The sequence below is a fragment of the Herpailurus yagouaroundi genome, unplaced genomic scaffold (assembly GCF_014898765.1).
Source record: "Herpailurus yagouaroundi ecotype Mexico unplaced genomic scaffold, PumYag 162, whole genome shotgun sequence".
Taxonomy (NCBI): Eukaryota; Metazoa; Chordata; class Mammalia; order Carnivora; family Felidae; genus Herpailurus; species Herpailurus yagouaroundi.
Window position 1 is genome coordinate 55,553,945 of NW_024412403.1, and position 72,089 is coordinate 55,626,033.

The 72,089-nt window shown below is 41.6% G+C and overlaps 1 long non-coding RNA gene across 4 annotated transcripts; it reads left to right on the plus strand.

The window, feature by feature from the left end:
• Positions 1–15,944: 15,944 nt before the first annotated feature.
• Positions 15,945–45,692, plus strand: LOC121036190 (uncharacterized). Of its 4 annotated transcripts, none has more exons than XR_005793266.1 (3): positions 15,945–16,249; positions 41,614–41,724; positions 43,846–45,692. It is a non-coding gene; the product is annotated as an uncharacterized LOC121036190 (long non-coding RNA). The 4 variants fall into 4 exon arrangements; XR_005793269.1 differs by having other exon boundaries at positions 15,949–16,249; positions 44,512–45,692; XR_005793267.1 differs by lacking the exon at positions 15,945–16,249 and adding an exon at positions 26,135–26,556.
• Positions 45,693–72,089: the final 26,397 nt, after the last annotated feature.

Consider the following 72,089-nt stretch of genomic DNA (forward strand, 5'->3'; position numbering starts at 1 on the left):
CTTTGGTCTTTTCCAATTTGCCCTTTGGGGCGTCTGCCTCCATTTCCCCATCTGATGGCAGAATACTTCCATGGTCTCAGTCCTGTAGGACTATTTGTGGCCACCCCCTCTGCAGCCCCTTCCCTTGGATGGATGGAGCCTGCTGGGTGAAAGCATTTTTCTTCCCATGGCATCATACCTCTCCTTCCTTCACAGACTAATTTGGTGCCCTTGGGACCCTGCTGCCACACTGCATCGAGTGGGAATGTGACAAGCCATGGGGATTTTGTCAGCAAGTTACCTTTCCCAGGAATGTATTTGCATTTTTACAGGAGTCTTGGGGAGAAGATGCCTCAAACCAGAGGAAGGGTTTTAATCATGGAAATTTCAGACCTTGGGAGAAACTAAAAGAGGTAATGTTCTGGGGTAGATATAGCCTCATGCAATCATCAAATCACACTGTATATAAAGCATGGACAAGTGGACACCAACTCTTTAAACAGTAACACTTTTCGCACTGCTGTCTGTGGACATTTTTATTACATTGAAAGAGCTGAGAGATGGATAGGGCAGTAGGGTAAAGTGGGAAAGGAAAGAGAGGAAGAGGATATTAACAAAAAATAGTACAACACCAGAAGTGCACAAAGAGGAAATGACTTCTAAGTAGTCGGGGCGGGGAGGGCAGAGGGAGGGCTTTTAGGTTGAATTCACCCAGGGAGTTTTTCTCTCCTCACCAAAAGCTAGGAGAGTCCACATTCCACCAAAGCAGGGACAGTGGGAAAAGCCAATTCCAGGAAGCTATGAGCAGAAATTTTGAAGACCTTGAGAAAAGACCCTACTCCAAAGACATAAAAATTGCCCACATCTTTGCAGTAGCACAAAGAAAAAGCTGGATATAGTGGAACGCAGCTGGAAAAACAAAAACAAATACAAACAAACAAAAACCTAGGCTTGAAAATTGTGAACTGTGAACAAATGCAGGTACGTTCTCTGAAATGTAACTCATCCTTTTTATAAAGACCAGACTCATTTGGCATGAATTGTGATGGAACATTCGAAAATATGGACAAGAACAGCATTGAGAGAAGGATCAGAGGACAGTGTAGAATGAGACTTCAGACTAAAGCTGGAAGCAAGTCGGACCCTGAAGGCACTTTTTGCTAATTACTTTTTCTTAGTAGTGGTATTTATTGAGTCTTTACTATGTTTACAACTTAATTCCATTTCACGACACTTAGAGGTAGGTATAATTTTTATCCAATTTTACAGATAAGTCCTTTTTGACTAAGGAAGAGATGAGATAATTAAATTTGACTAGAGTCATGTAGCTAGTTAGTCACAGAGCTAGGACTCAAAACCCAGGGAGTCTTAGATCCAGGGCTGGGGATTCACTACCATGTGATGTTGGTACACTTCCAATTGGAGAAATCCCACCACCATGGGCCAGCTTGGAAGCAAAGCCAATCCAAAGTTTCATAATTCTGCTTGTTCAAGTTCAACTTATATTCCATATATCAATTTATCAGCGGTGGAAAACAGAACCATATCCTAGTGTCCTAAGTCCAAAGCATAGAAATACAAGACTGATTATGTACCCCTTCCCCTCCTCCTTAGAAATCTCTTTCCCAAAGGGACATGAACGTCTTTAGTGCTAGCCCAGCCCCTCCTGTGAGTGGTTGTACTATTCCTTCCTTGTCCCATTTCCTTTGTCCATTTACATAAAACTTTAATGTTGCCATTCCTCCTGGGAATGCAAAATCTATCCAGTCCCTCCATTACCTCCTCCTGGGATATCCTCCCTACTCTACTTTGCTCAAGACCAATGACTCATTTCTTGAATACATTCCTATGATATTTCTACTGGCCTCTACAAAAGGGCCAGTAGCCTTTCAGGAAGCTAAATTATTAAGCAATGTTGACAAGAAGCTGAAGGAGAAGGGTTTACGGTCTCCTTCAAATCTTGGGAAGGCCAGGTCCTTTCTAACAGGAAGCATCAGAGGTACACCAAAGATACAACTCTGTATTATTCATAGCTTGTTGTTCATTTAGCGAAGCACGTGGATTTCCATTTCATTGCTCTGGTTCAATAACTCTTAGTTTTCTTTTTTTGTTGTTTTTGTTGAGTTTCAGGGAAAAGAGCATCTTTAGATATTACAAGGCATACAGAGAAGTAGTTGAGCCGGATTGGCCACCTTTTCCCCCACTGCTGTCCCCTCCAACCATGGTTCACAATAAAAATTCTGGTGCCCTGGGTGTGCAGGGAACATGAGCTGTAGCACCCCTTCCCTGGAGTGGTGCCTAAACAAGGCTGATTCCTAGTTAGAGAATCTGCTGCTTACTCTGTCTGGCAAAGGTAAGGCAGGACAGACCCTCCGACTCGGAGCCACTTTCACACTTCCGCATCAGCGAGAAATTGTGACGATCAACTCAGGTGACGGTGTTCTGGCTGAGGGGACCTGCTTGTCCCTTTGAGTCCTGAAAGGGTGGAGAATCCGAGCCTGGCCTGCAGAACCAACCGCCCCAACTTGCCCGCAGGTGTGGGGACAGAAACAGCACTGTCGTCCGATTTCAAATGACACAACTGAATGATGTTTCTCTTGGCTTCCACATATAAAGGCTGGTGCCCAGGGCCAACTGTGGGCCAAACAGAGGTGAGGGAAGTCTTTCTGTCCTGAGATTCCCAGTATTCTCTTCTAATCCCATTTTACTCTTTTCCCACACCAAATCCCTCAAGCCTTCTCTTTGTTCTTTACTGTATCCATATCTTAACTCCAAAAGAATCTGAAACCTATTCACCATATAGTGAAAGTGGCTGGCAATAGAGCAAAACTCTTGGGTTTGTTGCCGTTATTATTGTTTGCTTTTGTTTTTGTTTTTGTTTTTGTTTTTGTTTTTGTTTGTTTTTGTTTCTACTGAAGGCTGTGACTCTCAGGCTGGCTAAAAAAGGCAAATTCTGGGGTTGCAGATCTTCTATCTGGAAATTGGGTCTTTGCTGATGTAATCCAGTCGAGATAAGGTCATCATGGAGTCGGAAAAGCCCTGCCTGATGTGACTGCTCCTTCTACAAAGAGGAGAAGATATGCAGAGACACACGCAGACAGATGCGTGAAGAAACAGGGGGCGAGTGCCCTGTGACGTTGAGGCAGAGACCAGAGTGATGTGTCCACAAGACCAGGAATGCTCAGGGTTGCCCACAAACACCAGAAGCTAGAAGTCACAGGGAAGGATTCTCCTCTACAGTTTTCAGAGGGAGGGTAGTCCTGCTCACAATCTGCTTTCAGACTTCTAGTCTCCAGAACCGTGAGACGATAAATGTCTGTTGTTTTAAGCCACCCAGTTTGTGGTACTTGGTTATGGAAGCCCTAGGACACGAATACACTCTCCCCAAGCAAACTATCCCCTCCCCGCTCACATGTAGGCAGTCGCCTCCCCCACTGCTAGCCTTGCTGGTGATTCAGTCCTAGCAGTTTATCTTCATTGCTGCCTCATTCCCAGGACTGGCCTCTGGCACAGCATGGCATCCATGACCTTGGGTTCCTTCCTGACGTTCCAGAGGAAGATGAATAGGATGTGGACCTATTTGGGCACTTTGGGGATTAAACCAAGGGTCCATCAGCTGGGAAGGAAATCAGAAGAGAAGCCAAGTAAAGGTCTGGCTTTAATCCGAAATTGTCTGTTCTCTGTGAGAAAATGGCCTTTCTGCCTCTAGCAGGGCCCTGCCAGGGTGTCACATGCCTGCAAATTCTCTGTGGTCTCAGTCTTCATTACAGTGAAGTCTGCATTTCCTCTGGGATGTGTGCAATTTGTCACAGAGGTCGCTGACTTTCCGTGCAGAGGGAGACAAGGACGAGGGAGAGGAGCGGAGATTGCAGCAGGGCTCACTCTAACCTTCTCCAGGTCCAAACAAGCTATAAACATTAAAAGGGGTTCTTGTAGAAGAGAGGATCACAGTGATTATTCCAGAATGCCTGTGGTCTGTCTCATCTCACTTCACTCTCCGACACTCTGGCTCTTGAAGTATGCAGCTGTACAATGTCCCAGAAAGAATAATTGTCACGGAAACTATCATTTATCAATTGCCAAACATTTTACACCTATCATTTTGTATCCTCACAGTAACTCTGCAAGGCAGACACAACCCCTATTTTACAGGTTAGGCTCAAAGAGACTATAGAATTTGCTCCAGCTCACAGAGCTGTGAGTGGCTAAAGCAGCAATCAAGAGCAGACAAGACTGGCTTTCCACTAGACGGCACCACCTGTCCAGAGAGACAAGCACACCTTTGGCTGGACTAGCCTCTGGCCTCAGAATTCTCGGGCGGTCACTTGACCTGGAGTTAGGATAGCTACCCCGAGGCTTAGCCCTTTCTTTAAAGTGCTTGTAGCCTTCATACCATATGATTTCACTCCTATGTGGAATTTAAGAAATGAAACAGATGAACATAGGGTAAGGGAAGGAAAAATAAGACAAAAACAGAGAGGGAAGCAAACCATAAGAGACTCTTAAATCCAGAGAACAAACTGAGGGTTGCTGGAGGGGAGATGGGTGAGGGGATGGGCTAAATGGGCAATGGGTATGAAAGACGGCACTTGTTGGGATGAACACTGGGTGTTGTATGTAAGTGATGAATCACTAAATTCTCCTGAAATCATTATTATCCTATATGTTAACTAACTTGGATTTAAATAAAATCTTGGAAAAATAAACAAAGTGCTTATAGCCATTTTATCAGGAGTCTTTCTTTCTTCTTTCTTTCTTTCTTTCTTTCTTTCTTTCTTTCTTTCTTTCTTTTCCTTCCTTCCTTCCTTCCTTCCTTCCTTCCTTCCTTCCTTCCTTTTAGAAATATGACATAGGGGCACCTGGGTGGCTCAGTCAGTTGAGCATCCGGCTTCGGCTTAGGTCATGATCTCATGGTTTGTGGGTTCAAGCCCTGCATCGGGCTCTGTGCTGACAGCTTAGAGCCTGGAGCCTGCTTTAGATTCTGTGTCTCCCTCTCTGCTCCTCCCCCGCTCATCCTCTGTCTCTCTCTCTCCTTCAAAAATAAGTAAAAACATTAAAAAAATTTTTTAAAGAAATATATACACAGAAAAAAAAAAGTAAATACATTAAAACTCTCCCAGGTCAAGCAGAAACAAAAAAATTTCCCTGATCACCTCATGATCAGTTGTACCTCATTAAAACCTAACTTACATTTTGGGGTGCCTGTGTGGCTCAGTGGGTTAAGTGTCCAACTCTTGGTTTTGGCTTAGGTCATGATCTCACAGGTTCGTGAGTTCAAGCCTTGCATCGGACTCTGCGATAGCAGCAAGGAGCCTGCTTGGGATTCTCTATCTCCTCTCTCTCTGCCCCTCCCCCACTTGCACTCAAAATAAACAAAACTTAAAAAAAAAAAAACAATTTACATTTTCTTTTGAAAGCCCTTGTGTTTGGTGTCCTCTCCATATAGATTGCCCAAAGCATTTGCACACATCCACATAATGTGAATGTAGGAGAGCAGAGCGTGGAAATGGTCTGAGGCCCAGATGCATCTCGGTGCACCCCATTTCTCTAATGTTTGAGGGACTCTAGTGAAGGAGAAAGTTTGTCTTCCTTCTGAATTTCTAAAAAATATTTGATCAACACTTTAGGCTTTTGCATATGTATTCCTAATTTGTGAGCCTGAACAGGCAATTAAGCATGTGTGAGACTTGTAAATTTTGGTTCCAGATAAAAGGGAGAAAGTTAAATCAAGGGGATTAGACAAACTGGGTTATTTAATTTTACAAGTGGTATTTAAGACTTCTCATATGAACTTTACTTGTAGAGATGGCTCTGACGGGAGGTTCTCTGTCTCCCCAGAGGCTATAACTCAGGAAAATGACCCTCTATTGTTGTGCACAATTTCGGCTAGTCATGAAATAGAGCAGTGGTCAAGAAACTTCTTGTATAAAGAGCCAGAGAAATATTTCTTTAGCCTTTGCAACTGCATGTATTCAAGTCTGCCATTTGAGCGTGAAAGTAGCCATCAATAATGCACAAATGGATGAATGGCTGTGTTCTAATAAAATCTTATTTACAAAAAAAATGGTGGGTTTAGCCTGTGGGCTATAGTTTTCTGACCACTGGTACAGAGCAACCAGACGAGGAAGTTATATAAACAATGGAAGAGTTGGCTGAGATGTTCCATCACAGAAGGTTTTAAAACCAGAGTGGGTAGTCACGTGTTTGAGTTGACTTACACATGTTAATTCCTCCATTCGGCACCACTGTCCGAACTTTGCTTTAGGGAGCTCTGCATACCACACACATTACACAGTCCTTACATATAATGTTATATATTGGTGCCTCAACTCGAACAATCTTACATTCAGTGTTATCACAGGGCTACCAATTACAGTAAGCTTCCTTCCTCATGAATACCATTCAATCATGTAGAGAAATGTTTCTCTACATATCATGTCCTATGTCCTCGAAACAAAGATGGCATCTGTGGGAGGGACATGTGTGAAGGACATGGTAGCCACAGAGTAGGGGAGAATTTGAGCCTTGTGAGCAGTTGGGTAGGAGAAAATGCAAATGTATTAACTTGCCAAATCTTTTCTCCTAGATAGCGTCTTATAGCTCTGGAAAGGAAGTGCTTGAAAAAACACAATGAGATATGTCAGATGGACACAGGAGCTAACTGAAAGAACTCCCAATAGCCAACACTGGAGTAATTTGACCACCAAAATATATCATATAGTATTGGGTTAAAACCCTAAGGATAAAATAAATACTGATGAGTCCATATTGGTATAAGTAAATAATTGAATATGAAAATAAATAAATAAATGCAAATTTCCCAAATAGAAGTATTCTAAATAATTTATTCAGATATTTTACCTGAGGGAGGAGAGTATTTTTCCCCAACTTTCAAGGGTGGGTTGTGCATAGTGACTTCCTTCCGAAGAATACATTATGAGAAGGAGAAGAAAAGAGTACGTGTGCAGTAGACAAACAGAACCTTCGCCATGTGATCAAGGTTAAGTCATGTTGATAACGTGTACTCTTGATGTGATGTGATGAGAATGGCACTTTACTTCTGTGGTCTGTTCCCCAAAACCCACAACTCAAGTCTAATCTTGTGAAAGATACCAAACTTCAAGTGGGAGACATTCTATAAAGTCATAAGCCAATATTCCCCCCAGACTGTCAAGGTCATCTAAAGCAAGCAAAGTCTGAGAAACTGAAACAGTCTAGGGGAATTTAAGGAGACATGACAACTACATTTAATGTGGTATCCTGGATAGGACAGGGGGTCGGCTGAGGAGGACATTAGGCAAAAAGAAAGGAAATCAGAATACAGGGTGAACTTTCGCTAATAATAATGTATCAATATTGGTCTATTAATTGTAACAAATGTGCCATACTAATGTAAGGTGTTAACAATAGAGGAAACTGGGTATGTGCTATTTAGGAACTCTTTGTACTGTCTTTGCAACATTTCTATAAATCGAAACACTATTATAAAATAAAATGTTTATTTAAAAAAAAATGAGCAACAGATTTGACAGATTTTTTGCCAAATAAGACATACACGTAACTAATAAGTGCAATCCTCAACACCATTATTTATCAGGAAATGCAAATTAAAACCACAATGGGACACCACTATACTTTCCCCAGAGAGGTTAAAATTATAAAGACGGACAAAAACAAGTAAGAGTTGGCAATGATGGAGGAACTGGAGTTTTTATACACTTCTGGTGGGATGAAAAATTACATAACTACTTTGGAAGATTTTGGCTGCTTTATACCATTATATGTACACTATCATATGATCCAGTCACACTCCTAGGTATTTACCTACGAAAAATTAGGATATATATCCAGACTTGTACATGGGCCCACCGGGGTGGCTCAGTCAGTTAAGCATCGGACTTCTGCTCAGGTCTGATCTCACCGTTTGCGAGTTCGAGCCTTGCATCAGACACTATGCTGACAGCTCAGAGCCTGGAGCCTGCTTCGGATTCTGTGTCTCCCTCTCTCTCTGACCCTCTCCTGCTCATACTCTGTGTGTGTGTCTCTCTCTCTCAAAAATAAATAAACATTAAAAATTTTTTTAAAAAGACTTGTCTATGGATGTTTATATAGCAGTATTATTTGTAATAACTCAAAACTGGAAACCCAAATATCTATCAAGTGAATGGATAGTAAGTTGTGATCTATCCATGTAACAGAACACTATTTACCGGTGAAAAGAAAAAAAAAAAAAAACAACACAGTAATACCATGGATGAATCTCAGACACATTATGCTTAGCCAGGCACAAAAAAAGTACATGCCGAATTATACCACTTATATGAAATTCTAACAAATCTCAAGGAATAAAAAGCAAATCAGCCGTTGCCAAGATGAAGAATTGACTTTAAAGAGGCAAAAGAAGACTTTTTGGACATATGAAAATGTTCTACATCTTGAGTGTGCTAATTGCATGAGGGGAGGCATTTGTTAATATTTATCCAAATCTATATTTACAATGAAGCGTTTTATCTTATGTACATATACTTTAATAATTTTTTTCTGAATACAGGGAGTCCTGGCAGGAATTCTGATGGTGCTCTTCTGAGGTCCTGTAGCAATGACAAGTTGACTTCTCCTGCTCCATTACCCTTCCACCATCCTATCCCATCCATACCACAACCGTCACCACCCCAGGGAGCAAGGGAGCTACTTAATATGTCTTTGTGGATTGAGGGTTCCTGCTCTTCAGGTGTTTTCAGAAGGCAGAGGCTCTGTGGAGTAATCTATGCCAGTGGGGCTCGAAGAGATTTTGTAGTGTGCCTGGAAGAGAGAGGAGGAAGGGGGCACACCTTTCTCAGTTCTCCGCGACTCTCAGAAGGCACAGGAGAAGACCACAATGCCTGATGGAAACACAAATTAGCACACAGGAGTAAAGCCTCTTGCTGGGGGTCAAGGGAACACACAGCCGTCCTCTATGAGCAAGGAGTGCTCCCTGAGGAGATTGGTGTGAGACAAAACGTGTTCTCAGGAAACCGCACGTATCATTTATACTGAGACTCCCGAGCAGCAGATGCCACAAAAATTAAGTGACATCAGATTGGGACCAGGTCATCTGCTCCCCACTCACGCTCTCAGGCAAACACAAAAAGAGGATTTCTCTTTCTTCTCTGCTATGCTCAGAGTTGGAGATAGTCGGGTAGACCGTGTTAATTCAGAGACAGGAAGCTTGGAACTATGAACAGTGACAGCTAATAATATTGAATTTTTACAGAACATTCAACCGAAAGGGCCTAAGACTTTAATAACCAGGTTAGATTATAAAAATCAACAGACTAGACTAAGGTTTAAACAAGAATAGGCAAAAAGAAAGATGTATGCTCGGGGTGTATGGGAAGATAAAGAAGTTTTGAGAACATGGCAAGCTTCATTTAAAAAATATTTGCATTGGTACACCTCAGTCCAATTGTTATATTTGTATATGAATAGTATTTTTATAATATACCATTTTGTACCTGCTATTTTCACTGGGCTATATATCGGGAACATTTGTTCCTGTGATTATATAGTCTTATACAACATAATTTTTAGTGTCTATGCTGCACTCCTTCATATAAATGTACATATTTTACTTAACTAGTAGTTTATTGTTGGACATTAAGGCTCTCCCAGTTTTCCAAGGTTATAAATAAATTTGATGAAGAATCTTGCACATGTATCTTTTCACACATCTCTAATTATTTCCACAAAATAAATTCACAGTTAAGGAATTGCTGGGACATAGAATATTCACATAGAATCTTCACATTTTAAGGCTTTTAACACCCTTTAAAAGGTTCATACCAATTTGTACTTCCTTTAGAATTTAACCATTTTTAAAAGCTATTTTTCTATTTATCCGTACTTCTATTCTGGTTCAATGATGATCCAAGCTGGCTAAAAGAAATGGTCAAAAACCTATCTTCCTTTCATTGTTATGTCATATTTAGGATGAATTCAGTGCTAGTAAAATTAGCAACACTAGCAGCATTGGAGTTTACCCTCAGTTTAACACAAAAATGACCATGTCCACATAATGATAGTAATAGCAATGACGTTAACCTTTACTGAGAGATTATTATACAGCAGGCAGCATTTACATTACTTTACCGCTACTAATAGTCCTAAGAGGTAATAAGTACTATTATCCCTTCCATTTTAAAAAAGAGGAAATTCTGTCATAAGAAAGGTAAGTGCTTTGATCAATGCATTTTCTCTGTATTAATATGTATCAACGTAACCTGGGCTGTTTTAGTATCTCTGCACATTGTATTTCTGTTAATTTGCAACAGATCTTACAGAGTTTATTTTCTCTACGACAGATTAAACACTGACTCATGGAGAAACTTCTGCTCTGAACATGAAATATTGTGCTTTCGGCCTCGGAGCCCTCTGGGGCAACTTCCTGTAGACTGTCCCTCGCGTCATCTTGAAAATGGGAGTAGATTACGGCTCTAATTCCCAAGCACAGTGTTGTGACATACTGTTCCAGTCAGTTGTGCAGTTTGCCACAGGCAATTTGTTACAAGTAAGAAAGTTCTGTGATTTGCAAACGGGGTACTTCTCAAGGTAAGATTATCCTTGTACTAAGGTCACCCATGTTCCCACCCATTCCAATGTGCTTTCAGAGAGGGACAGAAGCAGGAGAGGAAGAGGAAGGCAGGAAATCCCCAGACCATTTTATCTGTATCCCGGGAGTGGATAGCACATGCCTATGTGGGTTTTCTGCAGGAAAAGCATTGGGAACCACAGCTCCAGACTGAAAGAATAAAAAGGGGTGGTAATTCAAGTGACTGAAGAGTGGGGAAGGTGTTTTTGTCTAAATACAACAGAAAAAAGATTTTAAACATTTTCAGTCCCAGTCTTCTTTCCTTAATTAGCATTAAGAAGCCGAATTGAATTCCCTACCGAAAACAGTCAAGACAAGTGTGCACAGCAGGGAGAGGTGGCGAAAGCACCACGTTTATGCTTGAGCATGTCAGGGGCTATTGAGTTGGCTAGGAAAAGAATAGAACCTCCTGAAAACCTTGTGGTTAAAGAAATGTTTTCTCATCAATGAACAGCTTGCCAAGGCCAGATAAGCAGCATGAAAAGCAGGGGAAAAAAATGCTTCTATTTGTTTATTCGGAGAGTTGTTCTTAAAAATTCATTTGCTTATGACTTCCAGAAGGAAATTGCCATGCCTGGCTCGTATCTGGGTGGGAAAAGTCTGCTTACACACTGTTGAGTTGTCCTTTTCCTTTGCACCTTGGGTTATGAATGTTCTTGCTTGCTGGTGAGCAGTTAAGAGTCCCTGTCTCCTAATGAGGTCAAGGCCATGGACCATAAACCTAATTAGGACAGTTAACTCTTTGGATTTCATAGTTACAAACTGGATGCCTACTGCCAGACAGACATCCTTCAATTTAATGCCTCTGTTCAGGGCCAGCAAAAGCCCCACCTCTACTGGAGAAATAACTCAAAGCAGTGTCATTTCAGTGTGTATGTTGGTGGGCAAATTCCAAATAACTGTGATTTTTCAAAGAATACACTTTTTTTTTTTTTTTTTCCTACTGAAGGGCAGGCAGCCTGATTAAAGTATTCCCAACTCTCAAGCTCTTCCTATTGTTTACATGGCTGGCCCTCCCTGCTTTTACAGGCATTTTGCCCCAAATGACTTTTGTTGGAAATTAATATCAAAGGAGCATCTTTCCATTAGGCAACAATCTTCTGATTTTGAGGTGGTCTCTTTTTATATGGGATGAATTTTCTTTAATGCTTTTGCTTTTTTCTCTTAATAAAAGTCACATATAGGTTCAGTTGGCTAAGCGTCCAACTCTTGATTTCGGTTCAGGTCTTGATCTCACGGTCTTGAGCTAGAGTGAGCCCACGTCAGGCTCTGCGCTGAGCGTGGGGACTGCTTAAGATTCTCTCCCTCTCCCTCTGCCCCTCTGTCGCTCACATGTGCATATGCATGCTCTCTCTCGCTCTTAAAAAAAATCACATGCATGCAATGTAGAAATAATTAAAAATGCAGACAAGTATAAATAAAAATTAAACCTCCTTTAGTCAACATGGGAAGAATTGTTCCAAGGAGCTATGACTGAATACTAAAGGAGTGTTTAGCATTTAAGTGAATTGATTAAACTATGGATAGTTCTCTGATTAAACTCTATATTGTAGGAACAATTCATAACTATTTCCTCATGCCATTATTTTTACCCCGCTGTTTATTTGAGAAATCATTATGGCTATTTGCTCTTGCATAAATGTCAATCTCTGCTGAGAAATGCCATCAGATGCTTTTCTGAAAATCACAGTTTGGAATGCGGTCTTCTTTAGAAAATTACTGACATTAAATATTACTGTCCTTGTAATAGAGACTGTGATAATTCTGGAAATTAAATATTTCAGAAGGACGTTGTGTAAATATAAACAATAGTATTTACTGCTTGAAAGCATTATGCTATACACCTTAAACGTACACAGCTCTGCATGTCAATTATAGCTCAATAAAATTGGGGGAACAAGATTTATAAACACATAAATATTTGCCACCTGAAGAGATTAAAAGGAATCAGTCATCTTAATCCAACTCCTCTATTTTCTGAATGATGGAACTGAGGCTGAGAAATGATTGGTGATTTTCCCAGGGTCAAATCGGAGTGACTTAATAATTCCTCAGAGGAGACTTCAGGGCATTTTTGGTCTACCATATTGTTCAAGAATACAATGAACATGGTTTTCTTTGTGGTGATGAAAATGTTTTGGGTATAGACAGAGGAAGTAGTTACACAACAATTTAAATGAACTCAATGCCACTGGATTGTACACTTTAAAATGGTCAATTTTATGTTATGTAAGTTTCACCATAATAAAAATATCTTTAAAAAAATAAAAGGAAATAGCGAATTTGAGCAGTGAGGACTATTTATACCTAACACCTAAGATTCATAATTATTAAATACCCCCACTAATCATAACTATGAAAATCTTTATTTCAAAATGGTGTGATAGATGGATTTAAACCATTTTCACCTTTCTTGTTTTAAATTGGTAGTAGTAACTTTAATCATATTTCTACTCCTGATAAGTCGAAGTTGTTGGTCAATTGATTGCATCTCACATTTCCACACACAATAGGAAAAAAACCAGACACATCCATGACTCTAAAGCAGAAGGGCTTCTTTGGCATAAGATAATGATTTTCAGTTCCGGTCCAATTCTAACATTTTCAAATAAAGGAAGACAAGAAAATAGAATGGGGAAGGAGAGGAACAGCTAGTGTTTACTTCATTAACTTAACAGAACTCTGTAGGTAAAAGGTCTGTGCATAGCAGGTGATCCATTCCTCCTTTATAATTGGGAGCCTCCCACAAAGGCGAGAGTGCATCCTACCAGCACTCTGAAGGAAGGAAATAATCTATCCATCTCTTCTGACACAGGGAACAATGATCTGTTGCCAGGAGCTGGTATTTCAGGCAGCACTGCCTGGCCAGATGCCAAACTCTGAGGTGGGAAGTTGGGGTTCTTGATCTGGAGAATTGCAGAATGGTAGGAAGACTCTGGGACAGGCATTTCTCATGGAATTTGGATGGAAGTGTAACAACAGTCCAGAAATCTCCTTATGAAGAGGCTTGTGTGTCTAAGAGAAAGTCTTAACTGCTGAAAGTAAGAGCCGCATAGGAAAGAATCAGAAGACCTATTTTTTTCCCCTGTTCACTTACAGATTTGCTGTGTGACCTTGGACAAGTCACTTCATCTCTCTGTCTTTAGTTTCCTAATGGGTGTTAATGTGATCTTTTCTAACTCTGATGCTCCATGATTCTCTTCATATGTGGGCCTGTGAACCGCAGGGCTGCTGACTAGCCCTGCAGATCCTTTTCCAGCCAAGAGTTGCTGCTGGTTGGTTCTTCTGGTTCCTTTGGAGCTCATGCACTCCCAGTTTTATAACAAAGCAAAAACATATATGACGGCCTCCTTGTTTTCTTATTCGATTTTACTCACAATGATATTAATACTTATCTTTTTGACTGTGGAGGTAACAACAGAAAGATCATTTCCATGAGGAAGTGGCCAACCACCCAAAGCTTCCTTTTGAAGTCTCCTTTCCGTCTGGATGGACAGCAGCCTTTACTCTTCAAATAAGAAAGACTCGTTAAGCCAATAGTTGGCCCAGCTTGCTCCTCTTTTAGGGTCTGTTGGATGTGTTAAGGATGCCTCATTCGATTCGGTGCCTCAAGCCAGAAACTGGGAGAGGTGTCTGACCCCTCGCTATTCCTCAGTTCTCCTGAGGGATCCAGCCATCATGAAACTCGCAAATAGGTCCTACACTTCTCTCTGTCTTCAATATGGCAGCCCTCATCCAAGTTGCTGTCATCTCTCCCCTGAGCTACTGTACTAACTTCCTGATGCTCATGCCCTTGCCCTTGTCCTATCTCCCACCCATTCTTCCCATCACAAAGTAATCTTCCTAAAATGTAAATCAAATCACTTTACTCTCAAGCTTAAAACTCATCAAGGGGTCTTTCTTCCTTCCCATTGCACTTAAGATGATGTCTGAAATCCTCACTCGGGTTTACAAGACCCTCTGTGAGCTCTACAGAGTTCTCTCCCATTCATCACCGGCTCCTCCTCAAAGCCTTCCCTGTCTGTCTGTGGTGTGCTCATTCCCGTCCTCTGCCTGGCTAATTCCTGCTCTCCACGTAGCTCCGTGCTGGAATGTCATTTCCTCAGACAGGCCTGCCTTATCTTCCCCTCCCCAAATAAATCATGTCCCTTTTACAATCATCACAAATCACAATTACGGGTTTTATTGTTCACTTATTTATGACCTCCTCTCTCAGGAGTTCCCATGAGGTGATGGACCATGTCTATATTCTTCCTTATAGTATCCCAGTGCCCACCACTATGGCCTGGCCACTGGAAGCAAATACTTGCTGAATGACTGGCCAAGTGAAGGCCCTTTACTGAAAGTCTCCTTCTTCTGGTCACTTTATTTCCAGCTTATAAGCTACTGTCAGGAACAACGCTTCAGATGAGAATTTCTTTGTACATTTTTCACTTTTTCAAGAGCTCACCCTATGAAGAGGCTTTTGGTTTGGCCTAGCTGCCTACTTGAGAATTGCCATCCTGTATTCACACATGGCCTCCTGTGCTTAGAGATGCAGAAAGTTTAAGACTTTGCCAGTAATAGGCATGTCTTCAAGGCATGTAGCATGGTGATCAAGAGCGAGGGCTCTGTGGTCACTCACTATTGAGGCTGCTCTTTTCTAGCTACCTGACTTCACCTCAATTTCTTCAACTATAGAATGGGGATAATAACAGAAGTTAATTGATTGGTTGTCTTAAGGATTTAATGAGGCAACAAATGTAAAATGGTTAGTAGAATGCCTGACACAAACATCAGCTTCTATTGATATGTTTCAGCTTCTCTTGATATGTTTCACTCAACCCCAGAAGGAAAGTCCAAATGCAGAGTTCTAGGTCTGGGAATTTCTGGGGAGGCATCTTTTCCAGTCTTCTGTCTCCCTTCTTAACCACAGATAGGTTGCCCTACAATAGTTTGTGGTCCCAAAAGGTGGCAACAAAAATGTAGATAAGCTTTACTTTCCACACTATTCATTTGAAGTCATAAGCAGATCTGAAATTTCCAAGCTACCAGTCAGTATAAAACTGCTGATGACCATTATTTATATACCTTGGCCAGATGAATCATGTTTGCAATAACTAATAATATTTTAAAGGCATGCCACTCTTTCCTAGAGAGTGTTGGTCCCCTGGCATTTGGTGACAGTTCAATACTGAGACCCTGGAGGTGGTCAATAGGTGACACTAACCTAAACAGAAGCCTCAGCACACCCGGTGGCAGGGTACCAAGAGGAATTTAACATTCCACTCCTACCGCCCTCCTCCGCTTCCCGGCTTCCGCAAAGTGGTTTTAAAATCAGAAGCACATCCCTAGCGCTCTGTGTAGGTGGTGACGTGGGAGGGGGTGAAATGCAACCTTTATTTTCCTAACTGCCTGTCATCCAATTCCCCGTTTCCCTCTGACTTTCCTGAGTGATGAGGTCATCCCGGCGCAGAAAAATCAAACTCCTATTTTTCAGACCCAATAAAGGCCGGCATTGTGTGTCTGCGTAAACACAGGCCAGACGGGCAGGGCGGCGGGGACACGAGTGGCCCGCCCTCTGGCGGTCGCAGGAGACGATGGTGCCCCGAGCTCCACCGCCCCGAACAACGGCAGGGAGGCGGAGAGGGTGAGTGCTAAAATGTAAGTTAAAATTAGATCAATAGTCAGCTTGGCTCTCTCAATCAATGCTTCGCAGGGCGAGCGTACAACCAGCTATTTATACGCTAAACCCGGCATTATCTTCCTCTTTTAGGACGCACAGATCCATTACTGCGCGCCGTAGGGGAGAGGATGCTGCAGGGAGCTGATGCATGCCACATTTCAGCCCCGCGGGCTCCGGGAGGCTGCATCCGGCCAGCGGGTGCACGAGATGGGGAGTGGGAACATACCTCCTGCCCCGGTGGCCCCACGGCTCTCTACAGTATTCCTTCCCTGGCCTGCCCCGCAACGACTCACTCCCATCCATTCCTTACCTCCACGGAATCCCAAGGGTTTACACGGGGAGTTGCGGGGCGGGGGATGGGGGGGGGGCGCTCACACCAAGGGACTGCATTACGCAGTCTTCGCTCAGACAGTTGTTGCTGTAAATAGCTGCACCCTCCCTCCACCCCCGTCCAAGCACGGAAGGGAATGGGTTTACAGCAACCTGTCTGATTGCATTGTATTTCAGGCCTTGGTGAGATGGACTTGTGCTCCCTCCAGCCCCTGACGCGCTAAGATAACTGGGCATTCCCAGTCCCGTTGCCCCAGTGGGTGGAAGTTATCTCCCTTACATGAAGCAATGTCCACATCTGGTGTTTGTGTTGATGTTGGGAAACTTTGCAGTTTTCAAAAGATGCTACAGAAAAAAAGCGGGGGGTGGGGGGTGGGCACAATCTGATATAGCACAACCACCTCAGAAACACAAGATCAAATCGTATTTCCGGGGAAAAATGTAGGCATTCTAGTCTTAGATATGTATACAGCATATTTTATATTATATATAGGTATATAGTTTTTCTTAATTGTTGCTCTTCTCTTTTTTTGCAATTCTTTAATAAGCATGTACTACCATTAAAAAGCCAAAGAACTATAATAGTAGCTTACATGTACATTAGGTATATTTATAGAATTAATTTATTGTTTGACATAAAAGGATTTCGAACTAAAGATAGACACTGAGGACTTCTTCTTTTAGAAACAACCTTTTTCCTCTTCAAATTCTTGTTGGCTTACCGCCAAAATGTATCCTGCATCTGTCCCTCTCCCCACATCTAGCTGGCTTCTAGCTTACTTACAAGTCACTATTGCTTATCCTTCACCTGGATTGCAAAAATAGCATCTCTTCTGGTCTTCCTGGATTCCCTCTCTCTTGGATGCAGCCTACCCACTCCACATAGCAACCAGATTGCTCTTTTTAAAATGGAAATCAGATCACAACTCCTTTCTTTCTTGGCTTCCTTGGCTCCCCACTGTGCTTCACTTAGATCCCCCCAGTTCTTTACACAAGAGCAAAATGTGGTATGTGGTCTGGCCCCATCCACCCTTGCTGGGCTCTCAGCTCGCTCATTTCCTCACGTTTTGTCAGAGCACGCTTTCACATGGTGCCTTCTTTCTGAGCCTTGCGCCCACAGACTCCGGGCTCTTGTGCTTCATGCATGCTAGGGAGAATTCTCTCTCAGAAGCTCTCCTCCAAGCTGCCTCGGTGTCATACTGGCCTCAGCTCAGATGACAGAAACCTTAGCTGACCGCTGCTCATTCAGAACTCATTATCACGTTACCCTATTTTATTTGCAGCACAGCAGTTAACTCAGATTGGTTTGTTTATCCTGTGGGTTATGAGATTATTCTCCCTTTTTGCACATTAGAATGTAAGCCCCACGAAAACCAGTTATTTAAAAAAAATTTCTTTTCTACTGTTTTGTTGGGTTCTAGAACAGTGCCTGGCCCACAGCTGTTATTCAATATATATTTATTGTATAGGTTACTAGGTGTAATTCCCTAATATATATATATATATATAATCATGCATATTCTGCCTTGCATCTTATAGTTATTTTTATACCTGTATGCTTCCTCCTTTCAAGTGTGAACTCCTTGAGGCAAGATCATGCTTAGTTCATTTTATTCTTCTTGGCTTTACGGAGTCTGGCACATCACAAGTGTTTAATATGTTTATTAGATTGAGTTGCAATAAGTGAACAGTTAATAAGCTGATACAATATGACTTTACCCCACATCTAGCTTTCACCAGGGAAAATGAAAATATATTTTGATATCCAAAGGGTGACATTATTGCTTTGATCCTTATAACACCACGCAGGCACACACACACACACACGCTTTTGATATTTCAAAGAATGCTCATATCCATTATTTTATTTGATCTTAATACCAGCTCTGTGAGATAGGCTTTATGATCCACACTTTACAAATGTGGAAACCAAAGCTCAGTGGCATGAAGTGACCTGCTCAAGCTTGAGCAGCTAATATGAAGCAGAGACAGGACTAGAGCCTGTTAATTTCAAATACCTACAAATATGGTTGCATAAGAGCACACATGCATACATGTCTGCACTTGCTGGCATTTTTTCACCTCCACCACACTCGTGGTTTGGACCAAATGGGATCATACATACAAAGTATCTTGCATGGAATGTGGCATATGACAGGCTCCCAATAAATGACCGTTCCTTCCTCTTGCCTGCACTACGGGTTGCCATAATCTCTCCATCCCAAAAAAGAAGAATGCGTCTATCTTCACTTTGTTCTTTTTATTACTAGACTAACTTCCCGGATTCTTCTATTGTGAAATATTCATGCATAATATTAATTGGATACTTTCGCAGATCTGAACAAGAGTAAATGAATTTTTGCTAACTGGCAACCTATTGCTCTTTCATCTTTTACTCTGAATACAAATCAATGAAAAATATTTGTGAATACCTACCAGAACACAGCTTAGCTTAAGTTACACAGTTCGGTGTCAACAAGGAAATGGCACATTAAAAATGCCAAAGCTTGTTAATCATGAACAAAAACGAAACATAGCACAGCCAGAGGGGTTAAGTAACATGTAAAATTAGTGTTACAATAGGCAAAATAAAGCAAGAGTTTATTCCGACCATTCATTCATTTATTTATTTGTTGAGTATTTTTTACGTGCCAAGAACTGTACTAAGTATACTTATTGATGAGGTCTCTACTAATATAGGTCTAGTAGAAAAGACAGACTTAAACCAAATAACCACACAACAGAGATCAATGTTGTGAGAAGGCAAAACAGGAGCAACTGATGTGGGAAATTCAGGGGAGAACCCCTTGAGGAAGGGATGGCTGAGCTCAGTTATGTCTCAAGTTCCATACCACTAATGGTTACTAAAGAAGGAAGAGGAGGAAGAAATGACCAGACAAGCAAATAATAATAATGGTCACTAAGAAAAAAAGTTCATTTATTTTGAGAGAGAGAGAGCCTGCTCGTGCATGTGCACATGTGGGGGAGGGACAGAGAGAGCAGGAGAGAGTGAGAATCCCAGGCAGCCTCTGGGCTGTCAGCACAGAGCCCCACGCAGGGTTCGATCTCATGAACCATGAGATCATGACCTTATCCGAAATCAAGAGTCAGACATTTAACCGACTGAGCCACCGAGGCGCCCCTAACTTTTAAATTCTTTTACTGAATAAGTATTTTTTAAGTGCCTACCATGTGCCAGGTAGATGTCTCAGTGCTACAGGGCATAATAAGGGTCAAAGACAAAAATCCCTGCCTTCATGGGCTTATATTGTAATGGGAGAAAACATACAACAAACTAATAAAGAATTTTAATAAAAAAAAAATTAGATGGTGATTTCTTCTAAGGAAAAACATAAACCAAGGAAGTAAGACTGGAAGTGGTGAAATAGTGAGGTACAATTTTACATAGGGTCGTCCCAGACACCTTCACTGAATAATGGATTTGAGCAAGACCCAAAAATGGTAAAGGAGCAAGCCATGCTGATCTGAGGGGTGGGATGGAGATTGCAGAGGGAAGAACTCTCCAGGAGGAGGACTCTGTCGGTGCAATAGCCCTGAGAAGGTAGCGTACCTGATTAATTTGAGGGAGTGCAAGGAGACAGGTGTGTAAAGTAAGTGGCATAAACGAGGGGGTAGCTAGTAGGTGAGTTCAGAAAAGGTAATGGATCTTCGTGGACCTGGTAGGTGATTGTAAAGCTTTGGCTTTTACTCTGTGTGCAGCGGGAAGACACGAAAAGCTTTTGAGCAAGTGATTGGCGTTATCTGATTTATGTTTTAATGGTCACTCCAGCTGCTGTGTAGAGAGCACTCATGTTCCAGGCAATGTGTTAAGTGTCTTAATAGATGATCTCATTTTTGTATTCACAATTCTGAGAGGTACCCATTCTATAGGTGAGAAAACCAAGGTGTAGGAGTTTAAGTACTTACTCAAGGTCACGTGGCTAATAAATGACAGTGCTGGAATTAAAAGCCAACCAGTGTGATTCCAGCACCCAAGCCATTAACCACAATATTACAGCTCCTCCCTAAGAGAAACTGGGATCATTGGTGGTGGTGATGACAGTAACAGTAATACCTATTACTAATTGAGGCTTTTCTAGCCTGTTCTGGTTTTTCTCATTAACTTTATTTCATTCCCACAAAAACCCTTTCAGATAAGTATTATTGCTCTTTTATTATATAAGGAAACTGAGGCTCAGAGAAGTTATGTAACTTACCTATGTTCAAACAGTTTATAATTAGATGCTAGAATTCAAACCCAGGGCACTTAATCTGCAAAGCCCTTGCCTTACTCCTCCCAGATAAATATATTAAACTTTAAAATATGTTTATTATAAAGGGCCTATAATTGAGTCTTGTGTTTTAAAAAAAAAAATCCATTTTATCTTTCCTTTTTGATTGGAGTGTTTAGTCCATGTATGTATAAAATTACTGACATAGTTCATTTAATTATTTCTACTTGTTATTTTTTCTATTTTTCCCATTTATGCTTTGTTCTTTTATGCCTTTTTTTTTTACCTTCTTTTGAAGTATTTATTTTCCATGTTTCTCCTCTAGTAGTTTCTTATTATACATTCTTCATTTTCTTATGTCTTTTTTCCTAGAAAATTATTGTGCCTTCCTAGCTTCCCAATACATCTTGTAGGTTAGCATTTTTGCCATTTCACAAGTAACTCAAGAAACTTACAATAATAGTTTAATCTCATTTAGATCTTCTGGTTCTTTGTGACACTAGCTAACATTTGACTCCTACATTATACTCTCAATAATCTTTTCTTATTTTTCTTTTAAAAAGTTGATATTAAAAAAAATCTTGTACACATATTTATTCTTTATAGTGCTCCTCATTTCTTCCCATAGTTTACTATTTCCATCCAGGATTCTTTTCCTTTGGCCTGAAAATTTTCCTTTAGTAAATCTTATGGTTCTTCCAGAGCCAAACTCAGTCAAAGTTACTTTGTTGGAAAATATCTTTATTTTGGGCTTAACTTTTGAAGTACAGTTTCACTTGATATAATTTTATTCAGTGTTGCATTTTTCTTTCAGGTCTAATGATGTTAAAGCATTATCTTCTGGCTTCCATAGTTTCTATGTTTTTATTATTATTTTTAATGTTTATTTATTTTTGAGAGAGAGAGAGAGAGAGCAGAGGAGGGGCAGAGAGAGAGATGAAGACACAGAATCTGAAGCAGGCTTCAGGCTCTGAACTGTCAGCACAGAACCTGATGCGGGGCTTGAACTCATGAACTGGAAGATCATGACCTGAGCTGAAGTCAGACGCTAAACCTAACCGACTGAGCCACCCAGGGACCCCTCCATAGTTCCTATTGAAAAGTCAGCCATCAGTCTCTTTGTGACATTGAACGGAATGTGTCTCTTTTTCCTTTGGTTCTTTTCAGATTTTTTTCTTAGTCTTTACTTCCCAACACTTTGAATATGATGTCCCTAAATGTGGTTTTCATTGTTTTTATTCTTCTTAGTGTTCCCTGTTTCCCTTCCTTGAATTTGTGAGTGGAGTGGATATCGTTGATAAATTTCAGAAAATTCTCAGTTGTTTTCTCTATAACAATTGCTCTTTTCCAGTCCCCTTCTCCTCTCCTTCTGGGACTTCAATTATATGTGTATTGGATTTTCTTTTCTTTTTTTTTTTTTTTTTTTTTTTTACTGTATACCATATGTCTCTTATATTTTATTCTGTTCTTTTTACTCTTTTCCCTCACTTTTGTGTTTCAACTTGGGCTACTGTTTTTAAAAAATGATCTTGTCTTTGAATTAAAAAATCTGTGGTATATGTACTGTTACACTTACCCAATTAATTGTTCAATTTAAATAATATATTATTGTATTTTTTCAGTTTTAGAATACCTATTTGATTTTTTAAATTTTTTTAATGAAATTTATTGTCAAATTGGTTTCCATACAACACCCAGTGCTCATCCCAAAAGGTGCCCTCCTCAATACCCATCACCCACCCTCCCCTCCCTCCCATTCTATTTGATTTTTTTAACAATTTCAATTCTCTGTTGAAATTCTTAATCTTTTATTTCATTTCTCCTCTATTTTTTCATATCAAAATCTTAATGATTTTAAAATCCTTTTCTGCTAATTACCACATTTGAATTATCTGTGGGTATGCTTCTATTATTTGATTTTTCCTCTTGATTATCAATCACATCTTCCATTCATTTCTCATGTTAGTAATTTTGAATTGTATTATAGAAACTGGGTATCAAAAATAATCCAGAACAAAACAAAACAAAAAAATCCCAGAATGCTCAGATGAAATCCTGTACCATCAAGGACTCTTCCCTTCCTTTGGTAGGCAGACAGGTAGGGATTGAGCTGGGTGTGAGGCTGGGTTGCAGCTTTGAGTAAATCTTGGTAGATAAACCATTTGCCCTCCACTTGGTCCCTGTTCTCTGCAAAGGGCATCTTTGGGCTTTCAATGGGGAGCCTAGAAACTCCTTGTAACCTTAACTCGAACAGTTCTGCTCTTCAGAGGTTAGGAGCCTGCAGAGATTTGGACACTCCCATTTCACATAGGTTCAAAATCTGGTAAATGGTTTAAAGGGAAGAACTGTAATCCATTCATCAAAAACTCTTATTTCTAGTGGGATTTTGTCTCCTAGACACTGCAGATTATAAAAAAAAACTTATTCTCTCTTTCTGGGTTAGCCCACATAAGCTTTCCCCACCATCCTTAAGGGAATGGATCTTATATTTGGCACTTCTCTGTTTTCTAATCCATTACTTCAATCCTATACCAAATACATTACTTCAATCCCATTTCACCAATAGTTCTGCTGTGTTCCTATTTTCCCAGTAGAGGCCTGCATGGCTCAAATCCAGCCTTCAGCCTATACCCACAGTGGGCAAATGCTTCTTGGGAAGCCAGCAGCTGGTGATTATGAACTCCTTAGGAATTTCAGTCTAATTTCTCTGCATCCATCACTCTTCAGTGTTTTTAATGATGTCTTCAATGTACCTATTTCTTTTTCCTTCTTGCTACAGTATTGCTGTTAGCTTACTGGGATCTTTACATTCTGTCCAAAAGTGAAAGTCCTCAGATAAATGAATGGTTAGAAATTTTGGAGGTGAGGAGGACTTTGGCATTTACGTGATACAGCAATCTCATTGGACATTTAGAAACATAGATGCTCAGAGTGGTAAAGTGATTTATTCAAGGCCCCAAACTAATGAGGCTAGAAACTAGATCTGAGGTAAATCTGGAGGCGGAGGGTTTCCTGATCCCAAGTCCAGTATTCAAGAGGAGGGAGGAGAGAAAGAGACAGGCAAAAAGACAATATAGCATGGAAAGGATTCCACCTGAAATGGAGAGCAATTTTGGAGTCTTGGCTGTAGCAGTCCAAGTGATCAGCCCTCAAAAATTCATGTTAGAAAACTTACCTGAGGTTTTATAAGTCAATCATAAAATTGAATACATGCTTCTCTCTTTTTTTTTCCTCCCTTGTTTGAAAACAGAAATTAGAATGAAGTACCAATGATAAGAGCTTTTCTAGAAGAGGTTACAGATGAGGCACACAGTGTGGTAATGTGAATGATAGGAAAGGCTGCTATCAAAAAGCTGAGAATGTTACCCTTGGCACAGGGATATTGATACTGATGGGATTTCAAGGTGTCATAGGCTCATGAATTTCTCTGCTCAATACAGTAACAGACAAAGACTGGGTTGGTGCCCTTTGAAAACACACGATGTAAATGTTTCTGTCTTTTTCTATGTAAGCAGAGTTTATCACTACCACCTTTCTTTTCTCTCTCATTGTTGAGCTAGGCAAGATTTGAAAGGCAAAGAAGAGAAAGTGAAGAATTATTGATGAGATGGAAATCTGCAACCAAGAGCACAGAGACCCGTCTCTTCCCAAGATGATTCTCACCCTTCCACCAACACACCCAGCTACTGTGGTCAGCCCTCACCTTACACAAGGGCTATGAAGAATCATCCAAGGTCACAAAAAGTCAAAATCATGAGAAGGTACTTTAAAATAAATGTGATTTTTATGTCTACACCCAACATGGCGCTCAAACTCATGACCACAAGATCAAGAGTCGCATGTTCTTCCCACTAAGCCACCCAGGGACCCCTGTCCTTTGCTTGATTGCACTGTTTTATCTCTACTTAAGACTAGAAGAGGGGTTGCTAAGCAATTTAACAATGTAAACAAGGGGGTGGGGCTCAGCATCAATGGGAAGTAGTACCTTCAAACTTGTTAGAGGAACAAACTGCATTTAATGATATTATCACATTATTGTCTACATGCAAATGTGTGCTATTTGTAAATGAATCACATCTCTTCATTAAGGAAGGACATCTTATTTATCATCCTGGTAGCAATTTCTGTGACAAAGTAATCCCCATTTATTTTAAATTGTCCACTATTGATAATAGCTAACATTAAAAAAATTTTTTTAATGTTTGTTCATTTTTGAGAGAAAGAGACAGAACACAAGCCAGGGAGGGGAAGAGAGAGAGGGAGACACAGAATCCGAAGCAGGCTCCAGGCTCTGAGCTGTCAGCACACAGCCCGATGCAGGGCTCGAACTCACAAACAGTGAGATCATGACCTGAGCCGAGGTCGGACGCTTAACCCACTGAGCCACCCAGGGACCCCAAAAATAGCTAACATTTTTTGAGTACTTGCTATATACAGGCCTTTTCCTAAGCAAGGAACACTTTATGCAAGCTTTTGCATTTACTCTTTACAGTAAGTTGTGTGAGGTAGGCACCACTATCGTTCTTCTTTTTAACAAGTGAGGAAACTTGAGACTTAGCAAGGATGTGTAATAACGGATAGGGTTTGGTTCAGTCTGGCCCAAATGCCCACGTGCTGATGATGGTCTTTCAACGGCTCCAAACTAGTGGTGCAAATCCTTCTTTTTCAGTGATGGTCAACTAGTGGCTTTGTTCCAAAACAACTCTATTCCTTCTTTCTGCTCTGCTCAGCCAGTCCCCTTGGGTACCAGTCTTCTCTCTCAGTTAGTGGTGGTCAAGGTGAGTTGCCTAAAACATCAAAGAAGGAAACGAATGGTTTTTGGAAGCAAGACTGACCTGGTATCTTCTCTGCAGCAGCCCCCTTGCTGGGTTCCAGCACATCCCTTACTAATTGCATAGCTTAGGGTTATTATTCAGTGTTCCTTATCTGTAAAATTGGAATAATATCCCCAACCTTGCAAGGTTGCTGGGGAAATGAAGTACTGTATGTAAAGTGCAGACACAAGATAGTATGTGTCAAATGCAAGTTCCTGTTTCTATCTTTTATGCATCCTATGGGATGGACATCTCTCTTCAAAGTTAGCACCTTGTCTAGGAGATACTTGAGCTCCTTGTTGACATCCAGACTTTGCATGTAACTGGGAGAAGAAGTTTGTGAGATGACAATTGTGTGTCATCCTCCCTCCCTGCTCTCCCCCTCCCCCGCCCCCAACAAAGAAATCCCATGATAATGTACCCAAGAAGTACAATTCAGGATTCCTTCTCTTTAACTGGAGTCATCTGAAGTTGAACAGCCGCCTCGCCTGGAGGCCATTTTTCTTCTGCAATAAATTTGTCTTCATAACAAACCGAAGCCACTGACCTCCAGGTGGAGCTCCATGAAAGAGAGACAAAAGGAAAAAGAGAAAAAACCATGTTGGCGCCCCAGAGAAGCTGATAGCCTGAGGAAGACACAATGAAATGTAAAGATGGGGTGTGGTCCTTAATGGATTTGCAGGGAAGAGAGGGACATGTGGAACGCATTCAGCCAGTTTAATTCCACAGGAATTTGGAGAGACTGCCAAAGGGCTCAGCCAGCCCAGGGAGGGGTGCGAGAGAGAGGAGACATGGTCTAAGGAGCTGGCAGTCTCCGGGAGTGGCAGCCCATGCACTGGAGGAGGAAGAGCAAAAGATCAGTTACATTCCATGGTCAACTGTGATGCAGCTTAGGATGTGGTTTCACAGGTGAGAGAAGGACTATTGTTGTTTTTTGCATGCTGCTGTATTCCGGGCACCAAATTAGATGAGTTAAATGGATCATCTCATCTAATTTAACCCTAAAAACAAACCTTTGACATGAGCCCACTTTGGTGGTGAAGAAATTGAAGTGTGAAGAGATTAAACCTGCCCAGGATCCAGCAGCAAGTGAGCTAGAGGATTTCAACATACATCTGTCTGAATGCAACACCCATTCTCTCAGGAGGCCTAGAGCTCCTTGCTAACTGTAAGATTAAGCCCTTCTAACCTTCCTATGCCTCAGTTTCCTTATGTGGTGAATGGAGATAGTAATGCTATACTAGAATTGTTTGCGAGGTAAGCTTTGCTCAAATCCTTTTCTCTGGCAATGGCCACCTCACTTTAGTTCCTGACAATGGGTTATCTTTGTATCCCAATCATACTGCAAATGTTCAGACCATGGTGGACACTGACTCAAGAGAGGGGTGGGAGTAGAGAGTGACAGTTCCCGGAACTACCTCAGTTTTGTCTCGTCTGTCCTGAAGCCTGATTGTTCAGTTTTTCTTAGATCCAGTGAGACTGTACCTTAACCTTGCAATAATCCCCAACCTTCATTCCTCCCTGTTTTTTTTGTTTGTTTGTTTGTTTTGTTTTGTTTTGTTTGAGCTGAATTGAGTCTGTGTTACCTGCAACTAACAGATAGATCCGTGACCAGAACGAATACTTTCCTCATGGACTTATTGTGAGGAATCCATGAGATAAGGGAAATTACAAAAAGCAAATGACTGAGACTGTAGCTTTTTATCTTAGTAAGTAAAATAGCAATTTGGCCTTTATAATTGGGTCTTAAGATTTTCAGTTTATGGAATGCTTCATTACATCAAAAGGAAGATTTGCACAAATTTCACTTCTACTCTTCCTGCCAGGAGGAATCAAAGTGGCTAATAGTCATGTCAAACTAAAGACGCACAGCTCTCAAGTTCTCTGTGTTGGGGGTTGAGTGGCTCTAGGCTGGTCATCTGGTAACCACTTTAAACCAGGTTTCCACTCGTTCCCAACTGTACCCTGTAGAATCTTCCAGAGGGCGTTGTAGATAGCCTGACCGAATAACAAACCACCTGACTGGCTGGCTGGTCGGCTGGTCAGCCACATTGCTGTCTTTACTCGGTTGAGGGTCCTGAGAGGAGAGTGTAGCTGAAATTCAACATGCTATCACACCAAGGAGACTTCTTACTTGATGTGGTTCAATTGCCTTGACTGGTCACGTATCTCAAAATGGCCAGACTGCATGGGCACACAAACACAGCCTGAGAATACAAAGCTACTTCTTTTAAGAAAAAAACAAATTTCACACTGGACATTTTAAGACTGGGTTATTTAGTATCACAAATGCTTTGCCTTTGGGCAGATGATTCAGTAGGTTTGAAGAGCTGGCCAGAAACAGCATATTTTCTGCTGGCAGTCTTATTTGTCACAAAGCTGCGTATTGCTTTATTTTTTATGGACCTCAGGATTCCAGGTCTTCTTTTCTTTCTGGATAATTTCAAAACCTCTTGGTTAGAGGCGAAGCCATCCTAACCTGATTCTCTCTCCTGACCACCTCCACATGCACCCCACATTCTCTGCTTTCTCTGTAGATGGTCTTGCTTCATTCTCCACCCACCAGTCAGGCAGCAGAGGAAGCAATTTTTTTTTAAGTAAGTTTTCCTCCATGGCTGCTTTATTACTTAACTCATACCATGTAAATCACCAGTCGGAAGGTGGCCTTTGGGTGAACCTCATTCTGAATCTCAATTGAGTGGTGCAAAGATGGTCAGTATAATTTCCTGCTGCTTTTCACGAATCTCACTTTTCTCAGCTTTTGCCCATTATGATCCTTTAAAATAAAGTGCCTATTGTTTGTATTATTAGCGCCCCCCCCCCCCCACCTCCGCAGCTCTCTGCAATAAAGCAGCAGGTCAGAGCTTTCTCTGGGAGAATTTTGGAAAAGGTTCACGGGAGGGCATCTGGTGCCATATACATACTATGATAACCTTTAATACATATGATTGCTTGGAAGAGAATCTGAATCCTGCTTTGTGGTTGGTGTCCTTTTACTGCCAATGTCTTCAGAAAAAGAAACTGCACCATAATCTGATATCAGTGGATGACATTGTAGGCACCACACAGAAATCTGTTTTTGGAGCAGCCTTCTGCACGGTGGGCGGAGGGGGTGGGGAAGTGGCACTTTCCCAGTTATCTGCTCTTTTGCTAGAATCTTGGTGGACATAGGTCAGGTAGGGTTTACCCAGACCAGATATCTATTTACAACCATACTGGTTGGGTTAATCCAACCATTTAATGCCTACCAAGCTTGTGAATGTTAAATATATGCAAGTATAAAATAACAGTGAACCTTTATCCAGTATTTACTGGATGCCAGACGTAAATCCTATCTCATTATCTGAGCAAACCCTGAAGTTATAATCACAGCTACAGTTTACTGAGCTCTTACTAGGTGCCCCCAATTATTCCAACTACCATCCATGTGCAAATTTATTTATTTAATCCTCCCAATAATCCTATGATGTGGGTACAGCTTTTCAACCCATTTTATAAATGAGGAAGCTGAGCTACACAGAGAGGTTAGGCAACTTGCTCAAGGTCACACAGCTGGCAAGCTGCGAAGAAGCCACACCAAGCAGTCTGATCTCAGATCCCACGTGATTAACTACAACTGCCTCTGCAAAAGATCCATGGGGAACCAGGGAAAATTTCCAGTTCCTTCTGTGACTAAGGGAATACTCACTGCTTCCGCACGGCCAGGACACCTCTGCTTTCAGGTTCTGCAGGTTCTCACTATGTGGCGGTGCTGGTATGGCGGTGGCTTTTGCTGGGGCCTGTTACTACCTGCAGATTTTTTCCATCTCTGCCGGTGTCATTCCTCAGATTTCCCTTTGAATACAGCCTTTGTCTGTTGATTTCTACAGACATGGGCTCTTCCAGTACCTGCTGCAGTATCCCCACCTCCGACTGCCAAGACAGGCCTCTCTCTGGGATTGTTTACCTGGCACCGTGGCTCTGTCTGCTCAGACTATGCCCTCCATGCCCTGTCTGTGTGCCTCTCCTCTATTAGCATTCTCTGCCACATGAAGGCAGAATGTGTAAACAGCCACCTTTCTCTGCCTTTGTTAGGAAGAAACATGTTGATATTCGGATTTCAGCTAAAAAGGGACCGTCCCACTAAGCACCTCTAGGATACAACTAAATCTCCCTCAGTAATAATAGCTCGGGTGTGTTCTGATTAGTTTTAAGGATTTTATACCCAGTATCAAGTAGGTTACCTAAAAATAGGAGTCCTGCCTTCTACATGGAGACAAAACAGTAGAGAGGCATGGATGTGGACTTTGGACTCAAGCGCACGAGTTTGCCTTTCAGCTCCAGCATGCACCTGCTGTGTGGCGTTTGACCACTTCACGGAACCTCTCTGAGCTTTTTTCTTCCATTCAAAAAAAAATAAAATAAAATGATAACACCACCTCAGAGAACTTTTTGAGGATTAATAATGATAGTAGATGTGAGGTTTCTGGCATAGACTAGATAGGAAATTGTTTTTCTTTTCTTTCATCTAATTTCCTATTCTGCCAACATTTGTCTGTGACACTTCTTTCTCTGGAACTTTTAAAAAATGAGGTGTTAGGTTAAGTTGACTGTCAAAGCCCCTTCAAGTTCTACGTGTCTCCTATATCAACCTGTATCAAACCTGAGTGCCTTCCCGTTTTGCCTCATGCCATCCTCTTAACAGCCCTTTGAGTTAGGTCCCATTATAATGCGCATTTTACTGTTGAGGAAACTGAGACTCCGGAAGAATGAGTAAATGGCTGGGGTTATTTAATGCATGTCAGCTAGGAAAGGAGGTCTTGAACCCAGATCAGTGTGCTGAACTGCAGGGCTCAGACTCAAACCCAACAGATCCCGGGCAAATGGCTGCTCGGCGATGGCTCTCGGTACTTGGGAGCGTTCAGACCATGCATCACTTACGCTAAGCTGTGGTGGGATGGGTCCTTGGGTCCTGCCCAGCCGGTGTGTCAACAGGACATACATCCAGGAAGATGGGAATTTCATTGGAATGACGGGACAGCGCCACACAGGACACAGGCAGATAATAAGGTGTTACCGAATTGCTGACTGACGGGCGAGCCATCTAACCAACCTGGACAGATACTGAAGACGGTGAGCACTGAGACTGAATTGCCTGCTGAATGAAATCTTTGGCAAGAACATCTATGTCACTCTTTGGTGATACCAGGGCGCCTTCTGTAGCAGCCCCACTCCTTTATCTAATTTCTGGCTGGGAATAAGCCATGGGTTCAGCAACCAGCTAACTAAACTTGTTAGATTTGTGTTTCCAGTAAGGGAGCCTAAGCGGTACTCAGGGAAGTGTGAGGACTTGGAGGGTAGGATATTTCCATGTCATCAGAGAGAAGGAAAAGCCATTCACAATAATTTGAAGCCTATCAAATGTTTAAACTAATTTGCATACACAAATACATGGATGTTGATGCCTGCTATACCCACATTTGGCTCTGTTTAAATGTTCTGTTCCTTGTTGATCTCATTCAAATAGTGGCCATATTCAACTTTTGCGAGTAAGTTGCCTAAAAGACCAGGTACTGACTCCTGGCAATTGTATTGGTGTATCTTTCAGGAACCCACAGTGGCATTACAATTATCTATTGGTAGAAAGCTAATACCTGCTTTCTGGGCTTTGTTATCTTTTTTTTCTTCCTTCTGCAGATATATTGGGTTATAGTTTAGCAACGCTGCAGGTACACTCTCGTATGCTTAGGTGATTCTAATGTGTTATTTTCTTTAACTTACTGAATAAAAACTCACCCATCATCAGTGTTTCAGATCCCATTGAATTTTTATTTCAATTTAAAACCTTAAAAACCACCAGGAAAATTGTGCAGTAAGAACACGAGTGGCAGCCAACATCTTTCATCAAAGAAGCTCAAAATACTTCCCAAACATTAATTAAATCCCACCACATGGTAGACGAGTTGTATGCTGCATTTTTTTTCCTTAAAAAAAAAAATCAATGCAAGCAAGTAGGTGACAGATGTGCACAGCAGAGGAAAATGAAAACTTCTTGAGGAAACAAATTTGAGTTCTCAAGTACCAAGGGTATCTACTCTCTCTTAATAAAATGATATGCTGGTCCCTGATCACATTCAACTGCTCTTCGTACATATAGAGCTGTTGATCCAATCTTTCTTTCTATCAGCATTATTCTCTTGGCACAGGCAGGAACATTTGCTTCTTGCTTTTGTTGCAATCAGACGTGGTAAGGGAAACCTTTACAGTTTCTAAGGTAACAAAGGAGTTGGAAACATTCCTGGTGCACCTTGTTCACTAGGAACTGAAGGATTCTAAGCCAGGTTGAGTCCCTTGCAGTTACCAGGACCTGTGGAATGAGAGTTGGGGCGTAGACCTGGCTTGGGGCTTTGAGGTCATACAAGGAACTGGGATGTAGGGAGATATAAAATCGACTTGCCACTCCCATCACCGCTCACCCTTGCAATGCTGTCACAAGGAAAGCTAAATTGCTAAGCATGAAATTGCAGAGTCTTTTCCCAGAAATCCTCTGACTCACCCAAGCAGTGGTACCACCCTTAAAGTAGATGTTGTCTACAAGTTTGGTAGCATTTTTGGTTGTCCTTGAGTCTAGTTTATTTTTTTTTTTTAGGTTTGTTTTATTTACTTATTTATTTATGTTTTAAAATATATGAAATTTATTGTCAAATTGGTTTCCATACAACACCCAGTGCCTTGAGTCTAGTTTAATTGCTCTAATCCTCATCTCCCTAGACATATCAACTCATGCCTCCTGGTATCTTATGGTTTCATGCCTACTGGATTCAATATCTTGGATATGTCTTCTTCCTCAATTATCAGTTTTTGCGGGGCGCGTGGGTGGCTCAGTCAGTTAAGAATCCAACTCTTGGTTTCGGCTTAGGTTGTGATCTCACGGTTCTGTGGGTTTGAGCCCTGCATCAGGCTCTCCGCTGACAGTGTGGAGCCTGCTTGGGATTCTCTCTCTTCTTCTCTCTCTGCCCCTCCCCCACTTGCACTGTCTCTGTCTCTCTCAAAATAAATTCAAAAAAAGTATTAGTTTTTGCATCTAACATATGAATGTTAGTTGTTGCTGCTATGATTATTATTATTATTACTATTAGTGTCCTTGACACGACAGTAGTTTAATCACCAATCTTAAAAAACTAGGTACCATATACAACAATAATATCTTTCATTTTAAAAATGCTTTTACAACTTGTACCTCCTATCTTGGATTCATTTCTTTATTTGCTCATTTATTCACTCATTCAGCTGAGAGACTTCTATGGTCTCACTGGGGATACAACAATAATTAAAATGTGGTTCCTGGTTTCAAGGAGCTGACAATGTACAGGGGAGACCAGACGTGTAAACAGATGCCAAGAAGACAAGTTCTGTGCTTGAGCTGATCCTCAAATCATCTTATTTACCGATGAGAAAAAGAGAGACAGTAAAACAACCTTCTCAAGGTCACACAGCTAGCTACTTGAAGAATAAAAGCTAAAATGCAGCTTTCTGATTATTAAGCCGTTGCATTTTGACAGTTTTGTCATTTAGCTTCCTTGAGAGCAGTGGTTCTCAAAAAGACTTGGCCTTGGTCTCCAAACACCAGCAGGTACTTGTTAGACATGCAGATTCTCAGACCCTGCCCCAAACTACTGAATCTGAAATTCCGGAAGTGGGGCCCAGAAACTGGTATTTCAGTGTGCACTCCAGGTGACTCTGATGCACTAAAGTCTGAGAACCCCTGCTCTGTATCAGTGCTCCTCAAACTTCTATGTGCATAGGACTCTTCTGGGGTCTGGTTAAAAATGTGGATTTTGATTTGGTAGGTCTGGGGAAGGATTTTTGACTCTGCTTTTCTCCTAAGCAACCTGGCTATGCTTTTGCTGCCAGTCCTTGCTTGAGAAGCAAGAATATACAGAGAATTGACACCAACAGAGAGCACTGATCAAGCCCAGCTGATGAGTAATGCTGCGTGTCAAGAGTATTCAATAAAATTATTCGCTGTCATCTACGCCATCAAGGAACTTAAACACTAGCACAGACGACGTTCAGATAAATAGACTTTCAGGGCATAAAAGCTCTCAAGTGACAACTAAGTGTGTGTATGCGCGTGTGTGCACACGTGCACGTGTGTGTGAGCATCCCTATGCAGGGATGCCCATGCATGTATACACACACAGAATGGGCAAGTGTTTAAAGAGACAATATTACACAGCAGCACCTCTTTTATTGAGAGATCATTTGAATATACAGGTATTGCAACCAAACACAGCCAAGAACCAGGAGGCCAGAAACATTTATGTGAAAATAAATACCACAAAGTCCACCATTTTTATTGATAGCTTCATCCTTTAAATCATTATTTAGAGTTGTTTAGTTTTACTTTAGACAAAATCCTAGCATAGTCACATTAAAAGCAGGTGTTAAAGAGTAAATTGGATAGGCAAGGCCAAGATATCATAGGTGGCCATTCTGTCAGTAAAACACTCCCAACTGGCAAGAGGGAGAAAACGTGTGTGTGTGTGTTTGCATGCACTTACAAACATAAACTTAGCATACTGGAACCATTGAATATAGAGGAAACACATGAGTAAACATTAACAAAGAGCATTGTATAGAAAGCAGAATGTAGTAATCACAGAAACATGCAGAAAATATTAAGATTACAAAGTGTTCAAGATATTTGGAAAGCTTGTAAAACATTTTAGACAGTTTCCCCAAAAAATGGTAGGGTTACTAGATTTAGCAAGTAAAAATATTTTATTTGGCAATACAAAAATTGGCTAAAAACAAGAGGGCTTGATAATCTCTGGGAATTTCATTGATGTGGGTTGCCAGGTTTTCTGAAATGACTGTCAAGTGTTATCATAAGGGGAGATGGTGGGGGCAACTGATATTCGAGCTGTAGGAGTTGTGGGTTGTGTGTTTGGACAAGTAAGTCCCAGGCAAGTTTACTTTGGGCCTCTCCATTGGTTAAGAAGGACATATCTGGAGGCACCTGGGTGGCTCAGTTGGTTAAGCATATGACTCAATTTCGACTCATGTCATGATCTCACAGTTTGGGGATTTGAGCCCCGCATTGGGCTCTGCACTGACAGTGCGAAGCCTGCTTGGGATTCTCTCCCTCCCTCTCTTTCTGCTCGTCCCCCACTAACACCCCCACTCTCACACACTGTCTCTCTCAATATAAATAAATAAACATTAAAAAAAAGAAAGGCATATCTGTCAGGATTGTTCCCACCTGCAAGTAATGACGCCTGACAAAAGGTCATGTAGACAGGAAAGGAGTTTACTGTCTCATGCCAGAGCAGATCTGAGTTGGCATCCAAGACTCACATGAACCAGCAACATCATCAAGGGTCCAGATTCTTTAAATCTTACTATTTCATCATCCTTAAGATTACATAATGGCTGCTATATTACCAGGTCTTAAGCAAGAAGAAAGGGAGGGGCACCTGGGTGGCTCAGTTGGTTAAGCATCTGACTTTGACTCAGGTCATGATCTCACAGTTCAGTTCATGAGTTCGAGCCCCATGTCAGGTTCCTTGCTGACAGCTCAGAGCCTGGAGCCTGCTTCAGATTCTGTGTCTCCCTCTTTCTCTCTGCCCCTCACCTGCTCTCTCTCTCTCTCTCTCTCTCTCTCTCTCGTAAATAAACATTAAAAAAAAAATAAAATAAAAAAAGAAGGGGAAAAGAACACCAAAGTTAAAGGGCCAAAAACACACCAGCTGAAATTGCCTCTGAAAAGTTCCTGTGAGTTGTACTCAGTGCATTCCTCTTTAATCTCCTTGGCCACAACTGGATCATAGGGCCATTCCTAACTGCTGGGAGTCTGGAAAGTTGTTTTAAATTGGACACATACACCTTCAAAAAAAATTAATACATTCAAGGTTCAGTTGGTGAGAAAAAAGGGAGGAATGAATGAATATTAGGTAAGCAATTAGCAAGCATCTTTTTTTTTTTTTTTTTTTTTTAGAGTTGACACACAATGTTATATTGGTTTCAGGGCTACAACATGGTGGTTCAACAACTCTATACAATGCTATGCTCACCGTAAGTGTAGCCACCATCTGTCACACACAACACTACTACAATACCGTTGACAGTATTCCCTGTGCTGTACCTTTCATCTCTGGGACTTATTCATTCAGAAAGTGGAAACCTGTCTCCCACTTTCTTTCACTCATTTTGCCCAACCCCCCAAACCCTTCCCCTCTGGCATCCATCAGTTTCTTGTCTGTATTTACAGGTCTGTTCTGTTTTTTGTTTGTTTGTTTGTTTGTTTTATATATGTCACATGTAAGTAGAATCACATGGTATTTGTCTTTCTTTGTTCAACTTATTTCACTTAGCATAATACCCTCTAGTTTCATCCATTTCATTGCAAATGGTAAGATCTCATCTTTTTTTGGCTGAATATATTCGTATTATTGGTTGAATTGTCCAATTCCAAGATCTGGAACATGTCATTTTGCCTGATTCTCTGTACCCCAGACTCTTGGAAAACAAGCTTAGCGCTGTGTGACAAGTTTCACATATTTATTTGACACTTAGTTATTAGTAGACCGTGTTGCTTCTCAGTCTGGTTTAATTTGAGAGACATGGAAGGGAGGCAAGGTCTCTGGGCAATTGATAATCTATTACAGGGTGCACCTTGTGATATGACATTATTTTAACCACCGTTACAAGCAAGATGGGAGCATCTTTGTGGTTTTCATAGCATCCTCTGCTTAGACTAGTGAAATCTGTAATACTGTACATAACAAATGACTAGGTTGCATTAAGAAAATATTGAGACATTGGGGAAAGCTTCACAAAATAACATTTGAACCAGACTTTAAAGGATGGGTAAGATTTCACCAACTGATACAGACACAGAGACGCTTCAGGACACCGCATTGTTAGAGAACTGTTAAATTACCTTGAAAAGATGTATCTTGCTATGTCAAGAAGATTGAGTCACCTATCTTGTAAAGAAAATTTTGCAAGAAAAAGTAGATTTCTCAAATGCTACAAAGGCTTTCTGCTTTAATTCCGATTCAATTATCCAGAAAATAGCATTCCGAGTCCTTTGAAATAATCAACCTTTTACCCAAATCCTAAAGCATCTTTCTTGTCATGCTGTGTTTTGTGAACATTTCCTTCCTTTCTCTCCTGCAGATATTATGTGTAGCCCAATCTTGTTCATGTCTTGACAGGTAAAAAGGTGGCAGTCTCTTATTTCACCTCCGTCTAAGCAACAGAGTTAGGAATTGTTCCTCTGGCTTGATATTTGAATTTTGAGGGGAAAGAAAACAAAAGGAATGAAGAACAAAATCGGGAAACGAGGTTAAGAACATGTCGCTCCAGACCCTGGGAGCAGTCAAATCAAGCTGCCAGCTGCAACAAGAATCTCTCTAATAAGGAAATTAGAGCATGATCATTTCTGGCTATGTGACTCTGATTCTAAATAGGTTTTACAAATAGATTGTGATTGAACTTGGAAACATAAACAAATTGGCTTTGCGGAATAAAGGCTGAACTACATTTTGGTTAGAGAATTAAAATGCTTTTATGGAGGTACTCTGGGAGAACGGACAGCTATTTTAATGACAGCATATGCATTTCTGAAACATACCGGCTTTGCTGGCTTCTCTGTAGAGAATCAGGTCTGATAAACTCAAAAGAAAGTTTCCCAACAGAGTCCCTGGGAGGACAGCTGATAAAGGCAGGGAATGGGCAGTGTGTGTTTGAAATTCCCCATTCAGATGCTGAGAGGAGAGGTGCCATTTAAAAATAATAGATTTTAAAATATCAGTGGCTTAAAAAATTCTAGTCAGCTATCTCCCTTGGACATTTCTTTTGTCTCTTGGAGGGTTGGGGATAGACGTTCTTTAAGCTCTATTAATACATTTTCTCTTATAAATATTCATCCAGTGTTCCAGGGGCCTCCCCCATTGCCTCAGTGTGGGCTCTCCACCCTAGCAAGAGTGATGCCGGAGGAGATGCTAAATTTCTAACAAGGCCCCAGGTCAGCCTCAGACAACCCAGAGCCATTTGAAAGCACCAAAGACTTTTCAGTTGAGATAAAGGGTTATAAATGTCTGTGTGTCCAGGCTTATATTCCACATGAGAGGATTAGTTTTCACTTTCTGTAAACTCTTCCAGTCGTTGGAAGTAGTGATGATTTTGTGTGTTTTGTGCTTCACGCAGGGAGAAAACAGATCTGCTGGTTGGAAAGACGCTTTTTTATTTCCTTTTTTCTCAATCCACTGATTACTCACTAAGGCCTGATCCATTATTGAGCGCAAGTCAGCAAAATCTCTCTGATAGCAATAGGTTTGTACATTTAGAAACATAAAGTGTTCGACCTGGGATCCCAAGGTCATTGGCTTGCTGGGTAGGAATTTAGATTCAGGTCATGCAGAGTACTTTCCATTATTCAAAGTGCTTACGCTATGGAAATTTTTCCAATGATCTAACCCTAGATCCTTTTGTGCTGTTCTCCCTACATCAGGGTATGTTACTAGGAAGTGGATGAAGTTTAGAGCTGCGTTTACTCATTCCCCCTTATTGGGATATGGATCTCTCACACCGCCAGGGCCTGACTGGTTAATTTTGCCCACAAAAATGCTTTCCAGGCCCAAGTGGTGAGCATACAGAGCTTATGTCTGTGGTCCCACTTTTATACTTGTGCACGTTTTTTCTTAATTAAAAAAAAATTTTTTTTTAACATTTATTTATTTTTGAGAGACAGAGAGAGAGCATGAGCAGGGGAGGGCAGAGAGAGAGGGAGACACAGAATCCGCAGCAGGTTGCAGGCTCTGAGCTGTCAGCACAAAGCCCGAAGCAGGGCTCGAACCCACAAACCACGAGATCATGACCTGAGCTGAACTCAGACGCTTAATCAACTGAGACACCCAGGCGCTCCTACACTTGTACACGTTTTAAATTGTGGAGGGTAATAAAATATTTTACTGAAAGAAGCTTATCTTGTCTTTCATTTTTATTTCAGAGATACTTTATTTTCATTTATGATTCAGCTTTAAATGGTATCTGGGCCCACTCTTTCAGTTCTCTGCTGCTGCTTTTTCTATCAAGCAGGTAGAAATTTATAAATGAATTACCAGGTGCGCTCCTTATTTAAGTGGAACTCACATTAATTCATTGTGAAAATAAAATGTCTGCTCTCCTTAACTCACCCACTCAGTTTATTTTCTTGACAGTGTGTTTTCCTTAACCAGCACAGCACAGCAGAAAACACATCAAACTGGGTATCCTGTGACCTACACTGTAGACACAGCTCTTCACAAATGGGTAAACCTGGACAAATCATACATAAAAGGATGGGGTTATGCTAGGTGCTCTGGAGGGTGAGCTTCTCAGACTTTACCATGTATATTAGTCTGGGTTTTCCAGAGAAACAGCATCAGTAAGAGAAAGAAATATAAATATAAATAATATACAATATATACATAGATCTATATCTATCTATCTATCCATCTGAGAGTTATTTTAAGGAATTGACTCGTGTAATTATGGAGGTTTGGCAAGTCCAAAATCTGCAGGGTGGGCTGGTAGATTGGAGACCCATGGAAGAGTTGCAGTTTGAGTCCAAAGATGGTCTGCTGGTAGAACTCCTTATTCCTAGGGGAAAATCAGTCTTTTTTCTATTAAGGCCTCCAAGTGATTGGACAAGTCCCATTCACATTATGAAGCATAATCTGCTTTACTCAAAGTTTATGTATTTATGTATTTATTTATTTATTTTTTAATTTTTTTTAATGTTTATTTATTTTTGAGACAGAGAGAGACAGAGCATGAACAGGGGAGGAGCAGAGAGAGAGGAAGACACAGAATCTGAAACAGGCTCCAGGCTCTGAGCTGTCAGCACAGAGCCCGACGCGGGGCTCGAACTCACGGACCATGAGATCATGACCTGAGCCGAAGTCAGAAGCTTAACCTACCAAGCCACCCAGGCACCCCAAAGTTTATGTATTTAAATGTTAATCTCATCTAAAAAATTCGTGTAGAGAAACATCTAAAATACTGTTTGACTAGATATCTGGACACTGTGGCCTAACCAAGTTGAGACACAAAATTAACCATCACACCATACATAAGAATCACCTGAGATACTTGTTAAACATAGATTCCTGGGCTCCATCCTTAGAGATTCTGATTCTTTTTTTTTTTTTTTAATTTTTTTAATGTTTATTTTTGAGAGAGAGACAGAGAGAGAGAGAGGAGAGTATGAGTGGGACAGGGGCAGAGAGAGAGAGGGAGACACAGAATCTGACACAGGTTCCAGGCTCTGACCTGTCAGCACAGAGGCCCGATGCGGGTCTCAAACTCACCAACCGGGAGATTATGACCTGAGCGGAAGTCGGAGGCTTAACCAACTGAGCCACCCAGGCGCCCCAGAGATTTTGAGTCTAATTGCAATTCTAATAAGCTTCCAGGTGATGCTGATGCGGCTATTTTAGGAATTACTTTCTGAGTGGTATTGGTCTTGGTATGCTATCATATGATCATAGGCCAGACTCTTCTGCAGATGGGGACACTGAAGCCCGGAGTTATAAATGGGCTTGTCCAAACACTCTTATATAGTTAGATATTCTACCCCAAATTTTAGCCCAGGGCTCATTCTTCTTAACATACTTATCATACAAATGAACTTTCTTAGGATGAAATCTAGCTTTGTAATTGAGGTTTCCTCAAAACCAATGAACTAATGGGATTTTTCATAGAACTTGGCAACCTGATTCTAAAATTCATGTGGAAGAGAAAAGGCCAGGATTAGTCAAGGCAAGTTTGAAAAAGAATAAGGAGGAAAGACCCACACAACTATATCCGCAGGTGTTCTATAGAACTATAGCAATTAAAGCAGCATAGTATTGACAAATAGACCATTGGGACAAACCAAGAACCCATTGCCAGACCACGTATATTTGAGATGTTCATGACTGAGGTAGCATTATGAGGAAAAGATAAGCTATCAATAAATACTGCCAGAAAAGGGCCATCTATGTAAGGAGAAAATATACTTCCTACTCATAAAAAATTAAAAATACAAATGAATAATAGAAAAAAATATTTTTAATACATATAACCATCAAAGGATTTTACACACACATACACACACATGCACACTTACAAATGAATATGAAAAAGAAACAATTCAATAGAAACATAGGCACAGATTATGAAGTCACTTCATTGAAAAGGACAGTCAAATGTGTATAATTGTATGAAAATATTCATGCTATGAGACATAGAAATCAGTATAATCACTTTAGAGAGCAATGTGGCAATGTCTAGGAAGGTAGAAGGTGTACATTCCTCATAGTTCAGGAAATTCTTTGTACTTACAAAGATAGCTTTTGCAGAGTTGTTTCAGCAAAAAATTGGAGATAATAGCTCAGTAAAGAAATAGTTCAACAAATTGTAGGATAATTACATTTTGGAATACAAAATAGAGTAGGTCTTGATAGATCTATACAGATAAAGTTAAAGAAAACCCAGTGTTGAGTGAAAAAAAGAGAAGTTGCAAAATGACACATAACATATGATACCACTTGAGTAAAGTCTCAAATCTCACAAAACAATGCTGTATATTGTTACGGATGCGCATTGCCATAGGATATAGATCAACTTGAGGATATGATTATCTTTGGGGTGTAGAAGGTGGGCAAAGGGAGAGACTAGAGGATGAGAAGAGGGATTTAGCTGTATGGTTTTTTTTTTTAAATCTCAAGGTGACATGACAAAAGAGTAAAACGTTTATGTTAAACTGTGTTAAATTTGGGTAGTGGGTATCTGAGTGTTTTATTATTTTTTATATGTTTGAAATTGTCCATAATGACATGTTTTTAAAGAAATAAAAACACTACTCCCACAGTTATTATTTTTAGTATACAATTGTGTTTTTTCTGAGGCGTAAATGTATGCACTTTCTCCTTTCTATGTATTATTTTTTCTTAGGTATCCTTTTCCACTTATTATAAAATCTTTGAGTTGGAAGAAAATTTAGAGGACATTTGTTCAAATCTACCACTTAAGATGGGCACTTCTGGATTCAAACTGGTGTTCCAGGTAAAAACACTTGTTAGAGTTTTCTTATAAGCTTAATAATCTGGAAAATATGGTTTTGGTTAACTGGAAATTTTGTTTTAACTGAGTCAAGGCCCAGGGATAATGACATTTTTTTAAAAAGTAGAATATAATAAATTACACTTAATATTAATACTATGCTGAACACATAATTTTAACTGTAATGACACAGAAGGCTGTGAAGATTTCAGGGTCATCATCATAACCATCAATTATCATTATTTTGGTAATATGTGGAAGTGCCAATTGAAAGAGATCTGATTGGCAAAATGTCAGTTAACATGGAATAAAAAGAATCCATGTAGAAAAGGGAATTGTCACTTATGGAGGTATTGTGGGGTGTGCTTTAGATATATAATTTCATTTAAATTGTTCAGCGATCCTGAAATGTAGATATCCTTACTCTTGATTTTCAAATAAAGGCATCGCAGTTCAGAGAGAGAGGTAATTTACCCTAAGTCCTGTTGGGACAATTATCCCAAACCCGAAAATAAAGCAAAAAGATACCTGCATGACCTTCAATATCATACTGGAGCTTTATCTAATTGGAGCCCACAGAGTATTCATTCTGCAGGGGAATGTACTCTTGTGTGACTTCTTATTTACTATTGATTAGTACCAGGCTCTATGAACTTATATGAAGTTATAATTTAACTTGTGAATTTCATTTCATTTCTCTTTTCTTTTCTTTTCTTTCTTTTGTCTTTTTTTTTTTACCTTTCTTTCTTTCTTTCTTTCTTTCTTTCTTTCTTTCTTTCTTCTTTCTTTCGTAAGGTCTGTGCCCAATGTGGGGCTCGAACTCATAAGCCTCAGATCAAGGGTATGGACTCGGGCGACTGAGCCAGCCAGGTGTCCCTAACTCATGAATTTTTGTCGTGAAAATGCAACTGATTTTTGTCCAGTATAAAATGCAATTCCAAAGATCATTTCAATCTATCTGTCTTTCTATCTATAGATACAGATTTAGTCTTTCCAATTATTGAACCAGTTTTACAGTCCCACTGCTTCCTTCGTTAATAGGGCAAATGAATTTTGGCATGTGTCCTTTGTGTATTTGTACAACAGTCAAGTTTGTACCTTATTGAAAATACTTCGGGGGCCCACAGCTAGAGGCAGAGCTTTAGACCTAGAGTGCATGCTCTTGCTCTCACACTCTCTCTTTTTGGCCATATGTAGTGTACTTCATTATGGAGAATCCAAGCTTGATTAAGGAACTGGTCCTCCTAAGTGGAGGCAGGGAGAATCTCATTGTTAGAAAACAATGCCAGTTTTCATTAATCTGAGAGGTAGATACAATATGGAGAAATCTTATCTCTGGACATGCATCTCCTAATAAGTAGAGGTCTTATCCCCTGGACCCATACATACAATTGCTACTTCCCCCTGCCCAGTAAATAGGATAGGATGGTGATCCACAATTTAGTCCTAATCTGTGTGACTAAGTGTCCTGTACATATACACAAAATATATGTGTTTTGTATATGTGCACAGAATGGTTGAGCTTTGTACTCTCTTGCGTTTCATAGGCTGGATTCAATAGATTGTGCTTCTGTGGGTATCGTCAATGTCCCTATCTATAATTTCTATCACAATCTCCACCCAACTGACCTTAGCTCTATACTGAATCCCTATGACCCAAGTCATTCTACAAACATAGTTCTATTCTATACACTCTAATAATATACATTCACAAACATGTACCATGAAACCCTGCTCATTCCGTATAATAAAGAAAGTGGACTGAATTAGTGAATATGGAATTGTGGACCATTTTTCAAGGACTGAGGTAGCATTATTTTCAAGTACATATATGCTGGTATTTCAGTTATGAAACTATACCCAGTATTTGCCCTTAGGGGCTTAATTAACAGGGAGATAAAAGTGGTATGTAATTAGCTTATCAACAGAAGGAAGAAATGGACATTTCTTAAGTGATTGCAAAGGTAAGCAGGTTAAACAATCTTAGTTTCCTTGTAAGCCTTTCTAGACTATCAATTGAAACAGAATAACCTTTCTTGATAAGAAAAACCAATAGAATTGTTTCAAGTCCAAAGAAAGGATGTGGACTGGGGAGGTTCCCATGCTTTTACATTTCCCCTACAGGTTACTTCATTAAAGGAGCTAATTGGCTTAGTCCACATCCCTGGTAACATCTTCTTGAAGCAAAATGTGGAACAAGGTCTCCTGGCAACTGGAAACTAGTGGCCACTGCCCTTTTGCCCAGAAAAAAGGGGGCTATCGTTGAACCAGGTGGAACCCAGAGGACACAGGCAGGCAGTCGGGCCGAGCTGCTTGCTGATGCTAATTATCCTAGCCCAGTGCTTCCCTTCTGGGGAAGTAGGAGGAGAGAAATTCATGCCAAGTTCTTGCACAAGGTCAAATGTTTCTGGAGGAAGGCAGCCAGGGTTAAATTAGCAGTCAGAATGAGGTAGAAAGCTGGGTGGAGAAAAACAGGCTGGGAGAAGGGGGGAGAAGTCTGGAAATTCAAATAAAGACAGCAGTAAAAAGTAATTACTAACACATTTCCCAACTTGGAAAGCTAGCCACATCCCACACCAGGGCCAGACTCAGAGCTGTTCTGTTCCAAGAAGGTTGGAGCAGGCTCAGGCACAGGAAGGGACTGTGCAAGCCAGCTGCCTGTCCCTGGCTTTGGAGCTGTGCTCCCCGAAAAGGAAAATTCATCTTGAACGAGAAAGCAAAGGACATTGCTGCCTAAATTCTCCATTAAGATCAACACCCTCCATACATTCAATATATCTGTCTTTCCAGGACTACCCAACAGCAAAAAGTCATCAAACATCAAAACAAAGGAAACAGAAATCTTCTAGGAAAATGTAAGCCTTTGTGAACCTAAAATATTTTCCTTCTCTGCTGCTCATCAACATAACCGGAGGAAAGAAACTGTTTGTGGGAGGGACAGATCTCAGGAGAAGAGGAGGAGGTGAAGGAAAAAAAAAAGGAAAAGAGAAGCAATGCTCTCTGGTGTCAAGAAGAAAATCATGATTGGATTGACTGGAATGAACTGTTTTGACAGTTGATTTTTATTATTTTTTCCCCCCTCCAACTTCAGAACCATGACAGACGATTGTGGAACATCAAATTGACGAGCGAATACTTCATCAGATCTGGTTGCCTCAACAACTAAAATAGCCAAAATGTTAAGACAGTCAAATAAGATTGATTATTTCTGATACAATCTGTGGGTGGTTGACCCAAGAATTCTCAGCCTAATCACACATATAAACACAGAGGCCGTCGTTTCAGCAGATGCAGAAGCAGGCAGCGGACAAGTGAAAAAACCGTCAATCACCTGGATGGATGCTCATCACTGCCGTGCCACGGAGCAGTGTGAAGAGAAACACCCAGAAAAGCCTCTGGATTGCTTCTGGGTGCTGGGTGTCACAGGAGGCAGCCAGCCTTAAAAAGCTGGGAATTCTGATCCTCCCGGTTTCTAGCAAAAAGACAGAGTCTGCTTGTAATGGAAAAACAGATTCCCTCAAATTGTTGTCTAGAGGTGCTGAGTCATGCATGAATGTCAGGAGATGACGCCAACCACAGCATCATTTCATGGGGACTTTATCTGGTGCGAACCAAGAGAATTGTACTTTATGAATTTTCTTTAAGCATCCACAGATAATTGTTGTGCTGGGTCATATACCAAAAGGGAAATTAAATCTCTCTCATAATTGGATTTGGTATTTGCAGGCTTTCCTGAAGACAAGGGAAAGGAAGTTCATTTCAGACTTAAAGAAAAATCTTGAATTAAAGAATTGCAATCACCATATCAGGTGCCTGTCTGAATTTAACCCACCGCTTGCAGAGGGATGAACGCCTTAGGGTGATGGCGCAGGTACAAAAGGTTCCTGAGCGTCACACTTGTTTGTTTGTTTGGCTAAGTTTTTCCTTTTCATTGTGAGTTCTAAGAAAATTATTATTTGATAGCTTGGTGGCAATGCAGTCTGTGTTGAGAAAATAGGAATTGATTAAGAAGTGAGAGACTGTGAGAGACTGAAAATGAGTGGGGGAAAAAAGCCTACAAAGCATTTACAGTGTAATTTTCCAATACAGATTTGAGCAGATACCACATGCAGTTGGAAACAGATGCATTTTCAATGCTTTATTATTGAACGAAGAATAATTTCTGTTTCCCTCTTTTTAAAGAGAATCCAAGAAAATACAATGCTAAAATCTACATATTAGCATGGTATTCACTTGAATGCCTAATTGCTTGAAACTTGAAGGATTCTGTTTTGACTCAGAGATCCTGACATGGCTAGCATGCAGCCAGATGTTAGGGAAGAATATTTGCAAGAATCATTTATGGAAACAAAACATTAATCTGTAAAGACGTATGCTAGATTAATTAGCAAGGATGTTAACTTGATATGTGGATTTCTAATGAACCTGGGGATACATGTGAATGTATGTTTAAAACTTAATAGGGGCACCTGGCTGGCTCAGTCAATGGAGCGTGTGACTCTTGATCTTGGGGTTGTGAGTTCAAGCCCTAGGTTGGAAGTATAGATTACTTAAAAAATAAAATGTTTTAAAAAAATAAAATAAAACATAATGTCACATCTTCTTCAATAACTTTGTATTTTATAATACTTTTTACTTTTCTGTTCTAATTGATCTGCACCGCAATCCTTGGGGGTCAACATCTACACTGGACCATGCTGATGAATATATAGCCTTGCCTGACGATTGACTGCCCTTTTCTTCCAGCTAAAATTGTAAGGGCTGAGCCTGTCTTTATATAAGAGTGGTTGCTAAGTGACCCAAACAGATAATCCACTGTGAGGCCAGAAAATTATCTCATTCCTAAGAATTTGAACCAGGATCTTCCTAAAGAATAAGATAGTGGTGAGAGCCAATGTTGACATGTCTCAATGTAGAGGGAAGTTGGAGAGGCCATGATGCTAGCTCAAGTTCTAGGAAAGCAAAAACCATGAACCATTAGAAGTGATAAGGAGAGTCGAGAGACAGCAGAAGGTGAGCAGGAAGCAAGAGGGAGAAACTGAAAGGCAAAGAGTAGCCAAGTCAATAAATGCAAGAGGACCAGAGTGGGACTCCATGACCTCCACTTTCAGTTCTGGGGCAGCTGCCATTCCTACCCTTGGTTTGTTTTTTTCCTGGTAACCCTTGGTAACATGAGTGAGTCTCTATTCCTTGCATCTTATGGAGTTTGACCACAAAGAATTGCTATCCTCCATGTTGCCATTGAGGAAACTAAAGCAAAAAGAGAAAGCAAAAATCCTTTCCTGGTACAGCATAGGGAATATAGGCGATAGTACTGTAATAACACTGTATGGTGACATAGGGTGGCTATGCTTGTTAGCATAGCATAACACTAAGAGTTATTGAATCACTATGCTGTACACCTGAAGCCAACGCAGCGTTGTGTGCTGACTATACTTCAAGTTTAAAAAACCCTTTCCTGAAAAGATGGGTTGTATTATTACACATGTAGAAAGTAGTAGAGCCAACACACATGCCCAGGCTTTTCTAAAATTGATGCTAATTTCAATTTATCACACTATGGTATTTGAGAAACATGATCCCTAAATCCTCCCATTTAAGAGGTGGTATCTATGTCCCCTACCCTTGAATCTGGTGGGGGGGGGGGTGGAGCTTGTGACAGCTCCAACCGAAGGTGAGTAGAAGTAATGAGTGATTTTTGAGACTAGCTTAGAAAGGATTTTGCAGCTTCTACTTGGCCTTCTGAGAATGCTTTTGGAACCAAGAGCCATGTTTTCAGGAAGCCCAACCTAGTCCTCATAGACTGGAAATCTGCTGAGACTATATGAAGAGAGAAAGAAAAAGAGAGACAGAGAGAGAGGTCTTGCCAGGTGCCAGCTGTTCCAGCCCCCCCCCCCGCCCACCCCTCCCCCACCTTCCCTTTCACTACCCCCTCCAACAACCTCACCCCACCACCCCTCCCACCACTATTCAGAGCCTAACCATTGTTGGACTACAAGTACATGGGAGACCCAACCCTGACCCACCTGAGACCTTCCTGGATTCCTGTCACACGTTAAGTATGAAAAAAATAATTACTGTTTTTAGCTAAGTTTTAAACAGAGCAATAAACATTTGGTGAGAACATTATTACCAAATGTGTACTACAGCCAGAACCTAAAGAGATCTAACCAGGCAGTGTGCTTCTCCCTGAGTGGTTGAAGGGGTAATATACAGTATTTTGTTCTTTTTACCTTGAAGAAGATGTCTTGGCATGACCCAAACCACTAGACAGCTGAAAATTTCATTGATGTGGTAGGTCCCTGGATCCTCATTAGCTATATCTTCCACCTTCTGCAGTTCACGTGTCTTACCAAGGCCTCCAAAATATTTGCCACTTCATGCTTATTTGAATGGATTAACATGATGTCACCAACAAAGTAGACAAATATATGGTTCTCTGGAATACCCAAACAGGCCAGTCACCATATTATGAGAGAGGGAGAGAGTTAATATAGCCATTGGGCAAGATCATGGCTATGTCCTGGTGTTTATATTATATCCAGGTCAATGGCTGTATGCCATGTACTAAATGCCATACTAATCGGCTCCAGCAAAGATACCGCATTTGGTACAGCAGCTACAGATGGACCTACTACTTGATTGATTTGTGGCAGCCCACTGTCATACTGCAGGACACATCAGACTTTTGTAGGTACAAGACTGGTGATAAATGGGGGATAGCGTGGTAGATACCAAAAACAAAGGAACCAACGCAAACGTTCTGTCAGCTCCTTATTCCAATTGTATATTCAGGGGCTGGAGAAATGACCAACAGTGTACATACCTGATGCTCTGCTGACCTGATGCTCTGTCATCACAGGGTTATTGAAATGTTTGAGTATCCCCCTTTCCCTAGCACAGGGTTCCCTAAGCAGATGATTGTAGATCCCTCAGGAGAAGGTCTGGGAGAATTGTTACTATAGTACTTGCCATGATCTTGCAGGGTCCTTTCTTCATGGGACCCAGCCAGTCTTCCAGCTGATGGGCTCTGGGTTGACACCTACATCAGATTCAGAAACCCAGAAGGGATTGTGACGTTTTATTGGGCCACCAGCCCTTAGCCTTTTTTTCTTTTTGTTGTATACATTGAGAAGTGATTGTTGCCTGCTCATTCTGTTTTTGACCTTGGAAATGCTGTATTCCATTCACTATCTCCATAGCACCGTAGGTGTCATGTCTTCTTGCCCCAAACTTGCCACTCTTTACAGTAATTGAGCTTACTTTACTTCTGATAGTTAAGTGCCACCACCTGGACTGTATTTTTTCAGGAGTCTCCCAGCACTTGGTTGTCTGAGAGACAGTTCTGCAACAGCATCTTCCGAAATCAGTCCTGATCTATAGAGGTTAGCCACCACAAAGATTCTTAGCAATGCTGGTGTCCCCAGAGAATCCCATTTTCTTTGGTAAATGGAATGTCCTCTGAAGTCTCTCACAGAACATAATAAGCTAACAGGTTTTCTGACATTGCACGATATAGCCACGTTAACATGCCCACTCTCCCTTGACCTTTCCATCCCTTCCTCCATCATCTGCCACAACAATGTTGGCATGTTTCCTGAGGTTCTTGCTAGGATCTTAAATCCTGCATCAAGGGCAAGTGCTTCTGTATCTAGAAACTATTTTTTTTAAGTTTTTTTATTTATTTTTTAGAGACAGAGGTGGAGAGAGAGAGAGAGTGGGGGGGTGGGGAGAGAGAGGGAAAGACAGAATCTGTGCTGTCAGCAGCAGAGTCTGATGTGGGGCTCAAACCCACAAACCGTGAGATCACGACCTGAGCTGAGATCGAGTCAGACGCTTAACTGACTGAGCCACCTAGGCACCCCTCTATAAACTATTCTTTATCCAACTTTATCTTCCATCCTCCTTAATCAACCCCCCCCCCCCCAAATTCCAGCCCATTCATTCATTGTCCCTTGCCAATAAATGGTTGGATCCTTCAGGTCCTTAGGTGTATAATCCCCTTCCTTGATCTGTAATCCCAGCATTTCCCCAAAGGGGCTACATCATGATTTGACCCTAAGTTATTCTTCTGGTGATTATAAGAGGTGGTGGGGTAGATAATAAGGGGTGTATATTGCCTTGAAAGGTAGAGTCTCCTGCATCACCTTCAAGTAAGAAAGAAAAATTAGCCTTTAATAAAAATGAATGCTCTACCTTTTCTAGGACTAGATAGTCCAGTGGAATCTGAGGGTTTAGATTCTTCCTCATCCTGAGTCTCACGGTCCCCCTTCCTCCAAGCAGGGCCATGAGCTTAGTGTAGGAGACCTGCCAAAGTGAAATTTCAACCTCCATGTAACTCCACTACTCTTATACTTAAATCCTGGCCCTGATCCTCAGATTTTTCTGCCATCTTGCTGAATATGGGAGTCTCTTTATATCCTGCCCAGTAGGCTCTGTGGCTTTCACACTTTGCTTATATTGGTGGTTAGTTGCCTTCAGCCATTCATTGCTGTCATCTCATGCATGGATGGTTCTAGCAAATAGTCATCTGGTTTCAAAGTCCTTATAATTAGTATTTACCACAAAACTCTCAAATGCCAGAAATACTGTCCTTGCTGGTACAATTTACTTCCATCAGCATCCTATCCCAATTCATCACTGGTGAAAATTTTAATGATTACTGCACGTATGTGATAAGGGCAATTAATGCTTCATCTCCCACCATTTATGGAGTCATCATTGCCAGCTGGCTAAAGTCTGCTCTCTTGGGCCCCTTCTGGTACTATTCATGGCAGGTCAGGTTCCGGAGGAAACAGGTTCTGAAATTCTTAGAATTGTGTGCAAGAGGTTTATTGGGAGATTTCCCTCAGGAATAATAACCATGAGAGGTGAGGGGGGTGGGGAAGGCTAGGTCTAGGAAGAAATTGAACTGTGGTGAAATTGCAACAAAGGCCTGACCAAGTTTTAAGAGGAGTTCTGGAACATCAAATGGTCCTTTGACGTTGTTCTGCCCTGAGGCAGGGAGGTTGTACCTTCACAAACCTTCCTCTCTTACCCCCCAACTCAAACATCTTGCCACCAACATCTTGGTGGGGGCAATTCTCTTGGGCTGTTGCCAATTCTTGGAAAGGAACTTAGCCAAGAGCTGCCCAGAATCTGGGGGAATGGCAACTCTGGCTCTGAAAGACAGATCTGGTTGGCATATCACAGCACTCATTATCCCACAAGATGACGTTAAGAACAAGACAACAGGCCCCAAATGAAGTTGCTTATGCTAAGTTCCACGTGACCAAACCAAGACTTAACTTAATTACAGTTTCAGCTCTCCCAGAAATGGAATCTTAAACCAGTCAATCAAGAATTGCCTGATCAGCACTAGTTCAGTAAACTGCTTGATAGACCCCTGCCTTTTTTTAACTTTTTTTTTTTTTTTTTTTTTGCCTAGAATAATTTCTTTGTTCCTGCTACTTTCTGCTTAAAAAAGTCTTTAATTTTCTACATCTCCATGGACTCTTTTTTTCCTGCTATATTGGATGCCGCTCAACTCATGAATTGTTGAATAAAGCCAATAAGATTTACTTAGTTGAATTTTATTTTATTTTGTTTTATTTTATTTTATTTTATTTTTTAACGTTTATTTATTATTGAGAGACAGAGCACGAGCATGGGAGAGGCAGAGTGATGGGGAGACACAGAATCCGAAGCAGGCTCCAGGCTCCAAGCTGTCAGCACAGAGCCAGATGCGGGGCTCGAACTCACAAACCGTGAGATCATGACTTGAGCCGAAGTCGGATGCTTAACCGACTGAGCCACCCAGGCACCCCTTGAATTTTATTTTCTTAACAATGATAACTATTTTCCATCCCTGCATTAAGGCCTACCAAATATTCCTGATAGGCCGACTGCTTACCACACGCTAGACATGTCAGAGCAACAGCATGGGTAGAATTAGAGAGGGAGCACTTGGCATCCTGTGATCCCAAAGCGCACAGGAAGTGGTCTTCGAAAGGGCATTCTATTCCAGGCTTTCTGCAGGTTCTTTATCAGATTAGATATGTTGCACAGGTCCAGGTGGCCTGCGAAGTAAAGGAAAGGATACTTGTGACACTGTAATTTATAATAAGAAATATATATTTGGCTTTCATCCACTGTTCTTAGCACAGGGCTCCTAGAACCCATGGAATTTCCTAATGGAAGAAATCGATAAAGGTGTCTTTTGTTAATGAGGTGACTTTTGAAAAGTCCCTAAGTAACCAAAGGATGGGGGCTGGTTGCCAGGGGAACCAACCAAGTGATTAAAGGGTTGTAATTTTCAGTTTCACCCCCAGCTCCAGGGAGGAGAGTGGGGCTGAGACTGAGTTCAATCACCAAGAGCCGAAGATTTAATCAATCATATCTGTGTACTGAAGCCTCCATAAAAACCCAAAAGGACAGGATCAGAAAGCTTCCTTGTTGGTGAGCACAAGGAGATCCAGGGAGAGTGGCATGCTTGGGAAGGGTATGGAAACTCTACATCCCTCCCCATTACCTTTCCTATGCAGCTTTCCCACCTGGCTGTTCCTGAGTGAGTACATCCTTTTTATAATGAACTGGCCATCTAGGAAGCGAAGTGTTTCTTTGAGTTCTGTGAGCTGCTCTAGCACATTAATCAAACCAGAGGAGAAGGTCATCAGAACCTCCAAGCTATAGTATGTTGTCAGAAGGAGTGACTATCCAGACTTACAACTGGCATCTGAAATGAGGGAGACAGTCTTGTAGGACTGAAGCGGGATCTGGTGCTATCTCCAGGGAGACAGTGCCAGATTGGAGTTGTTTGGTGGTGTGGAAAAAAGAACGCATATTGGAGTATCAAAGCAATAATATTTGTGCTTTTAATATCATTTGAGCCATAGTCAAAGGATAGCAGCAAGGTGTAGTGGGAAAATCTATTGCCCTTGGAACCAGAAGATACAGAAATTTGGAGTCTAGACCTGGCTTTGCCATGCATTGCTAAATACTGTGGAAAAAATCACTCAACCTCTCTGAATCTCAATTTTTTTTTTTTTAGCTGTATAATGAGTATAATATGACCAAGTTGTGTTATACTCATTTTACAGGTGGTTGTAAGAACCGGAGGGGCAATATTTGTAACATATAAAGTATTATTGTTTTGGTTGAAAGTTGCATCGCTTTAAGGATTGTAACAGGGCTCTAAAGTGACTTTATGTTTATTCTTCACCAGCTTTGAGTCAGTAATTGGTGAATTTTTCCAAATTATATTGTATTATACCTTAAATAGGTTGATTTTTTCCACCCTATGGGACTCTGAAGATAAACCCAAAGGAAACCTTGCCAGGTATGACCTATTGACAGTCAGTCTAGGATGTTTTGCGTTGGAAACCTCCCCCTGATAGTATAGAAAGGACCAATTTCAAACAAATCATTCAAAGGAGATGGTCATTGTGCAATATAGCAACCAAAAGCAAAACCTCAGGCAATGCTCATGAAGTCTCCGACGATAGCGAAAAAGAGAGAGAGAAAAGGTAGACAGAGGGGAATGATAATGATACTTTATAGGCATATAGATTTTTCCCACCATTGATTTTCAGGCATTTGGCAAATTTTAATTGGCTAATCCTCGCATATCCCTTTGAGGGTAAGTAGGCAGCAAGTATTATCCCTGATTTTCAAATGCAGGAATAAAGGTACAACAAGCTCACGTGCCTTGCCTGAGGTCACAAACATGGTCTAGGGGATGAGGGCCAGCGACCCCACTCACAATCCACAGACCAAACTTCAAGGTCTCCCTCTACAGAATCATTTGGGTCTTTTGTAGATCTTTCTGAAGCAAATTCCTTGCCAATTTGTTTCCCCAAAGCCAGAAGATGTGTCTTTGTTCCTCTGTAGCACTTGCTTCGGATCAGAGGCAATGATACGTATTTTCAGGCGTGATGAACCTTCCTACAGTCAAGCAAAACTCAACGTGGGCAGTAAAGAAGCCTTTTGTGTGTGTGTTTAATTTCCAAGTAAGACATTGATGTTCTTTTCTGGGGCTGAACACTCTTTGAATACAGCAGCCAGGCAGAGCCTGTGAACAAAACCCTTCCTATTCACTTCAAACTGTAGTATCTTTGCTAAACATTCTTTAGAGAATTCCCAGCTTTGTTTTGCAGATTACCAAGGTTTCTCTTCAAACTTCCCAGCTGACCCCTGTTCATCTAGTATCCTGGATGTTGCCAGGAGAGAGACTGTCCTCACCAGATTAAAGCTTTCTGTGGGATAGAAGACAATTTTGCATTAAAAAAAAAGAAAAATACTCTGACGAGAATTGCAAAAAGCCTTTAGGAATAGAAGCAGGTAGAAAATCTATGACTCAAGTTAGAATAGAATTATTTCACCTTAATGAGACTCACAAAACATTGAATATTTTAGAACCGAGTCATTATGCGGAGAAAATGAAATTTTCATGCGGATTCCATTAAGCGCTGTGGTGTTCAGGACATCCTGCCGTCGGCTTCATCAGAGTCCTGAGGCCCTTCACTTTGAGGCCCATGGCACCCATGATGCTATTACATGTCCCTAAGGAAAAAAAAAAACCCGAGTTTCTTTGAATTGGAAGGTGCAGAGAAAGAAAGAGGGAGGGGATTTGGGGGTGGGGTGAGGGGAGGGGAGTGAGGAGGAGAAAAGGCAAATTGTAAAAGGACGATTTGGACCGCAACAAATTGATAATAATTCCCAAGCCTTATATTTAAGTCAAACCATGTCCAGTGTCTGGTACGAGCATGGGTATGTTGTGTTAAAAGATAAACTGAGGCATATTAAACATTTTACGATGGCATTTGAGCATATCTCTGTTTGAATGGGGCAATGCCAAAACCCCAGGTGGTCAGGGGTGTTCCGATGGGGAGCCAGGGGAAAGGCTTATATAGAAAACATGCGGAAACAAAACAAAACAAAAAAAAGGAAATAATTGACTGGCTGTAACTGAAAGCCTAGTTGCCTGTTTGTGTCTGGTCTTCCTTAGTGTTTTGATTTTGTAACCTTGAGGCATTTACAGGCTTGGATTTTTGGTTTGCTTATCTAGGCCACCGTGGCATTAGACCCTCATCAGTCTAAAGGCTCCTTGTTTAATTAATTTAACAGGAGGGAGTCTAGAGCTCACTGAACTAGTTATCCTACCTAGTTATCTACCTAGTTATGAACTACCTAGTTATCCTGGGTTGGGGTCAAGCTCTGCTCTGCACTATTTCTGTGAACCTCAGGCAAGTTTTTTGATGTTTATGGCCTTCAGTTTCCTCACAAATCAAACAAGGGAGCTAGGGGATTTTTATGGGTTTTTTTTTTTTTTTTTTTTTTTTTTTTTCTAATGATCTCTAAATGACTAGTGGCCAAAACAACCAATTAGCTCTCCCTTCCTCTGTCCCTCCTTCCCTCTTGATTAGCTCGTGGCCTGAAATAAGGCCGGTATTCTTTGTAGTTGGGTTACCCAGACTTGCTTCTTGCATTTTAGAGCATGCTCTTTCCTGAGCTGCCTGCCCAAAGCTGCCAAAGTCCATCTCTGGGGAAAATTAGAGAAAGAGCACTTTGGGAGAAGGAAGGAAATTGTCTTTGTTGATGGCTCACTCTCTCAAGCAGGCCCTTTACATACAAATCTCATTTGCTCTTCAACCCTGAGAGGAAAATGTTGTTAAGATCATTTTCTAGATCAGGAACCTGAAAGTCAGAAGAGATAAAGTGACTTGTTGAGATCACGCAGACCTAAGAATAGAGCCAAGGCTCTGCAACTGGTGAAGCCAGGGGCGAACTGAAAATGCAGGGCCCTTTGTTTCAAGATAGCAACAGCAGAGGGTTGGACCAAGCGTGGGTCCTTCCAAGCTCAGGCCTCTGTGACCACAGGTAGAAAATGTGTGAGGCCATCTCTGAGGAGAGCCAGAATACAAACTTGTTCTCTTGTGCACTTTGTGTCTGTATTTTCCCCATTTGCTCCATCCCATCCGATCCATTCCACCAAACCACGCTCCATGCCCCGGAGGCTGAGCTCTAGGACATGCCCCCTGGTTCTGGTTCGGTTTGGCCAAAGGGAGGCACTGGCAGGAAGCCAGAGGGCAGGGCAGTGTGAACTTCCTTCCTGTCCCGTCAGGCTACAGTTTGGCAGTGGCCCTGTTCTCCCTGCCCCCTCAGTCCCACAAGGTCACATGACTCTAGCTTGGTCAGTCAGACTCTCCTGCTCTCCCTGGCCACCTTGACTGCCTCCAGGATGCGCACATCTCCTGAGGACATTTCTGCTGGAATTGGTGGAGGGGCTGAGAGTCTGTCCCCTTCCTCCGAGGAGTCAGAAAACTTTTTCTGTTAAGGGCCACATAGTAAATATTTTAGGCTTTGCAGGCCACCTAGAGTCCTGTCTCATAGGCTTCTTTCTTTGTTTACTGTTTTACAACCCTTTAAAAATTTAAAACCATTTTTAGCTTGCCATGTGTGGAGTTGCGGATGTACAAAAGCAGGCTAGTAGCTTGCAGGTTCCTTGGGGACATAGTACAGAAACAATGAAGCAAAGAGCTACTTTCAGCATTGTCTCTAGTGGTATAAAGGACGCCAGCATGCGTGCGTGCACACATGTGCTGAACAAAGGACAAATTCTGGAACCACTGAGACTTCCCCGGGCATCACTAATGCCCTGGTTCTGCAGCCCTTTCTTCTCCCTGTGAGCCACACAGCACTGTTCCCAGTGGCTGAGCACACCTGAGCTAGGATTGAGTTGCGTTTCTATTATTTGCAAATGACCAAATCCCTGCTGAGTATCTTACTAACTCGAGAACCCACAGCCAGCCCCTCCCTGGGTTCCAATGGTCTCAGAGCAATCCTGTGCAGCCCAGGACCTTGTACAACTCTTGGTCAAGGACACCAAGGGTGACAACGAGCACTCCTGCTGGAAGTTTTACACAGTGGACATTTTTGGCGAGAGAACATTGGAAAATAGGAAATGATTACCGAAAATAAGGGTGAGGTCTCTTTGCGTAAACGTTTAGTGCCATAGCTCACAGCCCAGACAGCATCATTGTTTCTAAACAGGCCCTCAGCAGTGCCACGGATGGTAACCAGAGGCCTCTGACCAGGAAGCCGGGGCTTCGGGAGCAGCAGGACTCGGTCTCTAATTTGTCGGTCCTGGTGAAGGGCTGCTGCTCTCTGGCAAGTAGGCATTGCGGGTCATACTAAAACACTGCCGTTGCAAATGACCTGGGATCCTGTGTGTACAGTGGAAAGAAACAAGCATTTAATAGGCAGGGCCTGTGATGTTCATTGAAGGGGGGGGGCGTCCACCCCAGTTTGGCTCGTGGCCAAGCCCCATCAGTGCCGTGTCTGACCCCCCAAAAGCAAGGTGGGAAGGGGGAAGATTCCTCCGGGGGGGTGGTCTGTAGGAAATCTTTTCTTCCTTAAAAGAAATGTTTTGGGAGAAAGGCATATAAAAAGTCACCACAAGGTCTTTTCTTCCTTAAAAGAAATGTTTTGGGAGAAAGGCATATAAAAAGTCACCACAAGGTCTTATCCATGACTAGGCTGGGCTTTTTAAAAATAATGCTCCACACTTTTCAGAAAGAAGAAAGCAAAATATCTATGAAATGGGAGTTAAACATGGTGATGGGAAAACTCAAAGTCAGATATTCTGTCCCCTTGCTCCCGTTAAGTTCCATATTTCACATGACCACAGGTCTAGTCTGGGGCTGTGGGAAAATGTTTATCACAAGGAGAATGTTAGGAGAGATTGTTCTTCTGAATAAAGCGGGCTGGTTGGCCCTTTCAGGGAGGTGCAAAGTGTCGACCGCAGGGCCTCTAGAACCCAACCGTGTGTGGAAATCTCCTGGGGATCTTGCTAAAGTGCAGAATCTGATTCAGCAGCTCAGGGGTGAGGCCTGGGACTCTGCCTTTCTAATAAACTCCCAGCTGACGAAGATGAAGTTCATCTGTGGACGCAGAGTGAGAAGCAGGGGACTAGCCGTGCCTTTTTGCTGGTGACATTTGGTCACTAATAAATGTTAATAATAATAGCTAAATGTACTGAGCGTCAACTGTGAGAAATAAAGTCACAGAACTAGGAAGGAGTGTTGATAGAAACTGTCTCTAAATCTCACGCTTTTCCCGCCACTCCAGGCTGGCCCTCTGCAGAGTAGAGAGGCAAGGGGGACGCTCAGGCACTCTCAGTCCAACAGGAGAGCCCTCGCAGCCCCAGGAGCCGGTAGCCCAGGTGCAGCACGGGGCAGAAACTTCCAGATGGAAGCTTGGCCGTGTTCAGTGACAGGCATTCCAGGATTTAAGAAAAAGTACATCTGGCATTTCCAGATGAACGGGCTAGTCTTTCCATTCAGCCAACCTGACTGTGCAGAAACGAAAGCAGGAAAAATCTGATTGAAAAAATGGCTGATTCTGTACAGAATACAGTAGAATGATGAGGTGCTCCTCCAGGGCAAATGTGAGATGTTTCTTTATCGCTCACCTTAATCCCTCGTGCGGCGGCACGGTATCCTCAGAAGATAGATGCTAAGAACACGGTCTTGACTCCTGCCTTTGCTTCTCCAATTGACAGTAAAGCATGGGTTCATGAGGAACAAATCTTCCAGAGGGGAACTGCATATTTCAAGCAGTCTGACTCTGACAAGCCTGGATTCCAGGAACTTTTGTGGAGTGGGTTTATTGTCTCAGTCTTTGTGCTGACTGGATGCGGGTGACGGTGGGCCTGCAGGATGGGTAAGAAACACAATCAGCTTTTCAGAAATGTCTACCCCTGGAAAGCTTCACAGAGGAGTTTCTCCTCTTTGGCCTCCTTTCTGAACAGTTTCTGTGGTAGAGCTTGAGGCAAAAGCAGCTCTGGGCAAAACTGGGACACAGGAGAATTTCTCACTGACATTTTCCCCACCTCTTCCATCTGGTCCTTCCTTCCTACTTCCAGCCTCCTCCACTCTTCCAATGCCATCCACAGGCACAAGGTGAGTATCTTTGTAGGAGAGGGAGGGAGTGGGAACAGTCACTTAGGTATTACATGGATTTGTATTTATTTTCTGCGTTGATGACCACTTGGCCATTTCTTTTAGTTGTCACAGAGCAAATAGAACCATGATTTATGTTTTATCATTTATATAACTGCTTGCATGTACTTCTAAAATTTTTATCAGATTTCTGACGGTTGTGAATCATTTTCCCTGTCTGGAAAGATGAAGGAGCAGGTTCCCCCCCTCTCCTGCCCAGCCGCAGTCACCTTGGAGTTTATAGTTCCACACTGTTTTTCAACAACAGTCTTGAAATAAAATTCTTGGCCCAAGAAGGAGCACCCCCTGCCTAGGGGGGCGCGTCAGCCACCCAAAACGTAGGCAGCTTTTATGTCCTAGTAATGTCTAATCAGCCATTCCCCAAACACCAAGCCAGCTCTGGGCTCTGTACTTACTTCCTTCTCTTCATTCTGTAAACACTTCCTGCCTTCCACCTCGCAGTTCTCCAGATGGACACATCCACTTTATGAAGTGTTAAATAAAGTCTGTTTGTGTTACCTAAATTGTCTTCTTCAATCATTTTTAGCAGTAGGAATCGGTTATCTGATGTATTTATTGGTGAAAATTCAGGCTGTGTGGATCCCAAAGACTATAAAGCCTCTGGGGGCTTGGAAGAGTCAAGGGACAGACAAGATAACCCCAGGTCATTTGCACCTCTACTCCATCAATATAGGGCAGTGTAAGAGACCCTGAGGAAGCCAGGCAACCAAAAGTTCTGCAGTTTTTGAGATTGCCTTCTATTAAGGGAAAGATAAGTATTTGTGATAAATGCACTTACTCAACAAACAGCTTTTATGGCAACAGTGAACAACTGGAAATAATTATCCCCAGTTTGGGGAGTTGGTCAAAAAATTATGAAACTAGTAAATAAGTCATAGAACTGTTAAACTATTAAGCCATTAAAACAATGAGTGAGATCTCTAGCATATTTGTAAATGAGGAAAAATCAGAAATGTGTAATTTGCTCCTATTGTTTTTGAAAGCTCAGAAATACTGGGTATCTATATAACATGTCTGGAGTAATACATAGACAATATTAATGATGGTAGTCACTGGTAAGGGAAGCTGCTGCCTTTAATATATACCCTTTTATGAATTCTTGCTATTATTTATCATAATATTGTTAACATTTACTGAGTATTTGCTCTGGGCCAGGCAATGTTCTAAGTGTTTGGTGTGTATTATCACATTTAACCATCCAAAACCATGTGGAGCAGATTTCATTATTTTTAGTTTACTTTTGTATAAACTGAAGCAGAGAGATGTCAAGTAACCTGCCCAAAGTCACAGAGCTAATAGGGGGGCAGAGCTGGTATGTAAGCCTCTAGAGCACTTAGAATTCATCACTGTGCAATGGTATTCTGTTATCTCCTGATGTGTTAAGCAGGAAAGCCTGGATTCAAACTCAGATAATTCTATTGACTATGCTACCTGCTCTCTTTCTTGTACCGTTTGAATTCTTGCCAAGCAGATGTATTAATATTCAGATGTAAAAGATATTGACAAAAAGTGGAAGATACTCTATAGATTTAAAAATTCATTGAGAAGCTACTACAATGTTAGCTCCATGCTAGGAACACAGAAACAAACTAGCTTGGCTTGCCCTTCAGGCCTCACCATGGAATGGGAGATACCTCCAAACCCAGTACTAGAGAGGGAAGCATAGGCTACTTTGGAGGCCAGGCTCCAGATCCAGGCTGAGGAGGAGAAGGGAAGGAGGGAATCTCAGACCTATAACATCTGAGAGGAATTCTCACAGGATAAGTAGAAAGGAAGGAGTGGTCAAATAAAGAAGCTGGTGAATGGGGGAGGCAAAGACAGGTGTAAGATAATAGACACCTCCCATTTCCAGCACAAAGTTAAGAAGTCTGAGTAGGTAGAAATCAGACTGAATAAGTGGCCAAAAAACCCAGCAATGCGTTTCAACTCAAGAGTTATTGGTCTCTGGAAGAGACACTTCCTCTTTGGGTAAAATTTCTTCTCCCATTCAGGATGTTTAGCATCCCTGGCCTTTGCCCACTAAATGTTGGTAACATCCTGGTCACTGAGAAACCCCAAATAACTCAAAAGGGATAATACTGCTTGATCCCAACCTCCTTTGAGAACCATGACATACAAAGTGTTATGGGCCATAGGGATAAAGACTTATCATAGGGGCACCTGGACGGCTCAGTTGGTTAAGTGTCTGACTCTGGTTTTGGCTCAGGTCAGGATCTCACAGTTCATAGGATCGAGCCCCATGTTAGACTCTGCAATGACAACAAGGAGCCTGCTTTCAATTCTCTCTCTCCCTCTCTCTCACTCTCTCTCAAAATAAGGAAATAAACAATAAAAAGAGACTTTATCATAAAGACAACAGGACACATCAAGAGGAACAACCTTTGGATTTGTGTTTTAGAAATATTTCTCTCGTTGAAGGATTCCGTATCATTTGGAGGTGTGAGAAAATTGGAGGCAGGGAAAACAATGAAGAGATTGTTGTTGCTCGAGGGCAAGTAAAAATTCTGAGGGCTTAGAAGAGGGCAGGGAGGAAGTAGGAAATAAATTAACCACCATTAAGGAGATAGTAATGTATGTGTCTAGAGGTAGAGATCAAGGAGAGAGCAGCCAACCATGTTCCCTGGGTAGATCTTGGTGACTTTGGGCAGACAGTGGAGCCATTTGCCAGAAGGAATATAGAATAAGCAGGTCTGAGAAGAGGAAGGTGATTTCATTTTGGACATGTTAGATTTGAGGTGCATTTGTCATATACAAATGGGCATGTCCAGTGGGCCAGGAGAGGAGCTGAAGTTGGAGGTACATACTTTAGAGTTATCCATTTCAGTATTTGGGCAGTATTTGGAATCATGGTATCGGATGAGCCTCTTGAATGAGAAGAAATTTTACCCAAAGAGGAAGTGTCTTATCCAGAGACCAATTGCAGAACCAATGTGATGTATACCCACGCTGCTTTCAGCAGGAAGAACCTTAGGCGAATCATGAAATTGCCAATTCTTAACTGTTTTTATGACTTTCAGGAAAAGAATTTCATATGGTTCAAACTAAGAGGAACCTCATCCTTACAACTCATGACACTGCTTTCACCCTCACCTGCAATAGGGATTTAGATAATCTTTTGCTTGGGTACAGGGAGGCATGGAAGAGGTAGGTGTGCCATGGGGTGGAAGCTGGAAAGCAAAACTGAAAGCCAAAATCTGAGGCCCTTGCCAGGTCAGACAGGAGAAAGTCAGCCCACAGTGAGGCGGGGGGGTGATGATGAACCGCTCAACTGCACTGTCAACGAGGGATTTGTTTTGGGGGCTGAGTTCTTCCACACCTTAAAGAAAAACAAACTCCCTGTCTTCTTTTTTGGGAAGCCCAGGGAGATGGTTGTTAGCCAAAGAGCAGTGCGCAGACAAGTCAAAAGCATTTTGGTCCAAAGAAAGTGAGCAAAGAGCCAAGATTTTCAGGGCCTGGGCTTCCTCTGATTGGGATGGTCCAGCCCGTCTCTAGGCCAAGGAAAACTCAGCAAGCTAGCTACACATCGCAGCAAAAACATGTACCCTTATACTCCAACTGTAAGACCCCATGCTTCAAGAGTCTCATTCTGTTACAGTCCTTTGAGAAAGAGGGAGTTTATCTCATGCCTTCCATTGAGCTGTCCCCTGGGCTGATGCCCTCTCAATTTATGTCTCTATTGCCATTCCTCTGACCACCATTTGTGTCACAGCCTGGAACCCCTGGACTCCAATGACCCTTAATAGAATGTTATATCTCATAGGGGGTTGATAATAGAGGGATAAATGTGGAAAGTAGCCACACTTCCCTTTACTGCTCTTTTTTCTATTCCCCGAAAGACCAATATTTGGGGTGGTATAATTATATAAAATGTTCCTGAAAATCTATGTATAACTAAATAGATTCTTACTGAGGGAGGGTAGTTTTATTTTACCTACATGTTTTTGTTGAGAGACAGTTCTCCACAAATATCTCACATTTCTTTGAGCAAAGACATTTGCAGCCAAATTAAGAATGTTTGTATTAGGAGACATCTCAGGATAATAAAGCTTAGTGACATCTCCCTCCCTGGAGATGTTTCGAGGTAAGGAAGATAAATACTTCCCCTCCACTACCAAAAGATTAGCTTAAATTCAAGATTATAGTTAAGGTTTTTTTCTCTCCAGAGAAAGAGGACATGTAGGTTGCCAGCAGCCTTATACAAGAGCAGAGTTTTTGAACTCTGGAGGTTCAAAAACTATTGGAGGTTATCTCCAATAATGCATCCCACTACATGTGTGGGTGCCATTTGGCCCTCCCGGCATAAACTTTGGGGGATATTTCTCCAACATGCTGCATTTGACGAGAGTAATAAATGGACTTTGTCATTGACCCAAAGATCTCATGACTTCCATCTGTGTGTTTGTCTGTTTTATATATATATATATATATATATATATATATATATATGTGTGTGTGTGTGTGTGTGTGTGTGTGTATATATATATATATACGTATATATATGTATATGTATATACATATATATATGTATATATATGTGTGTGCATATATGTGTATATAGATACATATATAAATAAAAATATATATTGTGGTACATGTAAATAAAACTGTGGCAGTCTAACTTGTTAGCTTGCAAGCAAGATGAAACCTTCAGACCCTTCACGGATTCTGACTTACCAGTTTTATGTGTAGATTCCTCCAAGGAAATGGATTCCCTAGTTAGAAGGATCATTCTGACCTGGGATCCATCTTTCCCCCAGGAAGTCATGCGAATAGGGACTTTTAGGGTATTTCAGGTTGGATTTTGGCATCCCAAGTCCAAGGTGATTGGTGGTGTCCCTACGGGTATGGATTGTCTTCTTAGTATTTAAAGGTATCAATAGGTACACACTGGATCAGATACACTACATGTTCACACCTAGATGAGGCCCTAGAACAGCCATTAATATCAGACGGAAGGTCCTGAATCTCACCGAGGAGGAGACGTGGTTTCTGAATGTCAACACTCACCCTGCAACACTAACACTCCCCTAGGAAACTTCACACTTGACACGGATTGCAGACTCAGCCACCCCTTGTTCCTCTTCCAGCCTCAGACCATGCCTCAGGGCCTACAGATGTCAAAGAAGTGACCGTTCTTCAGGCACTGTCACTTAATAGCCACCTCTCAGCTACACAAAGACTTGGCAGCATCAACAGCTCTGAAGTTAGCCTGTGCTTATCCAGAAATGCTTTCTAATTATAAGCAGGCCTCAGCTCCCCACCTAGAACATTCTACAACTCCCAGAAACTCTCGGCGCTCATTGAGGCCCAAGCAAGTGATGGCACTGAAGGTCTATTAACTTTACAGAAAATGCACATTCGTTTATATGTTTCCCCTGTTTTGAAACAGGGAAATGTTTTCCCTACTTCCTTGAAGTTCTCCCAAATTTCAATATTTAAAAAGAAACAAAGTAGGTAATGCTTTCTAGTAGAACTTCGTTATTTCTGGTTATTTCTGCTCCCTGCCCACCCACATTGTTCCCCCCCTTGTTCCCTCACCCCCCACCTCCTCACCACATGTTTGCACATCTCCATCTAATGAAGCCAATCTGGACCATGCATGAGATGGTCAACGTGGCAGATTCTAGGCTTGCCCTTTCAGAGACAGCAAGACTATTCTAATTATCACCTCCATAATTTTCTCCAGGATGAAATTCACACGAACCTCCCAGTTATCCGCCTGGCCATTCACTCATAGAAAAGATTTTGTGTTAATCCTCTTTCTTCCGTCCAGGAAGGAAAAAAGAGCTCATCTAGTTCCTGTTGTGCAGCACCACCTGCCCATTTGTGCAGAGCCAAGTAATGATGGACTTGGAGCTGGGGGGATAAATGGGAATGGTGTTTATTTTATGAGCTGCAGAAAGTTGGCTGGGGAACCCAGCGGGAAGCTTAGCTGGAAAAAAAAAAAATGATTTTCTCTTATGCTGTGTGTCTGCTGTTTAGAAAAATATGTGGCCTTATCCTTCCTTGATCCTGGGAAAGAAAAAAAGAAGGAAGACGTGTTCTCCAAATACTGGGTTTGAGGCCTGACCTTCACAGGGCCTTTCTCTGTTTTCGAGGAGGCTCTGCCCAAGCCCAAGGCCTCCTGCTCAACTGGGCGGTGGTAGAAGGAAGGATGAGCACGTGGGGGTTGGGAGGCCGGGGGAAGAGGGTCCCTGGGCCAGTGTTCAGTGGCCTGGAGAGAATCCTACATTACTGGCACCTTTTTTGAATGGGAGGAAAGAGCAGCTGTCCTCAAAAATGGAGACTCTTTCCTCATGGCAATATTCTGGCATGCATTCTTGTGGAAGTCACCACAGTTACCTCAAGGAGAAGTCAGCTAACCGATTTAACCCAGAACGGCTTCGGAGGATGTCATGAAGAAAAAAAAAAACACGCTGAAGACTCCGCTATCGGTTTTGATTGATTGGTGAGAGACAGCGCCTGTGTCGTTTTCTTGCTAAAGCAGCTTCCCTGAGTTTCATTCTGTACAAAGTCCAGGCTGACCTCGTTGTGGGAAGGGGACTCTGGTGTGCACATTCGAAGAAACGTCTCACTGCCAGTTCCTGGCTGACGAGCTCCTGGGCAGGAGCGGGGTGCAGAGAGGAAGGGGCATTAGTGAGGACACGTCCTTACTGCGGAGAACAAACAGTGCCAACAGAGTCAGGCCAGGGCCTAATGAAATTTTATTCTTAGTGTAGTCGCGACTGCGTGCCTCATTTCCCACTCTCTTTTAAAAAGTTATAAAATTTTGGTTGACATATAATTTATATACAACACGGTATTCGTTTTAGGTGAACCACGCAGTTATTTGATTTATGTATACTTTGCAAAACGATCACCACAGTAAGTGTAGTTAACATCATCGTTCACAGTCACTACCTTTTTTCTTGTGATGAGCACTTTTAAGATCTACTCCTTCAGTAACTTTTAAATATACAATATGGTATTGTTAACAACAGTCATCATGCTGTATATTACATCCCCAGGGCTTGTTTATCTTATGATTGGAAGTTTGTGCCTTTTTGACCACTTTTAACCTATTTCTTCCACCTCCCTAACCCCCACCTCTGGCAAGCACCAATCTCTATTGGTATCTATGAGTTTGTTTTTCCTCTCAATGCCACAGAAGAGGAGGCTGAGAGTGATAAGGAAGGAGAATCTGGAGGGCAAATGGTAGTTGTTTTGGACTAACAACTGTCCCTTTTGTTGCCTTAACTGCCCAGGCTGTGGGTCCTTGACCATGTTGGATAAGCTGAGGGCCACTGCTAACCCATACAGCACTTCTGTTCAAATTAGAAAATGCCGCCTTCTTCCAGGTGGCAAGGTTGGGGAAACAGAGTAAGGGCTGAACTTCAGCCTCTCTGCACCCCCTGGGATGATGCCCTTGTGTGGTGAACAGTCCATAGCGCTGGAAAGAAACCACTTGTGTGGCTGAGGAAAGGCCCATGAACTTGAATGTCTCCCTTGGGGTCAGTCTTCCTTGGAGTCCCAGCCCTCCAGCCCAGAATACAACTCCAGGACTTCAGGGTAACACAATTAGGTGACAAATGTCACAGCTCATAGTGTCTCCCCCACCCTGCCCCCATTCTTCAGTAAGAAGCCCTTTTCCCTCAGAGGCCACTGTAATTAACTCGAGAGAGAATAACCATTGTCCTAGTTAAATAAGAAGCTGCTAACAGTTTGACATAGGCAAACTTAAACCCTCTTTTCAGGGCTCACCCCATGTATATGTCCTTCCCCATGATGTAGTTGATGTAAAAAAAAAGAATAGCCACATTAGTATTCCATTCTGCCTCCACCCCATCCTCCTGAAGGAGGTGTTCTGCTCATTAAGGAATCAGACAATGACAATCCCATCGCCTGAGCCAGGGTGGGTGCAGAGCTGTGAGCTCCTTTGTCTAAATGCCACACATTGTTATAGTTTCACTCTGCACTTCAGTGTTGGCGTCATCAACCTTTCATTGGCCAGAAGGCTCTGCTATTACAACCAGAAGGAAGAACAGCATTCTTCATCCCTGTCCAGTTTTGAATATAATTATTTGTCAGAATCATATTAACCTGATGTATGACAAACCCATAAAATGGATTCATTTAGGTCTCTAGGAGTCCTCCCTCATTAACTCTGATATTTATAGCCATGGCTTCCATGCTGCAGTCCCTCCTCCTGTGCAGCATAGAGCAAGGATGTCATATTTTCCTGACGCTGTTAGGGGAGTCATTTGTTTTCCAATGTTGCAAAGAGGGGCGGAATAGAGCCGGCCTCCAGTCCAGGCCCTTTTGAAGCTTGACTGACTCCCTTGCCTGTTCCTCTCTTTTTAGGCAAGAGAAAGAAAACTAAAACTAGACACATGTGTACAAATCCTATGAGATTAATAACTTTCCCAAGGTATTGAGACAGAACCAATAAGACTGGAGTGCTCAAAGGGCTGGTTCTATGGTCAGACTGCCTACAACCAAAGCCTGGTTTTATCACTTACTAGCTTGGGCAAGATGCTAAATCTTCTTAGACTTTGGTTTCCTTGTGTGTAAAATGGAGGTATTAATATTTCCTAACCTCGTGGGGCTGTTGGGGGGGATTCAGTGAATTAACATATATAAAGTGCTATTTGGCACATAGCAAGTGCAAAATAAATTTACTTAAACGAATATTTATAATTGCTATTATTACCTTGGGCAGTGGCTAAATCAAGTTTCCATTCTGCAGGTATACAGTCTCACCCAGCTGGTTTTACACCATGTTCTAGGGAGCATTGAGCTTGAGCAGAGGTGCCTCACTTTCCCCAGAGGGGCAAGTGTGTTAGCTGTGGAAAGCACAGTAGCCAAAGGCCTGTCAGAAAGGATTTCCTACGTTCTTTTGCCAGAGCCTTGACACTTTCATCATTTCATGTATTGGAATTCTGGATGTGTTTTCATTAAAGAATGAGTTCTTGCCTCAAAACTCCAAAACAGGTGGAAGGATGCAGCTCTAAATACCTGTGATCTGTATAAGTTCCCCATCTAATGTAAGGAGCCCTGGGAATGCTGGTCCATATTGCTTACCCAGAGTCTTTCATGAAACTGTGGTTGTGAGGCCCTCAAAAGTTTTCTTTTACTGGGGAGCCTTGGTGGCTCAGTCGGTTAAGCGTCCAACTTCAGCTCAGGTCATGATCTCGTGGTTTGTGAGTTCGAGCCCCACGCCGGGCTCTGTGCTGACAGCTCAGAGCCTGGAGCCTGCTTCAGATTCTATGTCTCCTTCTCTCTCTGCCCCTCCCCAACTTGTGCTCCGTCTCTCAAAAAATAAATAAATGTAAAGGAAAAAAGTTGTCTTTTATTTTGTAGTTACCAAGACAGGATCCCGAAGAGTGGCATCTGGCCTGGGGAGACAGAGTCCTGCTAATCAAACTCTTCAGTCATCTGGAAATCAGAATGCTTATTTTAGAGAAACACAGACCATTCATAAGAGCAGACTATGTGGCTCTCCTATCCAGGATCTTCTTGCTCCGCGCATCAAGATGTCAGGGAACCTCAACTGGTCATCAGGAAGTTGACTAGACATTTCAGCAAAGAGGAAAGATAGCCGTGCATGTTGTTTAATATGGCTTATAGTGAGAACTAGTTATATACCCCTTCTCTCCAAAAGGAATGGGGACCTTAGTGACCGAATGCTCTGGTCCCTAAATTCAGTGTCTCACTATTGGTTACTGTCATCAACCATAAAAAGATTTGCTTCCCTTTTCCCCCACTTCTTTAAGCTCACAAAACTTTTCCCTTCTATGACTTACTAATTTTTACGTTTTATTCAAGAAATATTTGTTGAACATCATTTACTATGTGCCAAGTGCTAGGAATATAAAAGTGAACAATACCCTAGATACCTTTACACCACTGGTTTTACTATATAGGCAAGTTTTGATATAGATCTAAAAGCCATTCTTTGTTTTTAAGGTGACTTTGGTATATCTTATCTTACAAATATTGGCCTCGGTATCAGAATGCTGCATAGCACTATCACCTGACTTTCCTGAGTGAATGTCTTGTTGCCTCAATAATATTTTAAGCTCCTAGAAGGCAGAGAACAGCTTAGTATATCTCCTGGTATCCAGGGTATGCTGTGCACATAATAGGAACTAAATATCTGTCATTTTACAAGAGACACCATGTTTCTTACCAGTCATAAGGGAAAGAAGGAGGCAGTCTTACGTAGTTTTATTTCAGAGATTCCCAAACCAATGGCCCATAAGTTAAATCCAGTCATCAAACATGTTATATTTGTTTGGTCTACACTACACTATATTTGTTTCTATGTTTTTGTTTTTTTTTTTTTTAAATGGAGCTAACATTAAAAAAATTGATATCTCTAACACACACACACACACACACACACACACACACTGAGAATTCCAAGCTTCTCTGGATTTTCAATTTCCCTGGAAAAATTAGAAGACCTGCAACCCTTAGCCTCATACCTGCTGAGCAGAAGTGCTGGCATGAGATTGTGCTGAACCACTTCAGAGAGCAAACATTTCCCGGTGGGCTGCAGTTCCTGTCGCTCTGTGTTTCATCACACTTGGCCTGCCTCACTTACATAATGGCTGAATCCTAAGGCATTTGAATCCATGACCTTTGTTTTACATGAAGCCAGTATAGTGGGAAAGGGGAGAGAAAATAGCCCACTCAGCCTGCAGAAAAATAAGAATTCTGTGCCATTCCCATGTTTCCTGGCACTCTGAAGGTGAGGACAGGCTCCCAGGCTGGACCTGCACTTGGCCGGGGACCTTCCTTACAGTCAGTCTTCTCTGGAATGTTGGTGTTCCCTGCTGGGGAAACTACTGGAGATCCAAATGGCCTGTCTCATCTAATCCAAGCTATCTGCCTCCCAGGCTCTTCTCCAACTCACCCTGGACCTCATCTCAGCAGCTTTTTGGCTCATTGCTTGCTGACACGAACCACTCTAATCCTGCCAAGGAAATCTGCTTGCCTCGCTGTCCCTTCCCCCATGCCCATCTTATTCCTTCTCTCTGGGCATCTCTGAATGGAAAATGATACTTAAGAGGAAAGTTTAAAAATAAAAAGGGAGGAAGGAAGAAAGTAAAGGAAAGGAGAGAGAGAGAGAGAGAGAGAAAGCATTTAGAGAAGGCATTTTATATACTTGATACTATTTAATCTCAGGTCTCTGTCCACATAGATTTTGGTCACGTGTATGGGTGTTGTCGGTGAGCAAAATTGTCACCCCAAAATGTGTCTCTTTGTCATGTCGATTATTTTAGGCTGAGTATTTTTAAGGAATGGAAGGCTCAGGAAAGTCCCATGACCTAAAAGAATGCCTAAAAGAATGTACATGGAGGACCTGTTCCAGGAAGGGAGCTATCACCGTATATAACTACAGTGTAATATGAACTAGGGGTGGTAAACAGGGAGGAACCTAGCAAGTCTGTTAAAATTCCTCCCTATGTCCCATTGTTTTTGTATAGCCAAGCAAAGTTTTTTTTAAAACCAAATATTTATTCTCTTTCATCTTCCTGCGAATTGTCTTCCTTCCTTTTGAAGTCCCAACGCCCTGCCCCCTCCTCCTTAGCTCTGGATGGCATGTAAGTCTCAAATGCCTGACTGCCTGTGGGCCTCATATTCTTATGGACCCTGCACATATGTAATTAAATTTTATTTTCTCCTGTTAATCTGTCTCTTGTCAACTTAATTCTTAGACCAGCCAAAAGAACATTGAAGGGTAGATAAAAATTTTTCCGCTCCAACAGTGGGTTTGAGTTTGTGTGTGTTGTGTATGTGGTGTATGTATAGTTTTTCATGAGGAGAGGGAAGAAAAGGAATAGAAAAAGTAGATTTACAACTATTATTCAAACTTGAAAAGGGAAAGCAATAAGAATGTGAAGCCTGGGGGGCACCTGGGTGGCTCAGTCGGTTGAACATCGGACTCTTGATTTCAGCGCGGGTCATAATCTCATGGTTGATGGGTTCAAGCCCCGCACTGGGATCTGTGCTGATTGTGCAGAGCCTGCTTGGGATTCTCTCTCCCCTCTCTCCCTGTCCCTATCCCACTCACATGCTCTTTCTCTCTCAAAATAAATAAACTTAAAAAAAAAAAAAGAATGTGAAGCCTGGAACATTTGTTGCAGCCATTTTGCAAGGGTGGGCTGCTTTCCTGTCAACGCACCAAATGTGTGTGTGTGTGTGTGTGTGTGTGTGTGTGCATGTGTACATAGGATATATGTGCACATGCACATGCATACATACACACATGGCATTTTTTCTTGATTTTTTTTAAATGGCTATTTATTTATTTTGAGAGAGAGAGAGAGAGAGAGAACAAGTGGGGGAGGAGCAGAGAGAGAGAATCCAAAGCAGGTTTTGCACTGACAGGAGGGATTTACCTTGTGACACCAAGATCACAGCCTGAGCTGGTATCAAGAGTCAGATGATTAACCAACTGAGCCACCCAAGCATCCCAGCATTTTTTTTAAAGTTTACTTTTATTTATTTCGGCAGAGATAGAGAGGAAGCAGAGGAGGGGCAGAGAGGGGGGAGACAGAATCCCAAGCAGGCTCCACACTGTCAGCACAGAGCCTAATGTGGGGCTCAAACTACAAACCCTGAGATCATGACCTGAGCCAAAATCAAGAGTGGGGTGCTTAACTGACTAAGCCACCCAGGCATCTGCAGTATCTTTTTTTAAGATTATAAATTAATCACTTGCTTATGTAGAAACTTAAAAAGTAAAATATAAAAAAATAAAGGGAAAGTAATAAAAATCAAACAATCTTATCACTCAGAGAGAATTTTTAATCTATTTCGTTATTTCTATACATAATGTATATTATTTATCTAGCCAAGAGTTTATATTGTATATTAAACTCACTAGCTTGCTTTTTCCCTGTTAAATTTTATCATAAACACATTGTTTTAATAGTTCTGTTACATCCGTAAAATGGATTTTCATAATTTACTTCACCATTCTCCAATTTTTAAGCACTAAGACTAATAGAAGCCTTTTGACTTTTATAACTAACATGATAATAAACATCTCTGTGCACTTATCTTAGCATTTAGCATTATTTCTTTAGGATGTTTCCAAAAAATGGAATTACTAGACAAAGAATAAAAGTACTTTAAAAATTCATGAGGTGTATATTGTGAAATTGCTTTCCTAAAGGTGAAACTATTTTATCTTCCCAATACTCCTATATGAATGTGGTGCTAGAAAGCTCACAGAAATGTTCAACTGGATACATCTAGCTAAGATGTCCAACACTACATGAAGAAATTATTTTATTATATAACTTGTGAGTGTCAACAGAATATATAATTAAAGGTAGTCAAAGCCACTAGATGAAAGGTTTTTGCCCAGACCATACC